General features: G+C 40.2%; 2 protein-coding genes, 1 non-coding gene and 1 pseudogene across 3 annotated transcripts; 3 read left to right on the forward strand and 1 right to left on the reverse strand.

Annotated features, from left to right (window-relative positions):
- Positions 1–3,653: 3,653 nt before the first annotated feature.
- LOC110205981 (olfactory receptor 2D2-like) lies at positions 3,654–4,577 on the forward strand. Its single transcript, XM_020982988.1, has one exon. It carries the CDS (start codon positions 3,654–3,656, stop codon positions 4,575–4,577), a length of 924 nt encoding a protein of 307 aa, XP_020838647.1.
- Positions 4,578–21,358: 16,781 nt separating this feature from the next.
- On the forward strand, positions 21,359–22,301 carry LOC110206017 (olfactory receptor 2A12-like; annotated as a pseudogene).
- A 9,326-nt stretch (positions 22,302–31,627) lies between these two features.
- LOC144454610 (U6 spliceosomal RNA) lies at positions 31,628–31,733 on the reverse strand. The gene has a single exon (XR_013483128.1). It is a non-coding gene; the product is annotated as a U6 spliceosomal RNA (small nuclear RNA).
- Positions 31,734–33,306: 1,573 nt separating this feature from the next.
- On the forward strand, positions 33,307–34,248 carry LOC110205980 (olfactory receptor 2D2-like). The gene has a single exon (XM_020982987.1). The coding sequence runs from the start codon at positions 33,307–33,309 to the stop codon at positions 34,246–34,248; it is 942 nt and encodes a 313-aa protein (XP_020838646.1).
- Positions 34,249–72,089: the final 37,841 nt, after the last annotated feature.

The raw sequence follows: 72,089 nt of genomic DNA on the forward strand, positions 1-72,089 counted from the left end.
TTTCCAGTGATCAAACTATACCCATTTCTGATATTGAACCATTTGGCAGTGCTATGGCCTTTGGTGACAAGAACTTTCTTTCATGGGTCTTCAGTAGCTGTACTTGCTGAAGAAGTGGGGGTTGCAGCACTTCCAGAGGAAACTGTCACGTCCATTTTTTCCCTAGGACTGCTTCCCTGAAGGATGGCTGCAGAAGCAGGGTTGGAAACAGGGCTGGTGGTCCAGGTATGTGGAGTGGGGAGGGATGAAGCTCTTCCTGGGCTCTTAGGAGAAGGATCCTGGCTCACTTCCATTGGTTTGAGGACACATGATGTTTCAGGCAGTTGTGGTGCCTTGGCTTCCTGTCTCTCCCTCAGACTTTAGGGAAGGTGATGACTTAGGCAGCTGGGATGGGGGATTTTATGTATCTGTATCAGGGCATAGGGGAAGTAACAGGCCTGTGACTCAGGAGGGGGAGAGTTGATGAATCTGTGACAGAGGTGTAGGTGTCGATGGGTCTGTGCTTGAGTGTGGAGGAGAAAACTCGGGATCTGGGGCTGGGAAGATGATAACTGATGCATTTGTTAAGGGGGATGAGAGTGAAGAAGTTGATGGATCTATGACTGGGGTATGAGGGATGTTGATCAATCTGTCCCTGGCCTTTGGGGAGATAATGGACTTTTGAGTAGGGATGAGAAAGTTGATGGATCTGTTACTGGGGAGACTGCATTAATGGCTTTCAAAGTGCCTTGTTTGCCAAATGCTATTGGAGAATGTCATTTGGGCCATTGTCTCAAGCCAATACAAACCACCCTCTATATACTCAAAAGGGCCCTTGGTGCTTCTTTATAAATATGGAGTCAGTAAGTGGCCTTGCCTCCTACCTCAAGCAGAAAAATCTAGGTCATCCAGGTCAAAGTTATTCATTATTCCTTCTCTTCATTCCCTAGTTCTTCTCCTACCTCTCTGACCATGCTTTCTCTACCACTACAGTACTTCCTCCTCTAGCTTTTCCCTAAATATGGGCATTCCCTAAGGTCCTAGCCTCTGTTCTCTTCTCTCTAGGCACTTTCCGCCTCACTGACTTCATCTCTTCCCAGACAAATAGGACTAAGATTTTGACTCTCAGATCTCTATCTAGAGTCCTGTCTGCCTTTCTCAGGATCTCCAGACTCCTGCTTCACCTCTCCACATGGACAGATGTCCTGACAATTATTTAGGCTCAGTATGTACAAAACTGAACTCCTCCTCTTCCTCCCTCTGCAACTGATCAGGGAGCTTCTCTTTTCAACTTGCCCGTTTCTGTGTTGACACTGCTATTTACTACCTAGACTCAAGATCCCACATTATCTCCAAATGAGTAATGTATGTAAAGCACTGTGTTGTTATTGTCATTGTTGTTGAATTTTCTTTTTCTGCCTTACCACCTGGTCAGTTTCCAAGTCCTGCTGATTCTTCCTCTAAAACATCTTGAGGGTCTATCTTGTCCCCTTCACCCACACAGCCAAATGCTCAAGTTCAGGCCTTCATCCCCTCCACCTGGTCTTACCAATAGCCTCCTCACTCTTCTCCCTGCCTTCAGATTTTCCCATGTGTGATTTCCCATACAAATGTTGACTAAAGAGTTCAACAAAGACACAGTACTGAGCATATCACTTATCTAGTCAAAAACCTTCAGGGGAAAGAACAAAACTTGAACTCTCATGTTGGCAATCAAGTCCCTCATAGTCTGATCCAATCCATCTTTTCATGATCTTGCCATAGGAATTATCCACTTAAGTCAAACTGGAGGTGTGCCGTCCTTGATAAAGTCATGTGCATGGACAACCTCTGAACTTTTGCCTATGCTCTTTCCACTCTCTACAATGCCTTCCATCGCTCCTCCCCAACTATCCAAATGCTATTCACCAAGAATCATTGAATTTTAGGTCTAGAAAAGACTTCAGCAACCATCTGGTTCCAACCGTACTTGAGAAGGAATCTTCATTATTCTACATATGACAAGTGGTCATGCAGTCTCAGTATGAAGACTTCTAATGATAGGGAGCCCATTACCATCAGAGATAGGACATTTCACTTTTAGATAAGGAGTCAATTCCTGAACCTAAGCTTAAATTTGCCTCTTTCCATCTTCCATCCATTGCTAAATTATGGGGCCAAAATGAATAAGTCTAGCTGTTCTTCAATGTGACAATCCTTCTAGTAATACTCAGAAAGTTCTCCTGTACCCTCTGAATCTGATCCTTTGCAGACTAAACATCCTCCATTACCTCAAATGATCCACATATATTTCAACTGATTCTCATATTTCTTAGATATAATTTTAGTAGGAAATTCTTTTTAATCATCATTTAAAATTTCAGAAGAGAGCTGCATGATCTCATCCATGGAGTGATTTCCTTTAACTCTGTAGAGTGAAACCTGCCATGCCCTAATAAGCTGTTTTATTAATTGCTCTTATCTTCTTATTCTCCATTTTAATCAATCTTAACGGGGGTGGCTTTGATTTCAAGAGTTTTATGAGATAGAAATAGAAGCAGATTTTCATCTTAGTTAGACTACTTACTGCCTATGTGACCTTCAGCAAATTACTTAACTTCCCTGTGTCTCAGTTTCTTCATTGGCATAATGAGGGAGGAAGTGTGGATTAGATGATCTCTTCCAACTCTGAATCTACTCATCCTAAGATTCTCCCAGACTTGGCAGGAATCTCCTGTAATCCTTCAAGAAATAATTACAGCCCCTCCCCATCCTCCTAAAAAAAGAGGTGTGTTTACGAATATTGTTTTTCATAAAATTTTAGGCAGTCTAATGCTTTGGAAAACAAATAACACAACTTCTCCACCATCTGAATATCATAACAACCCTATTCCTGTGTGATACGAAGATTTGTGTGGGATAGAGAAAATATGGCAAGCAAGAGTTTATGTGGAAAAAAATCTGGAGGTCTTAATGGACTTGAAGGGTCATTATGAATTAAAAATGGGATATAGCAAACAAAAAAGATGATGTGATCTTAGACTGCATTAAGACAGGAATAATTTCCAGGATGAGGAAATTCTTATTTTGCCTGTACTCAGAGGGAGACACTCAAGGTAGCAGATGGAAGTTATGGAGTAGATTTCAGTTTAGTATATGGAAAAGCTTCCTCTCACATAGAACTAATTAAAAAGGGAAAGGGCTACGAGTAGTGATCTTTCAGAAAAAGGCTAGATTTCTCTAGTTGGGGATATTCTGGAGGAGACTCATGCTCAGGTAGGAGCCATAGAAAATGCTTTCTGAGGTCTTCTCCTCTGAGATCCCATAGGAATCAAGGGATGTCCAAACTCCAAGTAGTAGAGCACCATGGAACTAGTAAACAAGAGACCTCAACTCTCGCCTCACGTCTTCTTCTGACTTGATGTATAATCTGGAGCAAGTCATCTCCCTTCTTTGACTCTTAGTGGCCTCATGTGGGAAATGAGGGTTTCGGCAAGATCATCCTTAAAGTTCCCCGAAGCTCTAAAATTTCATGACACTAGGATTGTACCAAAGCTCTCAGGGAAGGACTTTTCAATAAGGGGTCTTCAGCTGAGGAACTCCGAGGGCACTGAGTGCCTTTGCTCATATGTAACACTGAGATCCCTAGCCTTCACTATTTTCTCTTTTTCCCTTCCCAGGACTCTACTGCCTCAATGTCCCCAGCATCAAACTACAGTTTTGTTACTGAATTCATCCTGCTTGGCTTCACCAGCGACCCCACCTCAAATAGGATCCTTTTCATCATCTTTCTCCTTCTCTACCTCTGCTCAGTCATGGGCAATGGACTCATCATCATTCTGATCTGCCTGGATTCTCACCTCCACACACCTATGTACTTTTTCCTCAGCATTCTCTCCCTATTGGACATGTGCTATATTACTACCACAATGCCTCAGATGTTGGTACATCTGCTTTCCAGTTCTAAGCTCATCTCCTTTGAAGGATGCTGGCTGCAGATGTATATATTTTGTGCTCTTGGTATCACTGAGAGCATCTTCTTTGCAGTCATGGCCTATGACCGTTATGTAGCCATCTGCTTCCCGCTGCGTTACATGCTCATCCTCAACTGGGACCTGTGTGTGAGGTTGGTGGTAGGGACCTGGGCTTGTGGTTTCTTCTTCTCCCTACTCCACACCTTTTTTACCATGAGGCTCCCCTTCTGTGGTTCTAATACAGTTAACCACTACTTCTGTGAAGGTCCCTCAGTCAGGAGCCTGGCATGCATGGACACACACTTTATTGAGGTGATAGACTTAGTCCTGAGCATCTTAGTGATATTAACCCCTTTGTTACTCATCCTGGCCTCGTATGTCCATATAACCACAGCCATCCTCAAGATCAAGTCCACCCAAAGCCGATATAAAGCCTTCTCCACTTGTGCTTCCCACCTAACTATGGTCACTCTGTTCTATGCACCTGCCATATACATCTATATGAGGCCCAACTCCAAATATATCCCAGAGAGAGACAAGCAGATATCACTTTTCTACAATGTGTTCACTGCTCTGCTCAACCCTGTGGTCTACAGCCTTAGGAATAAGGACATCAAGGCAGCATTCATCAAGGTAGCAGTGTAGGACAGAATAACCTGGTGAGAAGAGAGCCTTAGAATGGAGTATTCTTTCCTTTTTTTTCCTCTATCTCAACCAGGCTAGAAGTACAGCCACCATTTATGGTCTCAGCCCCCCTCCTGATGAGCACCCATTGACCCAGTCCATTTTTGATCTGGGCCAATTTGCCCATTTGTGGGTAGCCTGGTTTCCCCATCTCTTTTTCCTCCCATTCCCTGCCCCTGAAGGGCTCACCATATTGTTGTTGTACTTAATGTATCTACCCGATTGACTTTAGCCCTCTCACGCTTGAGAGCCCCTGAACTCAGTTGATTCACCAGCCTTAGCCTCTCCTAATAGCAAGGACTGTGGGTATGTGCCACCACACAGGACAGGCAGGGGTCATCCATTGCTGCTGGGCTTGAGACCCTGGCCTGTGACCTAAAACAGGTCTATAGCATCACCTGCCTTCAAGAGTTAACCAGAACAAACCTGACTTCATCTTAGAACTCATCATCCTCATTACCAGGAGCAGGATGGATGGAGAAGGCCTAGTCTTAGATTTAGAATCTCTTCTCAGACACATAAGCTTAAACTCACAGAGCTCTTCCTCATCTATAAATTGGGGAGGATACCATTTGCTCTTAGCTTCCTCACAGGGTTATTGTAAGGAAAGTCCTTTGTAATCCTTAAAGTGCCACAAATATCTTAGTTATCATAATCACCCAATATTGATGGTAACTTTTTATGTGGAAGCAGTCACTCATAAAGTATTTATGGAGTCCTTACTACATACCTCCTCCTGTTCCAAGCTTGTGCAAGACTCTAGTGAAGTCCATGAAGTAATCCTTGCCTACAACGTAAGGGAAAAGAACACTGATGGAAACAACTAGATAAGGATATGTGTAGCCCCTTATCGGGCAGAGGCTGATGGGAATTTTAGTTTTTCCCACCTGGAAAGAAGGATTGGAAGGGTCACAACATACAGAAGCCAGCAGCATTGGAGCCTCCAGGCTAGATGCCCACGGTGGAAGGCAAGGAAAGGATGGTGCTGTTTTGAACTGAATATAATTGTAAGCAATTAGACCCTTGTCTGGCTCACAGATACACCTAAGGACTGACCTAACTGGAGAGAATTGGCTGTCATACTCACCAGGGAAGAATTTATCCCTGCTACACTTCCTCCTTCTGTGTTTCATAACATCCTGCAAAAATCGGTTCTGGTACCCTTACACTTGTTTATTTGATGCATGTGTTTTTATAGTGGCTCTATCTCTACATAAAGACAAGGCAATTTTCACCACACTTGGAGTGAGAGTTGGCTATCAATGAGTGTACCACGGGGTAAGGGAGAGGGAGGAAAAAAACAAACCTCTGGACAAATGGTCCTAACCTGAACCATGATGTTATGTTGAAGCTCTGTGTGTGTGTGTGTCTCTGTCTGTCTCTCTGTATCTCAGTCTCTCCCTTTCAACACCTCTTTCAATCTCTCATTCAATTTCTCTCTTTGTCTTCTTCTCTCTCTGTCTCTCTCCCCCCACCTCTATCTCTGTTCCTCTGTCTCTTTTTTCTGTCTCTTTTCTCTGTTTCTGAAAATCTCTCCAACTTCTCTCTCTTTCTCAATCTCTCTCAATCTTTCCCTCCCCCTTTTCTCTCTGTTTCTCTTTCCTTTTCTCTCTCACGCTTTGTCTCTGTCTCTGCCTTTCTGTCTCTTTCCAACCTGCTTTCTATTTCTCTGTCTGTCTCTGTGTCTGTCTCTATCTCTGCTTCTCTTTCTCTCTGTCTTTTCCTGTCTCTCTATCTCACAAAAAAAGAGAACCGAGCGCTATTTTAGCACTCATAGCCTGTGACCACTGTGGAAGGTGAAAAAAGGCCCAAATTCCAGTGGCCTCGAAGATTTAGGGATGGCTTCATGACTAGAGTGGGATTGTAGTTAATCCTTGAATGTGTTTATAGTAGTAGATGAAAACATGAGGGAATTTTGGAGGAAGAAGTGTAAGGCAGACAAGAATAAACAAATCTCTGCTTCTTGCTCATCATGCGATTTTGGAAAGTACCTGCTCCTCTCTGAGACGTGTTTTCTTCTATTCTAAGTTAAAGGGCTGGACCAGATTATTTCAAAAATCTTTTCTAGCTCTAAAGCCAAAGGTTCTATGATCCACAGGCACAGAGGCAAAAGTGAGACTAGGGAAGTGCTGGAATGGAAGAGCTGGAGAGTTTTCATTTCAATTCAACAAACTTTTATTATTTATAAAACACTTGGCACAGTGCCTGGCACATAGTAGATACTATATAAATACTTATTCCCTTCTCCCTTCTCCATCCAAGTCTGTTTTCCTACTGAGCACCAGCTGTGAAGAAAAATGGGCACTGGAAAAGTTACAAAGATGACTGAAATACTGCCCTTGCTTTGATAGTCTAAGAGGGGGCCAAAGCTAGGCACCCAAAGGATCCAAGAGAGAATGTGATGAGACACAAATTCCGTTTGGTTCAGCAGGTGTTCAGCACTTGGTATGTGCCTATCACTGTGCTAGGCAATACACATAGAAAGACAGGGGCCACTCTGTCTAAGCTCCCTCTTCCAACCCTCTTTGTGCAAGCAGATTGGGTCTCAAGAGGGCAATTTCCTCCTCCTTCTCCCAGGATTTTAGAGGTAAATTTGAGGAATAGTAGCTTCTAATACTATCGCTCAGGAGCCCCCATTCAGAGTTCTTCACAATATCAATCAACCATTTGACATCACTGCTCTTTTCTAAAATGATGTTAACAGAGACATTACAGCAAAGACAGAGCACATTCTCTCCTTATATACCCAAAGTCCCTGGGCAGAGTGAGCTCAAGCTTAAAATTGAAAGGGAGTTAGACACACATATAGAGAATACAGACGGCTGAGGTTTCTCTGTGACTCTCAGCCCTGGGAGTTCTTTTCTGTCTCTGCAGAATCTCCATCAAGCTCACTTTGTTGTATTGTATCTGCAAAGATGGATGAATCACTGGAGAAATGCAAATCAAAATAATTCTGACATTCTGATACTTCATACCTATTAGATTGGCTAATAAGACAGAAAAGGAAAATGACAAATGTTGGAAGAGATGTGGGGGAAATGAGATTAATGATCTAGTAGTGGAATTGTGAACTGATTCAACCATTCTGGAGAGGAATTTGGAACTATGCCCAAAGGGCTATAAAACCATGCACACCCTTTGACCTAGCAATACCACTATTGAGTTTGCATCCAAAAAGAGATTAAAAAAAAAAAGGAAAAAGACCTATGTGTGCAAAAATATTTGTAGCAGCTCTTTTCTGGTGGCAAAGAATTGGAAATTGGGATGCCCATCAATTGGGGAATTGCTGAGCAAATTGTGGTATGTGATTATGACGGAGTACTATTATGCTTTAAGAAATGATGAGCAGGATGCTCTCAGAAAAACCTGAAAAGATTTACATGAGCTGAAGCAAAGTGAAATGTACTGTGTACAAAGTAACAGCAGTAAGCTGTGAATGACTTAGCTATTCTCAGCAACACAATGATACAAGATAACTCTGAAGGACTTATGATGAAAAATGCTATCCATCCCCAAAGGAAAAATTGATGGTTTTTGAATACAGATTGAAGCATACTTTTTATTTTTGTTTGAGTAGAATCATTAATTTATTTTGATTTATCAACAATCACTTTCATATGCTTTTGAGTTTAAAATTTTTCTCCTTCTTCCTCCCCACTACCCTCCCCAAAATGGTACATAATCTGATGTAGACTATACATATACATTCCTATTATACATATTTTCACATTAGTGATGTTGTAAGTAAGAATTAGAACCAATAGGAGGAATCACCAGAAAGAAGCATACTTCTTAAACTTTCTATATTTTTCTGAGGTTTGGTCTTTTTTTTTTTTTGGTCTATGTTTTCTTTCATAATGACTAATGCGAAAATGTTTTGCATAACTACACATGTATCACTTATACGGAAGTGCTTGCCTTCTAACGGGCGTGGGGGGGGGGAGAAGGGAGAGAATTTGGAACTGAAGGGTTTAAAACCAAATGGTAAAAATTGTTTTTACATATAGCTGGGGGAAAATAAAATACTAAATAAATTTTTTTAAAAAATAAATTAAAATTTTATTTTCTGCCATAAATATAAAGATGGATGAATCACTCACTTGCCCAGTTGGGCTGTTTTCTTGCTGGCTGAGTGTCTCAGTTTATGGGTAGATCCATTGTTAAACCAGTCATGCAGGTCACTCAGCAATTGTACTGACCCCCACCAGACCTGACTGCTACTACTACCAGTTTTAGTGGTCTCTGCCACCAACTCTGATTACTGAAGGATCTCTGATAGCTTTCCTGAACTTACAAGACCATAACCTCATCAGTTCTGCCCCTGAATATCTCTTCACTGAAGATCAAGAAAGAATTAACACAAAGAAACAAAAAAAACCCAGAAGCATACCAAGACATTATGGACAGCAGGTGGCCGAGTGGGAGAATATAGCTTGTCACTGTCTCTCCCTCCCTTCCCCAGCTTGTCAATGCATTGAAGTCTTCCTCAGCCAACAACCCAAAGGGAAGAGCTAGATCAAACTCATTAAGTCAGACTTTATGCAATCACATTCAGTTCTGGTTCAACTTCTTTCACATCTCTAGCCCTTCTGGAGTCAACCAGAAGATTCTTCATTACTTCAAATCACTAGACCCTCAGTCACGCTTAGCCAGGAAAAAGCTAACTAAATCTCCATTTATTTTTTTGAAACTAAGCAGGAAATATTGCACATGTTCTAAAGTAGGGTTAAGGATCCCCATCATGAATGCCCAGAAGCAAGCCCACCCCAAGCTTCCAATATTTGCCTGGAATGCTGAATGAGAATGTCCCAAATGGGAGATGGGGTCTCCATGACAATACTTCATCAGAAATGAGACAGTCATTTCCTAAAAGGATCTTAGATTCTACTGTATGAAAACAACATGTAAAAAATATCATTAAAATTAAATATACACAAAATAAAAATAATTTGGAGGAAGTAGGGAGATCAATGTAAGAAATTTGAGAATGAAGAGATTACTTAGACTAAGAGTAGAAAAAACATATAGTGTAGGGAAATGCTATACTTTGCATATATTATATCTTAATTTTTGTTCATATATTGTTTCTCCCATTAGAATGCCTGCTTCTTTTTTTCCTTAATAGTCTATTTTTTCAATTACATGTAAAGATAGTTTTCAACATTTACTTTTATAAGACCTTGAGTTCCAATGATACAAGTCATTCCCCAATTGACAAATGGACAAAGGATATAAACAGGCAGTTCTCAGATGAAGAAATTAAAGCCATCTATAGTCATATGAAAAACTGTTCTAAATCACTATTGATTAGAGAAATGCAAATCAAAACAACTCTGAGGTACCACATCATACCTATCAGATTGGCCAACATGACAAAACAGGAAAATGATAAATGTTGGGGAAGAGGTGGGAAAATTGGAACACTAATGCATTGTTGGTGGAGTTGTGAAGTATCCAACCATTTTGGTGAGCAATTTGGAACTATGCCCAAATGGCTATAAAAAACGTGCATACCCTTTGACCCAGCAATACCACTTCTAGGGCTGTATTCCAAAGAGATCATACAAATGGGAAAGGGACTCACATTCACAAAAATATTCATAGCAGCTCTTTTTGTGGTGGCAAAGAATTGGAAATTGAGAGGATGCCCATCAATTGGGGAATGGCTGAACAAGTTGTGGTATATGAATGTAATGGAATACTATTGTGCTATAAGAAATGATAAACAGGCAGACTTCAGAAAAACCTGGAAAGGTTTCTTTGGTCTGATGCTGAGTGAAGTGAGTAGAACCAGGACAATGTTGTACACAATAAAAACCATGTTGTGCGATGACTAATATTGATAGACTTAACCCTTCTCAGCAATACAAGGATCTAAGACATCTCCAAAGACCTCATGATGGAAAATGCTATCCACATCCAAAGAAAGAACTATGGAGTTTGAATGAAGATTGAAGCATACTATTTGCTTTTTTTTTTCTTCTGTTATGTTTTGTTTCCTCTTTCTGGTGGTTCCTCCTATTGGTTCTAATTCTTACAACATCATTAATGTGAAAATGTGTTTAATAGGAATGTATATGTATAGACTGTATCAGATTGTGTGCCGCCTTGTGGAGGGAAGTGGGGAGGGAGAGAGAGAAAACTTTTAAACTCGAAAGCCTATGGAAGTGATTGTTGATAAATCAAAATAAATTAATTAAAAAATAAACAAATAGTAGGCCATGATCATAGCATCACCACTATGCAATCTGGACTGAGAGTGCTACACTGGACTGTGGGGAGGGTGCTTGGTGAGGTGAGAAGAGGAAATGGAGAAGGATGCCAAGGAAGGGATTGGCAATGGGGAAATACTCCCTCCTTGAAGGGAGAGCAGGGGTAGCTGGAAATAGTTTGAAGATATTTAGTCCTGGCTGGCCCCAGCAGCTGCTTCCCAGTCTGAGTTTCTCCACCATTTCCATCCTTCAGAATTAGAAACTCAGTCCTCATTCTTCCTCCCATTGCCTTGGGCTGGCAAACCTCCTGGGTCAATATCTAGCCAGTTCAGGGTAGGTCTATGCAGGAGAACTGCCTCATCCCCAGATCAATAGAGTCAATGAACCAGGTAATGTCTCACATGGTCCCTATGTGACTTGGGTGGTATGGTAAAATGTTTTAGATTATGATCATTATTTTTAAATATTTTTTAAAAAAATAAATGTATTACCAATCTAACTTCAAAGTGAACAAAACCATTTTAACATACTTTGCATTTGACAAACGAATTTACAAAAGTTAGAGCTGGAAAGAGCTTCAAAGGTCACCTAGTCCAACTCCCTCATTTTAAAATTTTCATTTATTTATTTTTAGTTTTCGATATGTACTTTTATAAGGTTTTGAGCTCTAAATTTTCCCCCCTCCCATTCCTCCTCCCTCCCCAAGACAGCATAGAATGTGATATAAGCTATACATGTACAATCATATTAAACATTTTTCCACATTAGTCATGTTATGAAAGAGGAATCATAACAAAAGGAAAAAACCATGAGAAAGAAAAAAAGAGAGTGAAATTAGTATGCTTCCATCTGCATTCAGACTCCATAGTTCTTTCTCTGAATATAGATAGCATTTTCCATCATAAGTCTTTTGGAGTTGTCTTAGATCCTTGCATTTCTGAGAAGAGCTAAGTCTATCAAAGTCGGTCACTGCACAATGTGGCTGTTATAAATTCAACTCAGTTCTCCATATTTTTGGAAAGGAGGCCTTTATTAGAGACACTCACTGCCTGTAAAAATTGTTTCCCAGTTTTCTGCTTCCCTTCTGATCTCGGTTGCATTGACTTTATTCGTGCAAAAACTTTTTAATTTGATGTAATTGAAATTATCCATTTTGCATTTCATAATGTTCTCTATCTCTTTTTTGGTCATAAATTCTTCTGTTCTCTGTAGATCTGACAGATAAACTATTCCTTGGTCTCCTAATTTGCTTATGGTATCATTCTTTATGTCTAAATCATGTACCCATTTTGACCTTATCTTGATATATGATTGATCTATGGCTAGTTGCTGTCATATATTTTCCAGTTTTCCTAGCAGTTTTTGTGAAATGGTGAGTTCTTATCCCAGAAGCTACAGTCTTTGGGTTTATCAAATAGCAATTGAGTAATGTGTTCTGTATACCTAATCTATTCCACTGATCTATCACTCTGTTTCTAAACCAGTACCAGGTACTTTTGATGATTGTTGCTTTATAATACAATTTTAGATCTGGTATAACTAGGTCATCTTCCCTTGCCTTTCTTTTCATTAATTCCCATGATATTCTGGACCTTTTGTTCTTCCAGATGAATTTTGTTATTATTTTCTCTAGCTCCATAAATAATTTTTGGTAGTTAATTGGTATGGCACTGAATTAGTAAATTAATGTAGGTAGAATTGTCATTTTTATTACATTATCTCAGTCTACCCCTGAGCAATTGATATTTTCCAATTATTTAGATCTTATTTTATTTGTTTTGTAATTGTGTTCATAGAGTTCCTGGGTTTGTCTCATCAGGTAGACTCCCAAATATTTCATATTGTCTACAGTTATTTTAAATGGCATTTCTCTATCTCTTGCTGCTGAACTTTGTTACTAATATATAGAAATATATAGAAATGCTGATGATTTATGTAGGTTTATTTTATATCCTGCAACTTGGCTAAAGTTGTTAATTATTTCAAGTAGGTTTTTAGTTGATTCTCTAGGATTCTCTATACACATCATCATATCATCTGCAAAGAGTGATAGCTTTATTTCTTCATTACCTATTCTAATTCCTTCAATTTAATTTTTTTCCGTTATTGCTAAAGCTAACATTTTTGTATAATATTGAATAATAGTGGTGATAATGAGCATCCTTGCTTTACCCCTGATCTTATTGGGAAGGCTTCTATCTTATCCCCATTACAATATAATGCTTGCTGATGGTTTTAGATAGATACTATTTATCATTTTAAGGAAAACTCCATTTATTCCTATGCTCTCTAGTGTTTTAAGAAGTGGGTGCTGTATTTTGTTAAAATCTTTTTCAGCATCTTTGAGATAAACATATGATTTCTGTTTTGTATTGATATAATCAATTATGCTGATAGTTTTCCTAATATTGAACCAGCCCTGATTTCCTAGTATAAATCTCACATGGTCATAGTATATCATTCTGGTGATATATTGCTGTAATCTCCTTACCAGTATTTTATTTCAAAATTTTTGCATTCATATACATTAGGGAAATTGGTCTGTAGTTTTCTTTCTCTGTTTTAACTTTCCTTGTTTAGGTATCAGCACCATATTTCTGTCATAAAAGGAATTAAGTAGAAATCATTCTTCACCTGTTCTTTCCAAAAAGTTTATGTAATATTGGAATTAATTGTTCTTTAAATGTTTTGGTAGAATTCATTTGTGACCCCATCTGTACCTGGGGTTTTTTTCTCTCAGAGAGTTCATTGATGGCTTGTTCACTTTTTTTTTCTAAAGTGAGGTTATTTAGGTATTCTGTTTCCTCTTCTGTTAATCTAGGCAATTTATATTTTCATAAATATTGTTTTCACACAGATTTTTTTGTTTTATTAGCATATAATTGGGCAAAATTTTTCCTAAGAGTTGTTTTAATTTCCTTTTCATTGGTAATGGTTCACCCTTTTTTGTTTTTTATACTGGATATTTGGTTTTCTTCTATTCAAACAAATTAACTAATGTTTTATCTTTTTGTTGATTTTTTCATAAAACCAGCTCCTAATTTTATTTATTAGCTCATTAGTTTCCTTACTTTCAGTTTTATTAATCTCACCTTTGGTTTTCATGATTTCTAATTTGGAGTTTAATTGGTTATTTTAAATTTGTTCTCTTTCTAGTTTTTTTTTTTTTTAGTTGCATGCATAATCCATTGATCTGCTCCTACTCTTTTTTATTGATGTAAAAATTCAGAAAAATACATTTTCCTCTAAGTACTACTTTGGCTGCATCCCATAAATTTTGGTATGCTATCTCATTATTGTCATTCTTTTTAATGATGATCCACTTATTCTTTAGGATTAGATTATTTGGTTTCCAATTAATTTTTTGTGTGTGTGCTTAGGCGTTTGGGGTTAAGTGATTTGCCCAGGGTCACACAGCTAGTAAGTATTAAGTATTTGAGGCTGGATTTGAACTCAGGTCTTCTGACTCCAAGGCCAGAGCTCTATTCACTGTGCTACCTAGCTGCCTCTCCAATTAATTATCAATCTATCTTTCCACTGCCCTCTGTTGAATGTAATTTTATTGCATTATCATCTGGAAAAGATACGTTTAATATTTCTGCCTTTCTACATTTATTTTGAGAGTTTTGTGCCCTAATACTTGGTCAATTTTTGTTTAGGTACCATGTACTACTGAGAAAAAGGTACATGTTTTTCTAACCCCATTCAATTTTCACCACGTCTGTCATTTCTAATTTTTCTAAAATTTCATTCACGGGGCAAGTAGGTGGCACCATGGATAGAGCACCTCTCCTGGATTCAGGAGAACCTGAGTTCAAATCTGTCCTCAGACACGTCACAGTCACTAGCTGTGTGACCCTGGGCAAGTCACTTAACCCTATTGCCTAGCCAAAAAATAAAGAAAAAAGAAAAAGGAAAATTCTATTCACCTCCTTAACTTCTTTCTTATTTATTTTATGGTTACATTTCTCTGGGTCTGAGAGGGGACAGTTGAGGTACCCCACTAGTATAGTTTTGCTCTCATTTTTCTCCTGTTTCCTCACTTCTCCTCTAAGAATCTGGAATATTATACCATTTGGTGCATATGTGTTTAGTATTAATAGTGCTTCATTGTCTATGGCACCTTTTAGCTAAATGTGGGTTTCTTCTTTATCACTTATAATTAGATCTATTTTTGCTTTTGCTTTTTCTGAGATCATGCTTGCTACCCCTACTTTTTTTACTTCTTCTGAGGCATAATAGATTCTGTTCCAGACCCTTACCTTTATGCATGTGTCTCTCTGTTTCAAATGTGTTTCTTGTAAACAACATGTTGTAAGGTTCTGGTTTTTAACACAGTCTGCTATCCACTTCTGTTTTATGGGAGAACTCATCCCATTCACATTCACAGTTATGATTATTAACTATATTTCCTTTCACTCTATCTGTCTCTCCGGGCTTTGGAAGGCACAGAAATAGCCTTTGTGTAAGCAATGTTTATGAATGATAAGCAATGACCAACAGATACTTAGATAAAGAGCTTTCTATCAGTGAGGGATGGAGTGGTGGGTAATTGATGGTCAGACAGTCAACAAACATATGCTAAGCACCAACAATATGCCAGACACTGGGTGCTTACCTTTCCCAAGTCCTGATATAGAAAGGAAAAAAACAAGTTCACGTAAAAGGACCATTCAGGACACCTGTTGTAGGAGCCTGAATTAGCTAAGCCATTAGTGACCCTGATGATAGAGACATAAAAACCAGGAGAAGAAGAGCAATGGTGGCCTGACAGACCAACTGATTTCTCCAAGTGGGGCCAATTGACCTCATTCAAATGAAACCATGGGTGCCCCCTGCTTGGGCTATGTGTAGAACCAACTCTGGCAAAGACAATATGACAAATGTGGGCTCTTAGTATTGAGAATTTCCTCTAATATTTCTGCCCATCTCTCCAACCTGTCTCCCATTTCCAATTCCTCTGGCCCTAGCTCCTGCCTATCTCCTCTGCCTGTCCCCTGACCATCCCTCCTGATCATTTCTTCTATCTTTCTGTCCATCACCCCCTTCCTATTCTTTTTTTTAAAGATGGCTTTTAAATAATTTTATTTCATTTTGAAATTGCTTACTCTTACAAATATGTCCCTTCTTTCCTCCTACCTCTGCCAAGATACATCTCTTAAAACAAGCATACAAAATTGAGGAAAAAATATAACAGTTCAGCAAAACTAATTAATATATTGAACAAGTTTGACATTGTATGCAGTGTTCCACACCCATAGTCCCCTATATCTGCAAAGAAATTGGTTGGGATGCTTCCTCAACTCTCTCCTTTGGGTCTTCATTTAGACATTATAATTTTGAAGCATTCAGTATAGTGCTTTTGTGGCTGTTGTGCATTTCACTTACACTGTTGGAATCATTGTGTTCATTGTTTCCTGGTTCTAATATACTTCACTTTTCATCTGTTCCATTCTTTGCATTTATTTTCTCTTGCAGCACAGTAATATTCTATGACATTCACGTACCATAACTTGCTTAGCCATCCCCGAATTGATGAGTTTTGATTCCAATTTATACCTCAAACTTGCAAGGACCTGTAATTGTCTGTCAGCTACCATTATTGATAGTGACCCCTCTAAAACTCAATCAGATGATCTTTGAGAGTTGATGGAGCTAAAGGCTTCATCTCTCTTAGAATGCTTTGGTAGGAAGCCTTTCTGAACATACCTGGTTGATGATAAAATTTCACTCCACTGCTAGCCTTCTGCTTGAAGCCTGTTAAGGGCAGTGAAACCCACCAGAGCTGTGTTTCAATGACATAACAGTCAAGAACAGAGTAGGTCCACTCTAAGCCATAAAGACACTCTGTATAGACAATCTTCAGCAAAGACCCAAATCAAGTTTTCTAATATTTTTATAAGCTTGCTTAATTTTCAAAGAAAATAATTTTGCTTTCATTTGGAATTTTATAACAAATCATAATAAAATACTTGTGAAAAGATGATAATCTGACTTCTTGTATTGAGCTTGCCATTCAGGAAAAATAGTGTGAGAATTTATTTGGGATGAAGGAGAAATGGGTATTGCTCAAATACTTGTGACAGAGACTGGTAGAATTGTAGATACAATGAATGTAGCCTATCTTGGATGTTACAGACTTCACCTCTTACAGAGAAACACAAGACAAATGATCCAGGCAGAAGACTGGCTTTGGTACTGCAAGCAGCTGCTCATCTTCCCACTTAGCTGGAGGTGAGTTGTCACTGCCAACAGCCAAGTTCAGAGGCTAGCTTCTTTACCTGGAGCAGAATGTGCTGAAGCTGGGTGATGCTTCCAGGTCAAGATTGCCCCCAGGGCCCAAGGCCATTGCCAGGGGGGCCCACACTATAGCTGCTGCGTCTCCCCCCTCCTTCCTTTCCTCTCCCCCCTTCCTATTCCTAATACCCCTTTCTCTTTCCCTTCACTTCCTAGAGAGTATAGGCATGAGGATGGAAGAAGGCATCAGAAGCTAAGGGAATTAGAATAAAGATTCCAATAATTCATGTTTACATATTTCTTCCCTTCTTTTCTCCCCCTCCCAGCACATATCCCAAATGAGTATGGTATAATGAGAAAGCTACTTACTTTTCTCTTTCCTCCTCCAAGGTTCTCCATTTCTATGAAAGTCTTCTGATAATAGGAATTCCCAGAAAACCTATTCCTGGATAATCTCTGGGGTGGGGTGGGGCAGGGGGAGGTTTGGGGAGGACAGGATGAGGCAGATCCTCCTTGGAGGGGGGAGGAGGCAGGTATTTCTCTCTCTGGATTTTCCAAGGAGTTCATATGGGGTTATAAAAACCCTAGTTGATTGGCCAATGGGGATATAGCTTCTCCTGTCACCAGCATGGCTAGGGGACTCTCTCTCCTTAGGCACTGCTTCCTGTTTCCTAGAAGTTGCACACCTTCTCTGCCCTGACAGAACAGGTTCCTCTCTATGATACAAGCAGCAGTAGCTTGAGGGAAGGGCAGGGGTCAGTGAGTGGGATTGTAAAGAAAGAAGAGGTGGAAGAATAAGCCCATGAATACTGTGGTGTCCAGAGCTTGCCTGCTGGCCTGCTGGAGTGTCCTGGAATCCACTGGCCCCACTGGCGACCTAGATCCTTTGTCTGGCCCTCACTCAAGCCTCTTTTCAAAGAAGCAAGTGACCTATCCACTGTAGGTCTTTATGTTTCACCTTCCTGAAAGGTGAGGCAATGCTTTTGTATGGAAGGCTGCTTTAACTAGGGAAAAGGAGAAAGGAGAAGAGAAAAAAGGAAAGTCAGGGGCTAAAGAGACAAAGGAGGGGAGATTTGGAGAGCTTCAGGGGCATAGATGAGGAGCTGAGTGAGGGGCTGGCAAAAGCTTGGTCAGGAGATGGAGGAAATGTGAAGACAGAGAGGAAAGCTCTCCATCTCCTATCTCCTTCATCCTCCCCACTCCTCCATCTTTCCCACTTCTCACTCCCTCTCTTACCTCTGTATGCCATCCCTTCTATTCATCCTCTTTCTTTCCCTCAACATTTTTCTCCTTCACAGTCATTCTCACTGCCTCCAAACTTACACTCCCCAACTTCTACAACAACGGTTCTTTCCCTGTAGTCCATATGTCCACGGATAGATTGAGAGGATCTGGGAACTTTGGATGAGGGCAAAATGTATCACTGCTTTCACTAACCTTTCACTTCCCTTTGTAAGTCCAGGTGTTTATTTTATGCATTTTATTTTATTTTATGCCTTTGAAAACATGATTTTTGAGAAGGGGTGCATGGGCTTCATCAGACTTCCACAGGGGTCTAGTACACAAACAAGTTAAGAACCTTTGCCTGAACCCTTGCCTTCGACCCTCTGACCCATACTGCTCCTCATTCCCTTTACCTTCCTGCTTTCTTTATTTCCACACCCCTGTGCTAGAAGACCAGAGAGGGAAATCCTGAGGTCATCACCTCCCTTTTCAGATGGAGAAATGAAACCCAGAGACCTTAAGTGGCTTGCCTGAGGTCACCCAGGTAACAAACAGCTGGAGTAGGATTTTAAACAAGATTATCAGACTTTCTACCTAGCCCTCTTACAACTGTACCATAGAAAGGATCTAAAATGAAATACCATGAGGTTCTTCATCATTTCTCTTCATTTCCTACTTCTTCTCTTACCTCTCTGACCATACTTTCTCTGAACCTGATAGTTCTTCCTCCTCTAGTTTTTCCCTAAATGTGGACATTCTCCAAGGTTCTGTCCTCTGTTATCATCTCTCTGTGACTTAGGATAAGAGAATGTGACTGGGGATGGCATAACGAAGAATTTATGACTCTGTGACTGTGGATAATGGAGTTGGTGTACCCATGAGTGAGAATGGATCTGTTACTGGGAGTGGGGGTAGTTGATGGACCTGTGAGTGAGGACAGGGAACTTGATGGTTCTGGGACTAGTGATAAGAGGTTTTATGGATTTATTTCTAAGCACAAGTGAATGGCTAGATGAATGAATCAATCACAAAGCATTTATTAAGTACTTGCTTTCTGCCAAGCATGGGGAATAAACATAGAAAAGTAAGTTGATTCCTGTACTCAGAGAACAACATTTTGATGGGGGAGACAACACATATAGGATTTGAAGGGCGCAGGAACAAGATGGCAATGCATTTTCTTTAGTGTTATTTCCATTGATCAAACTATATCCATTTCTTTGGGCAGCTAGGTAGTGCAGTGGATAGAGCACTGGCCCTAGAGTCAGGAGGACCAGTGTTCAAATCCAGCCTCAGACCCATAAAATTCACTAGCTGTGTGACTCTGGGCAAGTCACTTAACCCCAAATGCCTCACTAAAAAAAAAAACCCAACTATATCCATTTCTGATATTGAACCATTTGTGAGTGCTAAGGACTTTGGTGACTAGAACTTTCTTTTATGGGTATCCAGTAGCTGTACCTGCTGAAGAAATGAGGGTTGCAGCACCTTCAGAGGAGGTTGTCAAATCATTTCCCTCTAGGGACTGCTTCTCTGAAGGATGGCTGCAGAAGCAGGGTTGGAAACAGGGCTAGTGGTCCAGGCGTGTGGAGTGGGGAGGGAAGAAGCTATTCCTGGGCTCTTAGGAGAAGGGTCCTGACTCACTTCCATTGGTTTATGAGGAGATATTTTGGGCAGTAGTGGTGGCTTGGCCCCCTAGTACATGATTCCTCTTGTCTCTCCCTCATACCTTAGGGAAGTCAATGGCTTAGGGAGCTAGGATGGAGGATTTTATGTTTCTATGTCAAGGCCTAGGGGAAGTAATGGGCCTGTGACTGAGTATGGGATAGTTGATGAATATTTGACTAGAGGTGAATCTTAACCTTTGCAGCCTGAACATCCTCAATTCCCTCTAATGATCCACATATATTTCAACTGATTCTCATGTTTCTTAGATATAATTTTATTAGGAAATACTTTTTACCACCATTTAAAATTTCAGAAGAGAGATACATGATTCCCTGTGCCTCAGTTTCTTCATTGACTTGATGAGGGAGGAAGTGTGGATTAGATGATCTCTTCCAACTCTGAATCTTCTCATCCTAAGATTCTCCCAGACTTGGCAGGAATCTCCTGTAATCCTTCAATAGATAAATGGAGCTTCTTTCCTCACTCCCCCAAAAAAGAGATGCACTTAAGAATTTTGTTTGTCATGAAATTTTAGGAAGTGTAGTGGTTTGGAAAACCAATAACACAACCTCCTCACATCCTGGAAATCACAACAACCCTATTCCCATGTGATACTAAGACTTTGTATGGAATAGAGAAAATATGGTAAGCAAAAGTTTATGTGGGGAAAGATCTGGAGGTCTTAGTGGGCTTAAAGGGTCATTTTGAATCAAAAATGTGATATTGAAAACAAAAATGATAATGTGACCTTAGACTGCATTAAGACGGGAATAATTTCCAGGATGAGGAAATGCTTACTGTGCCTGTTCTCAGAGGGAAGAACTCAAGGCAGTAGGTGGAAGTTATGGAGTACATTTCAGTTTAGTATGTGAAAAAGCTTCCTCTCACATAGAACTAATTAAAAAAGGGAAAGGGCTACCAGTAGTGATCTTTCAACAAAAGGCTAGATTTCTCTGGCTGGGGATATTCTGAAGGAGACTCTTGCTCACTAGGAGCCATAGAAAATGATTTCTGAGATCTTCTCCTTTGAGATCCTATAGAAATCAGGGGATGCTCAAACTGGAAGTAGTAGAGCACCATGGAACTAGTGAACAAGAGATCTCAACTCTCACCCCACCTCTTCTTCTGACTTGATGTATGATCTGGAGCAAGTCATCTTTCTTCTTTGGCCCCTTCTTTGTGGGAAATGAGGGTTTGGGTAAGATCATCCTTAAAGATCTCTGAAGCTCTAAAATTCTATGATGCTAGGATTGTACCAAAGCTCTCAGGGAAGGACTTTTCAATAAGGGGTCTTCAACTGAGAAACTCAGAGGGCCCTGGGTCCCTCTGCCCATGGCCAATGCTGAGATCCCTAGATTCCACCATCTTCTTTTTTTCCCTTCCCAGGGCCCTACTGCCTCAATGTCCCCAGCATCAAACCATAGTTCCGTTACTGAATTTATCCTGCTTGGCTTCACCAGTGACCCCACCTCAAACATTCATCATCTTTCTCATCCTTCTCCTCTCTACCTCTGCCTCAGTCATGGGCAATGGACTCATCATCATTCTGATCTGCCTGGATTCTCACCTCCACACACCTATGTACTTTTTCCTCAGCATTCTCTCCCTACTGGACATGGGCTATGTCACTACCACAATGCCTCAGATGTTGGTACACCTGCTTTCCAGTTCTAAGCTCATCTCCTTTGAAGGATGCTGGCTACAGATGTATGTATTTGCTGCTCTGAGTCTCACTGAGTGTATCTTCTTTGTGGTCATGGCCTATGACCGTTATGTAGCCATCTGCTTCCCACTGCGTTACATGCTCATCCTCAACTGGGACCTGTGTGTGAGGTTGGTGGTAGGGACCTGGGCTTGTGGTTTCTTCTTCTCCCTACTCCACACCTTTTTTACCATGAGGCTTCCCTTCTGTGGTCCTAATATAGTTAACCACTACTTCTGTGAAGGTCCTTCAGTCAGGAGCCTGGCATGCATGGACACACACCTTATTGAGGTGGTAGACTTAGTCCTGAGCATCTTCATGGCATTGACCCCTCTGTCACTCATCTTGGCCTCCTATGTCCGCATCACCATGGCCATCCTCAAGATCAAGTCCACCCAAAGCCGGTATAAAGCTTTCTCCACTTGTGCTTCCCACCTAACTGTGGTCACTCTGTTCTATGCACCTGCCATATACATCTATATGAGGCCCTATTCCAGCTACACTACAGAAAGAGACAAACAGATATCACTTTTCTACAATGTGTTCACTGCTCTACTCAACCCTGTGGTCTACAGCCTTAGGAATAAGGACATCAAGGCAGCATTCATCAAGGTAGTAGTGCAGAACAGAGTAGCCTGGTGAGCAGAGAGCCTTGGAATGGACTATTCTTTCTTTTTTCTTGTTGAGACTGAGTTTTCCTACCTCACCCAGGCTAGAAGTACAGCCACCATTTATGGTCTCAGCCCCACTGCTGGTCAGCACCCTTCGACCCACCCAATTTTTGATCTGGGCCAATTTGGCCATTCATAAGCAGCCTGGTTTCCTCATCCTTGTTCCTACCATTCCCTGCCCCTGAAGGGCTCACCATATTGTTGCTGCATGTAATGGATCCACCAGATTGACTTTAGCCCTCTCACACCTGAGAGCCCCTGAACTCAGTTGATACCAACCTTAGCCTCTCCTAATAGCAAGGATTGTGGGTATGTACCACCACACAAGGCAGGCATGAGCCATCCATTCCTACTTGGCTTGGGACCCTGGCCTGTGATCCACAACTGGTCTATAGCATCACCTGCCTTCAAGAGGTAACCAGAACAAACCTGACTTCATCTTAGTCCTCATCATCCTCATTACCAGGAGCAGCATGGATAGAGAAGGGCTAGTTTTAGATTCAGAATCTCTTCTCAGACACATAAGCTTAAACTGGCAGAGCTCTTCCTCATCTGTAAATTGGGGAGGATAACATTTGCCATTAGCTCCCTCACAGGGTCAGTGTAAGGAAAGTCCTTTGTAATCTTTAAAGTGTCACAAACATATTAGCTATCGTAATCACCCAATACTGATGGTAACTGTTTATGTGGAAGGAGTCACTCATAAAGTATTGATGGAGTCCTTACTACATGCTGCCCCTGTTCCAAGCTTGTGGGAGACTCTAAGGAAATCCATGAAGTAATCCTTACCCACAGCAGAAGGGGAAAGAATAGAGAAGGAAACAACTAGAAACAGGACATGTGTGGCCCCTTGTCAGCGAGGGGTTGATGTGAAATGTAGTTTTTCCCACCTGGAAGGAGGGACTGGAAGAGCACAACACGTAAAAAGCTAGGGAGCATTGAAGCCTCAGGACTGGATGCCCACAGTGGAAGGCAAGGGAAGGATGGTACTGTCTTGAACTGAATATAATTGTGAGCAATTAGACCCTCGCCTGGCTCACAGATGCACCTAAGGACTGACCTACCTGGAGAGAATTGGCTGTCACACTCACAGGGGATGAATTTATCCCCTCTATACTTCTTCCTTCCATGGTTCATGGTATCCTGTATATATTGGGTCTGGTACCCTTACACTTGTTTATTTGATGTATGTACTTTTATGATGGGTTCTACCTCTACATAAAAATAACCTATTTTTCATTGCACTTTGAGAGAGTGTTTGCTGTAAATGAGTGTACCATGAGGGATGAGTGGGAAGAAAAAAAACAAACCTCTGGACAAATGGCCCTAACCTTAACCTTAATCTTAACCATGACCTTATATTGAAACTCTATGTGTGTGTGCGCCTCTGTCTGTCTCTCTGTCTCTCAGTCTCTCCTTTTCAATACCTCTTTCAATCTCTCATTCAATATCTCTCTCTTTCCTTCTGTCTCTGTCTCTCTTTTCCCACCTCTTTCTATCTGTCTCTCTGTCTCTTTTGTCTGTCTCTTGTCTATCTCTGTCTCTGAAAATCTCTCTCTCCAACTTCTCTCTCTTTCTCAGTCTCAGTCTTTCTCTCCCCCTTCTCTCTCTCTTTCTCTTTACTTTTCTCCATCTCTCTTTGTCTCTGTCTCAGCCGTTCTGTCTGTCTCTTTCCATCCTGGCTTTCTTTTTCTCTGTTTCTTTGTCTCTGTTTGTGTCTGTCTTCATCTCTGCTTCTCTATCTCTGTCCATCTCTCTATTTCTCTCTCTGTCTCTGTCTCTCTTACAAAACAAAAGAGAACTAGGTGTTTTTTAGCACTCATAGGGTGCTACCACTGTAGAAAGTGAAAGAAGGCCCAAATTCCAAAGGACTAGAACATTTGGGGATGACTTCATGACTGGAGTGGGATTTTAGCTAATCATTGAATGTGTTTGTAGTATTGGATGAAAACTTGAGGGAATTGTGGAGGTAGAAGGGAAAGGTGGAGAAGCATAAACAAATCTCTGCTTCTTGCTCGCTGTGTGATTTTGGGAAAGCACCTGCTCCTCTCTAAGATATGTTTTCTTCTATTCTAAGTTAAAAGGGCTGGACCAGATTATTTCAAAAATCTTTTCTAGCTCTAAAGCCAAAGGCCCTATGATCCATAGGCACAGAGGCAAAAGTGAGACTAGGGAAGTGCTGGAATGGAAGAGCTGGAGAGCTTTCATTTCAATTCAGCAAACTTTTATTATTTGTAAAACACTTGGCACAGTGCCTGGCACATAGTAGATACTATATAAATGCTTATTCCCTTCTCCCTTCTCCATCCAAGTCTGTTTTCCTACTGAGCACCAGCTGTGAAGAAAATGGGCACTGGAAAAGTTACAAAGATGACTGAAATACTGCCCTTGCTTTGATAGTCTAAGAGGGGCCAAAGCTAGGCACCCAAAGGATCCAAGAGAGAATGTGATGAGACACAAATTCCATTTGGTTCAGCAGGCATTCAGCATGTAGTATGTGCCCATCACTGTGCTAGGCAATACACATAGAAAGAAAGGGGGCACTCTCTCTAAGCTCCCTCTTCCAACCCTCTTTGTGCAAGCAGATTGGGTCTCCAGAGGGCAATTTCCTCCTCCTTCTCCCAGGATTTTAGAGGTAACTTTGAGGAATAGTAGCTTCTAATACTATCACTCAGGAGCCCCCATTCAGAGTTCTCCCTCATAATATCAATCAACCATTTGACATCAATGCTCTTTTCTAAAGTGATATTAACAGAGACATTATAGCAAGGACAGAGCACATTCTCTCCTTATATACCCAAAGTCCCTGGGCAGAGTGAGCTCAAGCTTAAAACTGAATAGGAGTTAGACACATATATAGAGAACACAGAGGGCTGAGGTTTCTCTGTGACTCTCAGCCCTGGGAGTCCTTTTGTGTCTCTGCAGAATCCCCACCAATTTTACTTTGCTGTATTGCATCTGCAAAGATGAACTAATCACTGGGGAAATATGAATTAAAACAATTCTGAGGTGCTATCTTACACATATCAGAGTGACTAATAGGTCACAAAAGGAAAATGACAAATGTTAGAGGAGATGTGGGAAAAATGAGACATTAATGCACTGTTGGTGGGGTTTTGAACTGATTCAACTATTCTGTAGAGTAATTTGGAACTATGCCCAAAGGGTATAAAACTGTACATAACCTTTGACCTAGCAATGCCACTATTAGGTTTGCATCCCAAAAGAGATAAAAAACAAAAAGGAAAAGGACCTATAGGTACAAAAATATTTATAGCAGCAGCTCTTTTCTGGGGACAAAGAATTGGAAATTGAAGGGAAGTCCATTAATTGGGGAATGGCTGAACAAGTTGTGGTATATGAATGTAGTGTAATACTATTGTGCTGTAAGAAATGTTGAGCAAGTGGACTTCAGAAAAACCTGGTGAGACTTGTATGGCCTGATGCTGAGTGAAGTGAGCAGAACCAGAAGAGCATTGTACACAGTAACAGCCACCTTGTGTGATGACTAATATTGATAGAGTTAAACCCTTCTCAGCAATGCAAGGATCTAAGACATCTCCAAAAGTCTCCTGATAGAAAATGCTATCCACATCCAGAGAAAGAACTATGGAGTCTGAATGCAGATTGAACCATACTATTTGCTCTTTTTTTCTTCTGTTTTGTTTTGTTTCCTCTTTTTTGTGGTTATTCCCATTGGTTCTAATTCTTCCTTACAACATGACTAATGTGAAAATATGTTTAACAGGAATGTATATGTAGAGCCTATATCAGATTGCATGCCGTCTTGGGGAGTAAGGTGGAGAGGGAGGAAAGAGAAATTTAAAACTCAAGCTTATGGAAGTAATTGATGAAAACTAAAAATAAATTCATTAATAAAAAATAATTTGGATGTTGTAGCGTTTGGTGCATTTGGTGTTTCGTATTAATAGTGCTTCATTTTCTATGGCACCTTTTAGCAAGATGCAGTTTCCTTCATTATCACTTTTAATTAGATTGTTTTTGCTTTTGCTTTCTCTGATATCATGACTGCTATCCCTGCTTTTTTTTTTACTCCTGAGGCATAATAGATTCTGTTCCAGCCCCTTATCTTCATGTGTGTTTCTCTCTATTTCAAGTGGGTTTCTTATAAACAACATGTTGTAGCATTCTGGTTTTTAATCCATTCTGCTATCTACTTCTATTTTATGAGAGAGTTTATTCCGTTTATATTCACGGTTATAGATTACTAACTATATTTCCTTCCATCCTATTTTTCCTTCTCTCTCTCTCCTGGTTATGGAAGGCACAGAAACAGCCATTGTATAAGGGCTAGAGTTTATGAATGATGAGCAATGACCAACAGATACTTCTAGATAAAGAGCCTTTCTATCAGTGAGGGATGGAGTGGTGGGTAATTGATGGTCAGACAGTCAACAAACATATGCTAAGCACCAACAATATGCCAGACACTGGGTGCTTACCTTTCCCAAGTCCTGATATAGAAAGGAAAAAAACAAGTTCACATAAAAGGACCATTCAGGACACCTGTTGTAGGAGCCTGAATTAGCTAAGCCATTAGTGACCCTGATGATAGAGACTTCAGAACCAGGAGAAGAAGAGCAATGGTGGCCTGACAGTCCAACTGATTTCTCCAAGTGGGGGCATTTCACTTCACTCATTTGAAACCATAGGTGCCCCCTACTTGGGCTATGTATGTGACCAACTCTGGCAAAGACAGCAAGAAAAATGCAGGTTCTTAGTGTTGACAACTTCCTGTAGCATTTCTGCACATTCTCCTACCTGTCTCCCATTGCCAATTCCTTTGGCCCTAGATCCTGCCTATCTCCTCCATCTGTCCCCCTGACCAGCCCTCCTGATCATTTCTTCTGCTTATCTTTCTGTCCATCACCCCTTCCTATTTTAACGCCCCTTTCTCTTTCCCTTCCCTTCCTGGAGAGTAGAGGGTGAGAGTGAAGAAGGTGTCAGGAGCTAAGGGATTTGGAATAAAGACGCCAAAAATTCATATTTACATATTTCTTCCCTTCTTTTCTACCCCTCCCAGCTCATATCCCAAATGAATATGGTATAATGAGAAAGTTCCTTCCCTTTCTCCTTTTTCCTCCCAGGGTTTTCATTTCTATAAAATTCTTCTAATAACAGGAATTCCCAGGAAACTTATTCCTGGATAATCTCCTGGGGAGGGGGTTGGGCAGGACAGGAGGAGGCCAATCCTCCTTGGAGGAGCTGGAGGAGGCAGGTGCTTCTCTCTCTGGTTTTTCCAAAGAGTTCTGACTATCATGTAGGGTCATAAAAAGCCTAGTTGATTGGCCAGTGGGAATATAGCTTCTCTTGTCACCAGCAGGGCAAGTGAACCCTCTCCTTAGCCTCTGCTACACTCTTTCCCAGAAGTTGTACACTTTCTCTACCCCGGCAAAAAGTATTCTTCTCTCTGAAAGAAGTAGCAATAGCCTGAGGTCAGGGCAGGGGACAGCAGGTGGGATTGTAGAGGAAGAAAAGGTGGAAGAATATGCCCATGAATACTTGGGTGTCCAGAGCTTGCCTGCTGGTCTGTTGGAGTGACCCAGAATCCACTGGCCTTGCTAGTGTCCTAGATCCTTTGTCTGGCCCTCACTCAAGTCTCTTTTCAAAGAAGTAAGTGACCTATACACAGGATGTTGTGTTTCACCTTCCTGAAGGGTGAGGCAATACTTCTGTCTGGGAGAAAGGAGAAGAGAAAGAAGGAAAGTCAGGGGCTAAAGAGCCAAAGGAGGGGAGATGTGGGCAGCTTCAGGGAAGATATGAGGAACTGATTGAGAGGGTGGCAAAAGCTTGGTCAGGAGACGGAGGAAATGTGAAGGCAGAGAGGAAAGCTCTCCATCTCCTATCTCCCCCACCCTCGCCACTCCTCCATCTTTCCCATTTCACCCTCCCTCACCTACTTCTGTATGCCCATCCCTTCTATTCATCCTCTTTCCTTCCCTTCAACATTTCTTTTTCTTCACAGTCATTCTCACTGCCTCCAACCTTACACTCCCCAACTCCTACACCAATGGTTCTTTACCTGGGGTCCATAGTTCCATGAATATATTTATTTGATCTAGGAACTTGGATGAGGGGAAAACACATCACAATCTTCACTAACCTTTCCCTTTCCTTTGTAAGTCCATGTGCTTCATTTTATGTCTTTGAAAACATGATTTTGAGGAGTACATAGGTTTCACCAGACTTCCACAGGAGTCCAGAGACAAAAAAGTTAAGAACCTTTGCCTGAACCCTTGCCTTAGACCTTCTGACCCATACTGCTCCTCATCCCCTTTACCTTCCTGCTTTCTTTATTTTCACATCCCTGTGCTAGAAGACCAGAGATGTAAATCCTGAGGTCTTCACCTCCCTTTTCAGATGCAGAACTAAAACCCAGAGAGCTTAAGTGGCTTGCCTGAGGTCACCAGATTGCAAACTAGGATTCTAAATGAGGTTCTCAGACTTTGTACCTAGGGCTTTTGTAACTGTACCATAGAGAGGATCTAAGATGGGATACCATGAGGTTCTTCATCATTTCTTCCTTCATTTCCTACTTCTTCCACTACCTCTCTGACCACACTTTCTCTAACCCTGATTGTTCTTTCTCCTCTAATTTTTCCCTAAATGTGGACATTCTCCGAGTTTCTGTCTTCTGTTATCATCTCTCTGTGACTGAGGATAAGAGAATGTGACTGGGGATGGGATGAGGAAGAATTTATGACTCTGTGACTGAGACTAATGGAGTTGGTGTACCCATGAGTGAGGATGGATCTGTTACTGGGTGTGGGGGTAGTTGATGGACCTGTGAGTGAGGACAGGGAAGTTGATGGTTGTGAGACTAGTGATAAGAGGTTTTATGGATTTGTGTCTAAGCATAAGTGAATGGCTAGATGAATGAATCAATCACAAAGCATTTGTTAAGTACTTGCTTTGTGCCAAGCATGGGGAAGAAACATAGAAATGTAAGTCAATTCCTGTTATCAGAAAACTCGCATGTTGATGGGGGGTGAGGGAGAGACAATACATATAGGATAGGAAGGGTGCAGGAACTAGAGAGATAGCAATGCATTTTCTTTAGTGTCATTTCCAGTGATCAAACTATACCCATTTCTGATATTGAACCATTTGGCAGTGCTATGGCCTTTGGTGACAAGAACTTTCTTTCATGGGTCTTCAGTAGCTGTACTTGCTGAAGAAGTGGGGGTTGCAGCACTTCCAGAGGAAATTGTCACGTCCATTTTTTCCCTAGGACTGCTTCCCTGAAGGATGGCTGCAGAAGCAGGGTTGGAAACAGGGCTGGTGGTCCAGGTATGTGGAGTGGGGAGGGATGAAGCTCTTCCTGGGCTCTTAGGAGAAGGATCCTGGCTCACTTCCATTGGTTTATGAGGACACATGATGTTTCAGGCAGTTGTGGTGCCTTGGCTTCCTGTCTCTCCCTCAGACTTTAGGGAAGGTGATGACTTAGGCAGCTGGGATGGGGGATTTTATGTATCTGTATCAGGGCATAGGGGAAGTAACAGGCCTGTGACTCAGGAGGGGGAGTTGATGAATCTGTGACAGAGGTGTAGGTGTCGATGGGTCTGTGCTTGAGTGTGGAGGAGAAAACTCGGGATCTGGGGCTGGGAAGATGATAACTGATGCATTTGTTAAGGGGGATGAGAGTGAAGAAGTTGATGGATCTATGACTGGGGTATGAGGGATGTTGATCAATCTGTCCCTGGCCTTTGGGGAGATAATGGACTTTTGAGTAGGGATGAGAAAGTTGATGGATCTGTTACTGGGGAGACTGCATTAATGGCTTTCAAAGTGCCTTGTTTGCCAAATGCTATTGGAGAATGTCATTTGGGCCATTGTCTCAAGCCAATACAAACCACCCTCTATATACTCAAAAGGGCCCTTGGTGCTTCTTTATAAATATGGAGTCAGTAAGTGGCCTTGCCTCCTACCTCAAGCAGAAAAATCTAGGTCATCTGAGTCAAGGTTGTTCATCATTCCTTCTCTTCATTCCCTAGCTCTTCTCCTACCTCTCTGACCATGCTTTCTCTACCACTACAGTCCTTCCTCCTCTAGCTTTTCCCTAAATATGGGCATCTTCTAAAGCCCTAGCCTCTGTTCTCTTCTCTCTAGGCACTTTCTGCCTCACTGACTTCATCTCCTCCCAGACAAATAGGACTAAGATTTGACTCTCTTTTTTTAAATTTCATTTTATTTTTTTTTAAATTTTATTAATTTATTTTCATTTATCAACAATCACTTCCATATTCTTTTGAGTTGAAAGTAGATTTTGGCTCTCAAATCTCTATCTACAGTCCTGACTACCTTTCTCAGGCTCTCCAGATTCCTGCTCCCCCTCTCCACCTGGACAGATATCCTGATAATAACTTAGGCTCAGTATGTCCAAAACTGAACTCCTCCTCTTCCTCCCTCTGCAACTGATCAGGGAGTTTCTCTTTTGGATATGTTTGTTTCTGTCTATCTACTACCTAGACTCAAGATCCCACATTATCTCCAGTTGGGTAAAGTATGTAAAGCACTGTGTTGTTATTGTCATTGTTGTTGAATTTTCTTTTTCTGCCTTATCCACCTGGTAAGTTTCCAAGTCCTGCTGATTCTTCCTCTAAAACATCTTGAGGGTCTATCTTGTCCCCTTCACCCACATAGCCAAATGCTCAAGGTCAGGCCCTCATCCCCTCCACCTGGGCTCACCAATAGCCTCCTCACTTGTCTCCCTGCCTTCAGCTTCTCCCATGTGTGATTTCCCATACAAATGTTGACTAAAGAGTTCAACAAAGACACACTCCTGAGCATATCACTTATCTAGTCAGAAACCCTCAAGGGCAAAGAACAAAGCCTGAACTCCTCATCCTGGCATTCAAGTCCCTCCTAGTCAGGTCCAATCCAGTTTTTCACTACTATAGGAATTATTCACTTAAGTCAAACTGGAGGTGTGCCATCCTTGATAAAGTCAGGTGTATTGACAACCTCTGAACCTTTGCTTTATGTTGTCTCTGCTGTCTAAAATGCCCTGCTTCACTCCTCCCCAGCTATCCAAATGCTATTTGCCAAGCATCATAGCATTTTAGGACTGGAAAAGACCTCAGCAACCATCTGGTTCAAACCATACTTGAGAAGGAATCTTCATTATTGTATACATGAGAAGTGGTCATGAAGTTTCAGTATGAAGACTTCCAATGATAGGGAACAGATTTCCCCCAGAGATAGGCCATTTTACTTTTTTTATTAATTTATTTCTTTTTAGTTTTCAACATTCACTTCCACAAGATTTTGGGTTTCAAAAATGTGGAATGCTTCACAAATTTGCATGTCATCCTTGCACAGGGATCATTCTAATCTTCTCTGTGTCATTCTAATATGTGGTGTTGAAGCGAGAACCCATTTCACTTTTAGATTCAGAGTCCTTTTCCTGAACCTAAGCTTAAATTTGCCTCTTTTTAGCTTCCATCCATTGCTAAACTCTAGGGCCAAAAGGAACAAGTTTAGCTGTTCTTCCATGTGACAGTTCTAATAATACCTAGCTTTCCTGTACCCTCTGAATTTTATCCTTTGCAGCCTGAACATCCTCAATTCCCTCAAATGCTCCACATATATTTCAAATGACTTTCATATTTCTTAGATGTAATTTTATTAGGAAATACTTTTTAATCATTATGTAAAATTTCTGAAGAGAGCTGTGTGATCTCATCCATAGAGTGCCTCCCTCTACCTATGTAGTGTGAAAACTTGCCACACCCTAATAAGGTATTTCATGAATTACTATGGTCTTTCAAATCTCTGTTTTCTTCAGTCTTAAAGAGGATGGCTTTGATTTCAAGAGTCTTGTGAGATAGAAATAGAAGTAAATTTACATCTTAGTTAGACTATTTATTGCCTATGTGATCTTCAGCAAATTATTCAACTTCCCTGTGTCTCAGTTTCTTCATTGGCATAATGAGAGAGGAAGTGTGGATTAGATAATCTCTTCCAACACTGAATCTTATTATCCTAAGATTCTCCCAGACTTGGCAGGAATCTCCTGGAATCCTTCAAGAATAAATGGAGCCTCTTCCCCCACCCCCTCAAAAAAAGAGATGTTCTTAGCAATTTTGTTTTTCATGAAATTTTAGACAATGTAGTAGTTTGGAAACACAACCTCCTCACATCCTGAAAATCATAAGAATCCTATTCCCATGCGATACTGAAACTCTGTATGGGATAAAGAAAACATGGCAAGTGAGAGCTTATGTGGGAAAAGATCTGGAGGTCTTAGTGGACTTGAAGGGTCATTATGAATCAAAAATGGGATATAGCAAACACAAAGGATAATGTGATCTTAGACTGCATTGAGATAGTAATAATTTACAGGATGAGGAAATGCTTATTGTGCCTGTCCTCAGAGGGAGGCACTCAAGGCAGCAGATGGAAGTTATGGAGTACATTTCAGTTTAGTATGTGGAAAAGCTTCCCCTCATGTAGAACTAACTAAAAAGGGAAAGGGCTATGAGTAGTGACCTTTCAGAAAAAGGCTAGATTTCTCTAGTTGGGGATATTCTATAGGACACTCATGCTCAGGTAGGAGCCATAGAAAATGATTTCTGAAGTCTTCTCCTCTAAGAGCCCACAGGAATCAGGGGATGCCCAAACTGGACGTAGTAGAGCACCATGGAACTAGTGAACAAGAGATCTCAACTCTCACCCCACCTCTTCTTCTGACTTGATATATAATCTGGAGCAAGTCATTTTCCTTCTTAGGCCCTTGGTGACCTCAGGTGGGAAATGAGGGTTTGGGCAAGATCATCCTTAAAGATCTCTGAAGCTCTAAAATTCTATGATGCTAGGATTGTACCAAAGCTCTCAGGGAAGGACTTTTCAATAGGGGGTCTTCAACTGAGGAACTCAGAGGGCCCATGGCCAATGCTGAGATCCCTAGATTCCACCATCTTCTTTTTTTCCCTTCCCAGGGCCCTACTGCCTCAATGTCCCCAGCATCAAACCATAGTTCCGTTACTGAATTTATCCTGCTTGGCTTCACCAGTGACCCCACCTCAAACAGGATCCTTTTCATCATCTTTCTCCTTCTCTACCTCTGCTCAGTCATGGGCAATGGACTCATCATCATTCTGATCTGCCTGGATTCTCACCTCCACACACCTATGTACTTTTTCCTCAGCATCCTCTCCCTACTGGACATGGGCTACGTCACTACCACAATACCTCAGATGTTGGTACACCTGCTTTCCAGTTCTAAGTTCATCTCCTTTGAAGGTTGCTGGCTGCAGATGTACGTATTTGGTGCTCTGGGTCTCACTGAGTGTATCTTCTTTGTGGTCATGGCCTATGACCGTTATGTAGCCATCTGCTTCCCACTGCGTTACATGCTCATCCTCAACTGGGACCTGTGTGTGAGGTTGGTGGTAGGGACCTGGGCTTGTGGTTTCTTCTTCTCCCTACTCCATACCTTTTTTACCATGAGGCTTCCCTTCTGTGGTCCTAATATGGTTAACCACTACTTCTGTGAAGGTCCCTCAGTCAGGAGCCTGGCATGCATGGACATACACCTTATTGAGGTGATAGACTTAGTCCTGAGCATCCTCATGGTGTTAGCCCCTCTGTCACTCATTCTGGCCTCCTATGTTCGTATCACCATGGCCATCCTCAAGATCAAGTCCACCAAAAGTCAGTGTAAGGCTTTCTCCACTTGTGCTTCCCACCTAACTGTGGTCACTCTGTTCTATGCACCTGCCATATACATCTATATGAGGCCCAACTCCAGCTACACTCCAGAGAGAGACAAGCAGATATCAGTTTTCTACAATGTGTTCACTGCTCTGCTCAACCCTGTGGTCTACAGCCTTAGGAATAAGGACATCGAGGCAGCATTCATCAAGGTAGTAGTGGGGAATAGAGTGGCCTGGTAAGCAGAGAGCCTTGGAATGGACTATTCTTTCCTTTTTCTTTTCTTGTTGAGACTGAGTTTCCCTATCTCACCCAGGCTAGAAGTACAGCCACCATTTATGGTCCCAGCCCCACTGCTGGTCAGCACCCACTCTACTTTTTATCTGGGCCAATTTGCCCATTCATAGGTATATATGTACAAAAATATTTATAGTAGCTCTTTTCTGATGGCTAAGAATTGGAAATTTCCCTAATCAATCAAGGAATGGCTGAACAAATTGTGTTATATCATTATGATGGAGTACTATTATGCTATAACAAATGATAAGCAGACTGTTCTCAGAAAAACCTGGAAAGATTTATGTGAGCTGACGCAATGTGAACCATACTGTGTACAAAGTAACAGCAATATTGTGAGATAATCAACTGTAAATAACTTAGCTATTTTTAGCAATTCAATGATCCAAGACAACTCTGAAGGACTTAAGATGAAAAATGCTATCTATCCCCAAAGAAAGAACTGATGGTGTCTGAATACAGATTGAATCATTCTTTTTTTACTTACTTTATTTTTCTTGAGTTTTTTTTTTTGGTGGGGGTGTCTATGTTTTCTTTCACAACTTGCCTAATGTGGAAATATTTTGTATGACTATATATGTATAACCTATATTGAATTGCTTGCCTTCTCAACGGAAGGAAGAGGTGGAGTAGGAGGAAGGGAGAGAATTTGGAACTCAAAGTTTTAAAAGCAAATGGTAAAAATTGTTTTACATGTAACTGGGGAAAATAAAATACCAAATAAATTTTTAAAAAATAAAATAAAAATTTATTTTCTGCCATGAAAAAAATAAAAAAAAGATGGATGAATCACTCACTTGCTCAGTTGTGCTGGTTCCTTTCTGGGTGAGTGTCTCAACTTAGGGGTAGACCCACTGTTAAGCAACTCAGGCAGGTCACTCAGCGATTGTACTGACCCCCCACCATTGGCTACTACTGCCAATTTTGGTGGTCTCTGCCACCAACTCTGATTACTGAAGGATCTCTGATAGCTTTCCTGAACTTACAAGGTCATAACCTCGTCAATTCTGCCCCTGAATATCTCTTCACTGAAGATCAAGAAGGAATTAACACAAAGAGACAAAAAACCCAGAAACATACCAAGAGATTATAGACACCTGGTGACTGGGTGGGAGAACATAGCTTGCCACTATCCCTCCCTCCCTTCCCTAGCCTGTCAATGCATTGAAGTCTTCCTCAGCCAACAACCCAGAGGGAAGAGCTAGATCAAACTCATTCACTCAAACTTTTTGAAATCATATTCAATTCTGATTCAACTTCTCTTGCATCTCTAGCCTTTCTGGAGTCAACCAGAAGATTCTTCATTACTTCAAATTACCAGACCCCCTTCCCCCCCAGTCACTCTTAGCCAGAAGAAGGCTAAGTAAATCTCCATTTGTTGTTTTGAAACTAAACAGTGAGTATTGCACACATTCTAAAGTAGGGGTAAGGATCCCTCCATCATGAATGACCAGAAGCAAGCCCATCGCAGGCTTCCAATATTTGCCTGGAATGTTGACTGAGCATGCCCCAAATGGCGGATGCGGTCTCCATGACAAATGAGACAGTCATTTCCTACAAAGAACTTAGATTCTACTGAACAAAAACAATATGTAAAACAAATCATTAAAATTAAATATATACAAAACAAATAAAAATAATTTGAAGGAAGTAGGGAGATCAATGTAAGAAATTTGAGGATGAAGAGATTACTGGGACTAGGAGTAAAAAAAAATTACATATTGTAGGGAAATCCCATACCTTGCATACATTGTATGTTAATTTTTGTTTGCATATTATCTCTCTCATTAGAATACATGCTTCTTGAAGCAGGGGTTGGGACATATTTTTTATTTTTGCCTTTCTTTGTATCCCAGGGCTTAGCACAGTGCCTTACACCTAGTAAGTGCTTAATAAATCCCTTTGTATTACATTTTGCAGCCATCTCTTTAATGGTCCATTTTAGAATTTTCCCTGCAATTGAAGTCAAGCTCACTAGAGTTGGTAGACTCTATCCTCTTTACTCTTTTGAAAATTGGGACATCATTTGCCTTTGTCCATATTATGGCAACTCTTCTTGGGTCAATGTGCTATGGTGCAGTCAACATGTATTCAGATCCACAGCTCTGAGCCCCACCTAATGACCCATTGCCAGAACAAGCCAGAAAGCATGTTAAATGAGATAGTCTGGGAATGACGTACTGAATTTAATAAGATGAATCTTAACAGGGGTATACATGTATAAAGTCCTCTAAGATCTACCAGCCTCTGGGTCTGGATATCTATCTCCCCATTTGTAAGACTTCCTCTGTAGCTTAACCCCCCAAATGTGTTGCTTCCCCCTATCAAAGAGCAAGCTCCTTAAGAATGGGGACTATCTTCCTTTTCTACTTGTATCCCTAGTGCTAAGCATAGTTCTTAGCATATGATAAGTGCCTAATAAATGTTTTTTTAAAAATATATAAATAAATAAATGTGGTTTTTTTTTCATTCACTCATTCATTCTCATGAGTATTCTAGTGTCAGAGGTCCTAAGACCCTGTCAGTCACAACGTTGCTCCTCCTCTCTTAGCCTCAGTTTCCTCATCTGTGAGATGGGTGGGGAGTTTGAATTAAATATCTGGGCACCTTTTCAGCATGAAATTATTTACTCTATGATCCACAACCCCCAAGACACAAATTGGGGTGGGGTAACTGGTTTGACTTGCTATGCTATGAGGGTGAATTTTTCCTATCCACCATGTAATCTGGGGGTCAGCTTGAATGAATAGCAGGTCGTGATCAGATCACCATAGAATCGGGACTGAGAATGCTATGCCATCACCTCACCCTATGAGATGGACCATGGGGAGGATGCTTAGTGAGGTAAGAAGAGGAAATGGAGAAGGGTGCCAAGGAAGGGATTGTCAATGGGGAAATGGTCCCTCCACAATGGGAGAGGAAGGGTAGTTGGAAATAGTTTGAAGATCTTTAGGCCTGGGTGGCCCCAGCAGCCGCTTCCCAGTCTAAGTTTCTCTACCATTTCCATCCTTAAGAATTAGAAGCTCAGTCCTCATTCTTCTTCCCATTGCCTTGGGTTGGGAGACCCCCTGTATCAATATCTAGCCAGCACAGGGTAGATCTTTGCAGTAGAATGTGGCACTGCCACAGTCAATGGGCCAGGCAATGTCTCGCGTGGTCCCTATGTAACTTGGGCAAATTGTTTTATATTATAATTTATTATTTTTTAAATAATTGCTTTAAAAAGTAAACATACTATCAACCTAACTTCAAAGGTGAATGAAACCATTTCAACCATTCAACCATTTCCAGTCCAACTCCCTCATTTTTATAGGTGGGGAAATAGAAGACCAGTGCGATTGACTGGCCCAAAAATCACATAGCTAATAAGGATGAGAGATGAGATTGACACCAAGGTCATGCCCTGTGACCTGGGCCATCTCCAGTCATCCTGTCTTTTGTCCTGCCACTGGACTTGGATGCCTCTGGAAGAGACAGTGAGGCTGATGACTTTGTGCAGCTCTGCCTCACTTAAATCCAATTCATTCACAAGTGAAGACACCACTGTGTGATGTCATTGTCCTCTTTAAAAACAAAGGAGGGACAACAACTGGCTGATTGCATCAAGCCCCTGGATGCTAGAGAACTGTAGTAACCCACATAAGATTGGCCTGGCTATCCACACAGGGAAGACAAGTGGATGAAAGATGCTTATTGTCTAGAATATGGCTTGACAGCGGTTGGGTTGGATGAGGCCTATAGACTTAATTCCTCAATAGACCTGTCTTGTACAGGGACTTTGTCTGAGATGGATTACCTTCTATTTATTATCTATCTATCTATCTATATCTGTCCTATCTATATCTATCTATATCTCTCTCTACATATAAATGTATGTATGTATCATGTATGTATCCAGGCAGTATGGTGGATAGAGCATTGGTCCTGGAATCAGGAAGACCTGAGTTCAAATCTGGCCTCAGATGCTTACTATCTGTGTGACCCTGGGCAAGTCACTTAATCTCTATCTGCCTCAGTGTCCTCAACTGAAAAATGGAGATCCTAATAGCATCTACCTCATAGAATTGCTATGAGGATAAAATGAGATGATATTTGTAAAGTGCATAGCACAGTGCCAGACGCAGAGTAGACTCTTAACAAATGCTTCTCTTATTCGTTCCTGGTTATTTACATGTCATCTGCCCCATTGGCATAATACCCGGCACATGGTAAGTCCTTACATTACGCCTTGCCTTCCTCATTAGAATGTGCATTCCATGAATCCAAGGACGTCTTTGTATCCTCGGGGCTTAGTATGGCTCCTAGCACATAGTAGGTGATAAGCAAATACTTGTAGAATGACAGGCTGATTTCCGGGAAGGAAGGAAGAAGATCCAGCAGTGAAAAGAAGGAAGAAAGTGGGCTAAAAATCATTTGGGAAACTGTGTAAGAAGTTCCACAGTCGCAAGCAGCTTCCCTTCTGAGGAAGCTCATCTCTTCCATCCACATATTTGAAGACTCTAAGTTACCAGGAAGGGGCCAACAGGCATTGGTATAGAGAAATACCCTCACTAGGAAGTTTCCTGTGCTGGTGAAATCACAGGTCCAGTCTCTATCCCTCAGCTCTATCCCTCTACCATAGACTTACTAAGAGATTCAAATTACAGAAAGTTTGTAAAAATGTTTTGCAAACCTTTTAATGCAGTACTTTACTGCTCTACATTTTTGTTATTCACAGCCACAAATGATACTGTTAGAAATAGGTTTGAACAGATAATTCCTTTTTTGAAAAAAATAACATTCACAGAATTGCAGAATTTTCGATCTAGAAAGGACCTCAGTAACCATGGAGTCCTACCCATTATGTAGTTATCTAATCTATGTTTAAATACCTTCAGTGGAAGAGGAAATCTACCACTTCCCAAACTAGCTAATTACACTTTCCAATGGTTCTAATTTAGTTTTTCCGAATATCAACCCTAAATCTCCATTCCTCTTTCACGTGACAGGCCTTGAAATATTTGAATACAATTATCATCTTGCCCTTGACTCTGTCTTTTCTAGACTGATCACTGTACTGATCTCACCAAAAAATTACCTTTCCTCCAAAATTGAGCATATTCTATCATAAGAAAATTTGATTCTTCAATGAGGTTAAACAATTTCATTGTTTCCTGCTGAGAAATCCAAAATTAGGCAGGGTCTTAGATACACAAATTGACAAAAAAAAGGTGGAATTTGACAAGATGATTTAGATTTGAATGCAAGTAATAAGTAAAGGGTGACTTGATTTTTTGTTTACAGGCTGGAAGGAGGTAATAAGTCTATTGTAGCTTTCCAGTCACACCTAGTATAAAGGTAATTGAAACCACAAAGGCTAGGAATTTGAGAGAATAATTCCTTGAAAAGGACAGACAGAACTATATCATTTGGAAGTCTGAAGGGAACTACATGCATGTGTAGGGAAGTGAAATTATAGTTCCTGAAATCAGATGCTGTAAGTTTAATCTTAGATTTAAAAGAAGTGGGATCAAAGAGGTAGAATAGGGGGAAGGGAAGAGAGGGGGAAATAATCCCCAAATCATATTTATATCTGGGCTGGGCCACATCAGGAATGGATAAAAAATTTATTCTATCAGTAAAAGTAGATTCCCATATCTGTAACAATATTCAATTATTATATAGTAAGATAGACTTTATTTGTATTTGGGGGAGGGAGGTGGGGTCAGATGACTATGCCTGTGCCTGTATGTTAGAGAGAATAAGACTACGCTATTAAAAAAGAAAATGGAAAGACTATTACATTTTACTAAATTTTTAAAAAGGAAAAACACATAACTACTAGATCCACTAAATAGAATGCCGAAGTCAACAATATAACCTTGAATGTTAATGGGTTGAATTCAGCAATGAAAAGGAAACAAATTACAAAACAGATTAGAAAACTAAATATAATAATTTGCTGCTTGCAAGAAACATTAAAAAATGGACCCAAACAAAGTAAATGACTGGAATTTGAGGGGACAGAGAGTGAATGGGAGGCTCTGCATTGAATGTTCCATAGTATTCTGCACTGCCTCAATTTCAGAAGCCATCTGGTACAACCAACATTCTTAGCACAAATTCCCTCTACTATTTCCCTAAAAATTGGTCATCTAGGGGCAGCTAGGTGGCGCAGTGGATAGAGCACCAGCCCTGGATTCAGGAGGACCTGAGTTCAAATCTGGCCTCAGACACATAACACTTACTAGCTGTGTGACCCTGAGCAAGTCACTTAACCCCCATTGCCCAACCAAAAAAAAAAAAATTGGTCATCTAAGCACTGCTTGAAAACTTCTGCTGGTGGGGAACTCACTATTTTCCAAAGGAAACTCGTTAGACTTTTGGACAGTTCTGATTATTAGGAAACTTTTCTTTATATTGGCAGCTTTGATCTACCTTTTGGGATCTTATAACCATTCTAATTAGATTTGCCTTTTGGGGCCAGCAGTCAGTCAGCCACTGAGCATTTATTAAGTACTTAGTATATACCAAGCACTGCATTAAGTCTTAGAGATACAAAGAAAATCAAAAGCTGGTCCCTGCTCTCAATGAGCTCAAAGTCTAATGTTGTCTAACACTGCTGTCACGTGCAAACCACTATGTGGACACTAGATCTATCAAGGGTAGGTGGAAAGAAATCTCAGAGAGAAGGCACTCACAGTGGGCGGGGCCTAGGGAGATTTGAGTCAAATCTTGAAAGAAGCCAGGGAAACGACTAGATATAGGTGAGGAGGGTATGTTGGACAGTCAATGAAAAGGCACCAAGGTGGGAGATAGAATGTCCTGTTGGAGGGACATCAATAAGGCCAGTGTGGTTATATCCTAGAGTACACATAGGGGAGTAAGGCATAAGAAGACAGGAAAGGTAGGAAGGGGCCAGGTTGTGCAGGCCTTTAAATGCCAAACAGAGCATTTTCTATGTGATCTTGGAGGTGCTATGTCCAGAATGAGTGATATTGCAGTCCCACTTTACTTACTCTTCTCAGACCATTTCTGGAACACTGTTCTATTCTAGGTACACCATGTTTTAGAGGGGACATTGCCGAGCTGTCACCAGGGTGGTGAGGGCACTCACAACCATGTCCTATCAGGTATTGCATCCTACTCAATACTAGCCAGCAATTAGACAAACTCCTGGGTGAAGAAGAAAGTAATCTCTGCCTGGGACTGAGAAGGCAAGGTCCAAGTTAAAAAGAAAGCAGACATACATCAAAAAACTAGACTTAATCTGTGGAATTAATGCAGCATATGATTCAAGAACTAAGTCAAGTTCAAATACTGGTTGCCAGAGCAGTTAATCAGGGCCAGGGAGTCTATATCTGATTAGGAAGCCAAAATGCAGGGCACACCAGGGAGCTGATTCAGAGATGTGTCCTAACCTGATTCCCCCAAAGATTCATTTTTTTTAAAACAATTATAGTTATTTGTATTTCCCTCCTCCGTCTGCCAGCTGGTATACCAGCATGGTAATGGGCAAGATCTCCAAGCCTCCTAACTCACTGGGATGATGGGCTCGTGAAGTAACGGTCTGCTTAATTTCTCCTTCTAAACCCGATTTAGGTTTTTTGTTTGTTTTGTCAAGTAGCCATTCATTTCTTTTAAATTCTCAATTTTATTGTTGCAGCACTGTATAATAGTATTTTGTGATTTTTCTTAACCCTTTTACATTCATTGGGATCTTTTAAAATTTATTATTTTTACAAATAATACTTTGTGACCCTCTCATACATGAGTATCCACAAATCTAACTCAGGTTCAAGGCACATAGTAGATCAGAATCACTCAAAACCATAATTCACAACCCCCCCCATCAATTGTGTTTATTTCATTAGACCAACCAGAGGGCCCATTCATTCAAAGCAAAAGACACAGTTAAACAGCAGAGCAAAAGAAGGGACAAAAAAGATAGTCCATATACAGGCATGCACTCTACAAGTTAACACACTAAAAATGGGAGGAGAACACAGAGTGGAAACATAAGTGATCAAGGAGAAGGCGTGGAGAGGCAAACAGATAGAGAACATCTGTGACTGGTGCATCTCACACTTTTGAAACTGCAGAACCACCATTTCCATCTCAGCTGAGCCAGGGGTCCCTGCTGGTCTGCTCCTTCTGTTACTTTACAGTCAGCTGGACATTTCTGCTGGCCTGTTCTCTGCTACCATTTGCTGGTCTTCATCTACTATGCACCCTGTTGGGGTATGGCCACTCCCTGCTACCAAACGTCGGTTGGACACTGCTATACAGATTCTCCGTACCAGGGATGAGACTAGGCCCTACAGCCATTGCTTCAGGCCTATGGTACCACATCCATACAGGCAGCCATCAGAACACAACAGAAAAACTCAGGCTTAAATTAAATCTGTCTTTTGAATTCTGTTTCTCCTACTGTTGCAGGTTCCTCAGTATACGATCATATCTGAATTATAATCCAAAATTCCTTTAAATGCCTATTAAAGAGCCAGGGTCACGAGACTAAATACTCCTTAAATCATCCCTGAAATTTTACTTGGCAAAACTGTTAAAGAGTTGTGTAGACCTGGGATGAGATGATTCTTTTCAGGTCAACTATAAAGATCTAGGTTTCCATGCAAATCTATTCAAGATCAAGCTTGAATAAGACTAGATGGAGCTGCTGAAGCCGGCAACTCTTACCCTTCTTCTTGCCAGCAACCAAAATAAATATAAACCCTAAGTATTATTAGTTTTCTTCCCCTCTTTTTCATAAAAATATCAATTTATTGGTTATTAAAAACCCTTATTATTTATAAAAGCAATAGATTTTTTAAAAAATTCTCTATCTCAAGATATCTTCTTTATAATTTCCTTTGTGTTTGCTTCTGCTATATTAAATTATTTTCTAATTTATTCAACTATACACTTATCTTTTTCAATGTTTTCTCTTTCTCTCATTAGTATAAGTATCCACAAACATGTATTCCCTGCCTGATCTATTCAGTTTTCTTCAAATGGCTTTTTCCACACCCTTCACAATTCTGTAATTTCTTTTCATGTCTTTTTAAATTTTTTTTTCATTATTTTTAGTGGAGTATTAAAACTCCCCAGCGTTACTGATTTTTCTATCTAATTCATTCTGTAATTCAACAAACTGTTTCTTTATAAATTTAACTACTATTATCTGGGCATAAATATTTAAAATTGATATGCTCTCATTATCAATGGTACCTTCAATTGTGATATAATTTCCGGGACTTTTACTTATTTTATTAATTCTTTCCAATTTGACTTCAACTTTTTTGAATACTTCCACCTATTTACAGGTTAATATCTATTCTAGAGATGCAATAAGTGACCATGTGAGGTATTCATGGTTCTAGATTTAGGGAAGCCGGTTGTAAGGATATATAGGATGAGTTCATAACCACATAATGAGAGAGTCACCCCAGCCCTAGAATTCCCCACCCTGGGGTACACAGTGGACTCTGACAAATCAGAGGCATTTGACACTGCTTACAACAATGACCTAGACCTTGTTGCTGCATTGTTTACAGTAATGGCTCCGGCCCAGCTCCTGCTCTTGCTTTTATATCTGAGGGGAAAGGGTGAAACTTTCTACCTTCTGTGAAACATATGTGATCACTTCTGTGACATACGAAATGTTTGACAGATAATGTCTGGGCAATTAGTCACTTTATTAATTATGACTAGCAAATAATTAATAAAAAAGATTGGTCATTTGGCCACCTCTCATGGACCAAAGATGGATCATAGTAGCCTATTGACGCTTATATGCCCTTGGAAGAGTAGGTATTCCCAGCAGGCAGCAATCAACTCTAATTGGTTAACAATTAATGAGAAGAATGAATATTATAATGAAAGGTGGGCCTATTCTAATGTGAGGTTGGGGGATGTGATTTTGATTATGTCACTTTTACTCCCAGACCAACCTCAGCCCCAAGCCAATCAATACAAAGGATCTACCCCCCCACCCAAGCCTGGGTAGAACAGAGGTGGCTTCCCCACTTGGGTGTGGTTTGAACAAGATTGAGGAGAAAATTAATACAATCTCATTATCAGCAATGTCCTTTAGGTGCTGGCTGAAAAACCTACAAGGAGCTGATTTCTGAATGAGGAAATAGAAAGGGGTAAAACCTTAGTCCTGATTCAATAAATGGCTATTAATATATGAGAGAAATAATCATTTCTCTCACTTCCTTATATCAAGTTAACAGTATTTATTAAGTGCTTTCTATGTGCCAGGCACTGTGCTAAGTGACGAGAAAGCAAATACAAGCAGAAAAAGACAGTCTCTGCTCTCAAGGGGAAAGACTAATCGGGAAAGACACAACCATATAAAAGAGAGCAGAAAAGGGGGAGGGAAGAGGGATGGTAGTACCCAAGTGGGGGGGGGAGGAGAGATGGGACAGCATCCTGGAGAGAAATGAAAAAGATAAAATTGTCCTTATATGGTAATACTGTCCTTGTGGCAGTATTGTGAAGGAATTTTTGAGAAGGAACTTGGGAGAGACAGCATGTGTCTGCCACATGATAGCTATGGAATCAGTATAGATTGCTGTCAATCACAGTCTAGCCTGTGGCAAAATGAACCTACATCTGGATTCACTGCAAAGCATTTCTCAGAGTCAAGAGAGAAGGGATACAGCTTTGCCTTCTGAAATTGGTAATGGAATTGGTGTCACCACAAATAGCAAAACGTAAGGGCCTGGGAAGGCAAAAATGCTCCTCCTGTTAGGGACCAGAATATGGTGTGGATAGCTCCTCTAACTCCAATTGGGTGGCAAGTCTGCCCACTACATAGATGCATTTGAGTGGGTGGGACACAAAGAAAGAGCCACCACTGTCCCATGGAGCAGGAACCAATACCTAGGTTCACATGATACATATACCTATTACACATTCACAGAGACAGAGAGAAGAGAACAAGTAGGGGAGAAAAGAAAGGGGTGCAGGAGGAGAGATGGAGGGAGACGAGGAGAGGGGGAGGTAGAGAGAAACTGATTAACAGCAGCACTCCTAAAACGCAATAAGCAAAGTCAGGCCATGTTCTGGAGACTTTCCGCTGCAGTCAGTACTACTTCCGACCTTCTATCTTCCTCTACCCTCTTTAAATTCTCATTCCTTCCTGCTATGGTCTGTAGTGGTCATGGGCTAGTGTGAGATTGGCACTCACATGAAAATCATCATCCATGTCCCATCCATCCCTAGTGGTGGTTGTCCTCCAACAATTCTGTTCAGGACCCTCTTTGTACTCTCTGTGTCTCTGTCTCTGTGTCTGTCTGTCTGTCTGTCTGTGTCTGTGTCGGTGTGTGTGTCTGTCTCTCACTCTCTGTCTCTCTCCTCAACCACTCCCATAGATTCAATTATCATATCTTTGCAGATGACTCAAATACAACTGTATATATTCAGCATTAGTCTCTCTCTTGAGGTCCAGTTTCATATCACCTGCCTATTAGACATTTCTAACTGGATGTCTCATAGGCATTTCAAACTCCATATATCCAGAAGAAAACTCATTTTTCCCTCTCCCAAAACCTCCCTCTTTCCAACTCTCCTATTTATATAAAAGACTCCTACCATCCTTCAAGCATCTAGGTTCACAATCTAGGAGCCATCCGCAATTCTTCACTCTCCTTCACCATCCAATCAGTTGTCAAATCTTGTCAGTTCTATCTCTCAAGTATGGATTTTTTTTTGCTTTTTTTATTTTGGTGAGGCAATCAGGATTAAGTGACTTGCACAGGGTCACACAGCTAGTAAGTATCAAGTGTTTGAGGTTGGATTTGAACTCAAGTCCTCCTGACTCCAAAGCCAGAACTCTATCCACTGTGTCACCTAGCTGCCCCTCAAGTATGGATTCTTGATCTTTTTTGTATCATCGACTACTTCTTGTCCATCTGGCAAAGCCTCTGGACCCCTTCTCACAATAAGGTTTTCAAGGGGCAGCTAGGTGGTACAGGGGATAGAGCTCTGACCTTGGAGTCAGGAGGATGTGAGTTCAAATCAGCCTCAGACACATGATACTTCCTAGCTGTGTGACCCTAGGCAAGTCACTTAACCCCAGTTGCCTCACTAAAGAAAAAAAATAAGGTTTTCAAATGCAGAAAATAAAATACATAGGATTATAAAGGACACCAATTCCATCAAAATACAATGATCCAAATATGTTTTTTAAAAAAGCAGTTCATGGATCCTTGGCTAAGAAAGTCTGCCCTACAACATTTTTCTGATCATTCTCCTTCTTTCTCCTCAAATAGCCACTACCCATGTTCAGACTCTCATCACTTTTTTATCCAAAGAATTGCTATCTGAACTCCTACTTGGTCTTCCTGCCTCAAATCTCTCCCTTCCCCAACCCATTCTCCACACAGTTGCCAAAGTGATTTTCCTAAAAGCATGGGTTACTCCTCAGCTCAAAAACTCCACTTGGTTCCTTATTGCTACTAGGATAAAAATATGATCTCCTCTCTCTGGCATTTTAAGCCCTTCACTACATGGCTCTGGGCCACCTCTCTGACATCCTCCCTTCTATACATTCATTATCCCCGACAAGCTCACCTCCTTTTGATGTTTCTTGCACAAGACTTTCCATCCCCCACCTCTCTGTCTTTGCATAGGCTGATCTCTGCTCTCAGATCCCTCCCCTCTCTATTCCTATCCCTACCCAACTCTTGCCAATCCTTGGTTATGTGTTATTTCCACCATCTGCTTCCTCTGCTCTCAGTCACGAGCTGCTCAACACAGCTAGGGGAAGTCACAAGATACCAACGAGTACATTACAAATTCACATTATCCAACCTCAATAGGGTCCTCATTGCATCAATACAGTCCTTTTAGAAGCCCCTGACTGATTCCCTATAGTTTCCCAAAGAAGCTATTCAAACCTTCTCTTCACACATAAAGCTCCCAGGCTTCTTCTCTCACTCTCTCACAGCTAATGAACTTTTCTCTTCTTTATGGAGAAAATAGAAGGCATTTGATGTGAGCTCCCTTTTCTCCCATTCTCTTTTCATCAGATTGTTCCCTCTATCACCCCTCATCTCTCAGTTATCCTCCACCTCTTCCTGTGTACTGGCTACTTCCCTATTGCCTACAAACATATCCATGTCTCTTCCATTGAGATGCAGCCTAGGGATCACCTTCTATATGAAACTTTCCCGATCCCACAGTAACTAGTGCCCTCCCTCCCGAGCTCTCTTTTATTTAACTACTTTGTGATTATTCCCTTTATACTTATTCTGTATATACTTATGAATATCTTTGTTGTCTCCCCCATTGTAGTGTAAGAGCACATTATAGTGTATAGAGTAGGAATTCTTTCCTACGGTTCTCTCCAGAGCCCTAGTATATATAGTACCTGACATGTAGTAGGCACTTAGTAAGTATTTGATTGATCTATTGAGGGACTCGAACCCAGCTTCTCCTGACTCTGAGCCTGGAGAAGTGGACAAGTACTTCCTAACCAATCCAATTCAACAAACATTTATTAAGCGTCTTCTACATGCTAGGCATTGTGTTTAGTGCTGGCATTACCGAGACAGAACCAAAATTGTCTCTGCCCTCCAGGAACTTACGTTCTACATGGGCAGAATATAACATCTAACATGTGAATACAACATGTCTATGCCATTTCCTTCTCCAGCTCATTTTACAGGTAAGAAAACTGAGGCAAACAGGGTCAAGTGACTTGCTCAGGGTCACACAGCTAGTAAGTGTCTGAGGCCGGATTGGAACTGAGGAAGAGAAGTCTTCCTGATGCCAGACTGGGCACTGTAGCTGCTGTTCCACCTAGCTTCTTCCCATTAAGCTTCATTTCACTCCTTAGTTATCTTCTCACCAGTAGCCTTGATGTTTGAACCAGATATTGTGCCCTGGAGGACTTAATCTTTTTATCCTTGGAACTTTTTTTCTCTCTCTACCCCCACACCACTTCACTGTTAGTTGGACTGGTATGAAACTAAGGACTACCCTGCTTGCTGTTTTTGATATACCTGGTGCTGAGTACAACGCCAGGCACATTCTCTATTCCCCTCTGCTCCAGCCATTTAAAAGGAAAACCCCAAATGGAACATGGGTAGGACCTCTTTTCTACCCCAGGAGCCTGAAATTTCTGACAGGAAGTTTTTTCTTTTTCTTTTTAGTTCCAAATTCTCTCCCTGCCTTAACCCCTCCTCCACATATTGACAAGGCAAGAAATATGATGTTCATCATGCATATGAAGTTATGCAAAACATATTTCCACATTGGTCATGTTGCAAAATTTTTTTTAAGTGAAAAATTATGCTTCAGTTTGCATTCAGTTCATCATTCTCTATCTGGAGGTGGACAGCATTTTTCATCATGAGTCCTTTGGAATTCTTCTGGACCATTGTATTGATCAGAGTATAATTACTTAAAAATTAGAATTGAGCAAATGGAAGCTAATGACTTTATGAGAGATCAAGAAACAATAAAACAAAACCAAAAGAATGGGAAAATAGAAGACAACGTGAAATATCTCATTGGAAAAATATCTGACCTGGAAAATAGATCCAAGAAAGAGAATTTTAAAATTAATGAACTACCTGAAAACCATGATAAAAAGAAAAGAGCCTAGACATCATCCTTCAAGAAATTATCAAGGAAAACTGCACTGATATTCTAGAACCAGAGGGTAAAATAGAAATTGAAAGAATCCATTGATCATGTGCTGAAAGAGATCCCAAAATGAAAACTGCCAGGAGTATTATAGTTAAATTCTAGGTCAAGGACAAAATACTGCAAACAACCAGAAAAAAAAAAAAACAATTCAAGTACCATGTAGCTACAGTGGTCAGGAAACACAAGATTTACCAGTTTCTACATTAAAGGATCAGAGGGCTTGGAGTATGATATTCTGGAGGACAAAGGAGCAAGGATTACAACCAGAATTACATACCCAGCAAAACTTAGTATAATCCTTCAGGGGGGAAAATAAACACTCAATGAAATAGAGGACTTTCAAGCATTCTGGACAAAAAGAACAGAGCTGAATAGATATTTTTTCTTTCAAATACAAGACTCAAGAGAAGTATAAAAAGGTAAACAGGAAAGAGAAATCATAAGGAACTTAATAAGGTTAAACTGTTTACATTCCTACATGGGAAAATTATATTTGTAACTCATAAGAACTTTCTTATTATTATGGCAGTTAGAAGGAGTATATCTAGACAGAGGGCACAGGGGTGAGTTGAATATGAAGGGGTGATATCTAAAAAAAATAAAATTAAGGGGTAAGAGAGGAATGTTCTGGGAGAAAGTGAAAGGTAGCGGTAGAATGGAGTAACTTATCTCACATAAAAGAGGCAAGAAAAAGCTTTTACAGCAGAAAGGAAGAGAGAAGAGATGAGGGGGAATAAGTGAACCTTACTCTCACCAGAATGGTCTCAAAGAGGAAATAATATACATACTCATGGGGTATAGAAATCTATCTTAAGGATAGTAAGAGAGGAAGGAGATAAGAAGGGAAGGGGGTGATAGGAGAAAGGGCAGATTGGAGGAGGGGGCAATCAAAAGCAAAACACTTCTGAGGAGGGACTGGGTGAAAGGAGAGAGAGAAAAGAATAAATGGAGCAGAGAAGAACAGGATGGAGGGAAATACAGTTAGCAATAGTAACTGCAAAAAATTTTGAAGCAAGTTTCTCTGATAAAGGCCTCATTTATCAGACATATAAAGAACTGAGTCAAATTTATAAAAATAAGATACATTCCCCAATTGATAAATCATCTAAAGATATGAACAGTTTTCAGTGAAATAATCAAAGCAATCTATAGCCATATTAAAAAAATGTTGTAACTCACTATTGATTGGAGAAATGCAAATTAAAACAATTCTAAGGTACTACCTCATACCTATTAGATTAGCTAATAGGATAGAAAAGGTAAATGACAAATGTTGGAGGGATGTGGGGAAAATGAGACATTAATGCACTGTTGGTGGAGTTGTGAACTGATTCAACCATTCTATAGAGCAATTTAGAACTATGCCCAAAGGACTATAAAACCATGCATACCCTTTGACCTAGCAATACCATTACTAAGTCTGTATCCCAAAAGAGGTAAAAAAAAACCAACAACAAGAAAAAGGACCAATATCTGCAAAGGTATTTATAGCAGCTCTTCTCTGGTGCCAAAAAATTAGAAATTGAGGGGATGCCCATCAATTGAGGAATGGCTGAACAAATTGTGGTATGTGATCATGATGGAATACTATTGTACTATAAGAAATGATGAGCAGGATGCTTTCAGAAAAATCTGGAAAGATTTGCACGAGCTGATGCGAAGTGAAATGTACTGGGTACAAAGTAACAGCAATATTGTAAGATGATCAGCTGTGAATGACTTAGCTATCTTTAGCAACACAATGATCCAAGACAATTCTGAAGGACTTATGATGAAAAATGCTATTCATCCCCAGAGAAAAAACTGGTGGTGTCTGAATACAGATAGAAGCATACTTTTTTTTAACTTTCTTTGTTTTTCTTGACGGTTTTTTTGGTCTATGTTTTCTTTCACAACATGACTATCATGGAAATGTTGTGCATGACCACACATGTATAACCTATAGCGAATTGCTTGCCTTCTCAATGTGGTGAGGTGGGGAGGGAGGAAGAAAGAGAATTCGGAACTCAAAGTTTTAAAAATGAATGCTAAAAATTATTCTTACATACTAAATAAAATACTAAATAAAAATAATAATAAAGAAAAAAAGGGTGTGGTTCTGAGTAAGCAAATCTGATATTTGACAATCTGGTTCCACACAAATGATAAAATAGATGATAGCTTTTACAGAAGACTTTAAAAACAAAAAGGAATTATTCACAGAATAATTCCTTTCAAGAGTGTACTCTCAAAGCATACAGATTAAAATTCAGTTTATAAAAATTTTACACACACTATCTATAAACTCCTTTGGAAATTGCACACAGTAAGGCATACCTAAACTTTAGATGCACACTAATGAACAGGAAAGTCTTAAGTGCTTCCTGAGGGCCCGCTGAAAAAAATACTTTGCTCATTATTGTCTTTGTTTGCTATAATTCCTCTCCAGAGGGTGGATAAAAAGGGCTTTTACACACAACCAGATCTCCAGCGTCCCTGGGAATATGGGAGGGTGAACTTTCTAGTTCTTGCATGGCTCTGAGAGAAGCAAATGGTCTCAGAAGTGATTTTCCAAAGAGGTCTCTGAGGACAGGGGAACTTGGACTTTCTGAAGACAGAGAAATGAAATTTTAGGAGCTGAGAACCAGGTTTCTTAGGGACTCATTAGACAAATTGATTTGAGACCATTAGTGGAAGAAGCTGAAGATGGGCTGATGAAGCTGATTACCTCTTTCCCAGAGAGATTTGAAAGCAACGCATCCAGCACCCCGGCTTTTCTTCCCTCCTCCCTCCTCCTTGGCACAGACTTCCAGCTTCCCAGACTAGCCACTGTCCTCAAGACATGCTAGGTCTCTCTCTCTCTCTGTGTCTCTTCTTAGCCTTTTCTCCTTACCTCAAGTTCCCTCTTCTCTCCCCTCTGTTTCTAAGAATCCACCAAGAAATCTCCCACCCAGTGACTGGTTGCTTTTCTGAATTCCACCAGCCAGCCTTCCCACACAATTTAGAGCTTTGGACTAACATACATGCTCTTGTTTCCCATTTCCCATGGATGTTACTTATCTCTATACACACAACACCCCCTACGACCACCACCTCTAGAATATGAGTTTCCTATAGGCAGTGGGGGGAAATAGCACATCCTTCCATCTCCTCCACAGCCCCAGCTCAGCACAAGGCTTAAGGTAGGTTTACAGATTTGACATGTGGCTGAGGAAGCCATGCTGACTGGGGACTCTGGTTGCAGCCAGAAGGGGGAGGGAGGGACAGAGAGGAACAAGGATGGAGAGGGGATCTCAAACTAGACAAAAGCATGATCGTGGTTCATGGCCATTATTATACACCCAGTAGCAGCACAGGAATGCCATAGCACTACTTTTAAGAGAGGTCTTCTATCTATTAGCTCATTTATCTCTTGGTGACCTCACTAGCTCCTATGGGTTCAATTATTACCACACAAATGGCTGCCAGACCTCTATAAATATAGCCCTACCATCTCTTCTGAGTCTCAGTCCTACATCACTAAGTGCCCACTGGACATTTCAAACTAGCTAACCCTTGGGCATATAGAACTCAACATATATAAAACAGAACTCATTATCTTTTCCTTTAAACCTTCTCCTCTTCCAAACTTCCTTATTGCTATAAAGGTCAATCAATCAATCAATAAGCATTTACTAAATGCCTACTATGTGCTAGGCATTCTACAAGCACTGGACACCACCATCCCTCTACTCGTCCAGGTTCACGACCTTGGAGTTAATCCCAGCTCTTCACCCTCCCACACCCCAAATAGCAGTTCAGTTGCCATGTTTCATCCATTTGACAAGTCCTCTGACTTCTATACCCTTCTCTCCACACATGTAGCCACCCCCACCCTCAGGACAGTTTTTGTTACCTCTCAACTAGATGACTGTGATAGCTTCCTAATTGGTGTCCCTGCCTCAACACTCTCCCCTCTCCAGTCCATCTTCTCTACTGCCGCCAGAGTGACCCTCCTACAGCACACAGATCTGACCACATCATCCCTTTGCTCAATTACTCCAGCTGCTTCCTATTGTCTCTAGAATCAAACATAAAATTCTGTTTGACATTTAGAGTCCTTCATAGTCTGACTCCAATCTGCCTTTCCAACTTTATTATGCATTACCATTATTACCTAATTATTATTATTATTATTACCATTACTACCTATACTGACTATACCTATGCTATACTATCTTAAGCTGTTCCTCACACCCAACATTCCATTTCCCATCTCCAGGCTTTTGTATAGGCTGTCCTCTATGCTTGGGATTCAATCCCTTCTACACTCTTATCTATATTCTTATAATCCCTAGTTTTCTTCAAGCTCAACTCAAATGCTATCCTCCTACATAAGGATGTTTCTAATTCTTCGAACTGCTAATGTCTCTCCTCCAAAAGTACCTTGTATTTGTGTTGTTTATATGTTGTATATAGTTATATGTGAGGGGAGAAGGGGAAGGAGTTCTGGCAAATATGTAACAATTGACTCTCCAGAAAAAATATATATATATACTTTTGAGTTTAAACTGCATTATTAACATTTTTCCATCACTTTCCTAAGTCTAGACCATCAACAAAGCAATATAGTTTTGATGTATACTGTTTGTTGATTTCTGAGATGTAAATGGTCACACTGAGAATTTAACAAGCAGCTCTCTCAGGCTTATAAACTGATGCTTCAGCACATCCCTGCCTACATATGTACATATCATCTTTTGTGATAGAATATAACCTTTTTTGTATCTATGGGCTCCCAGTACAGGGCCAGGCACATAGTAGGCATTTACTAAGTGTTTGTTGATTGATTGACTGATACTCCCAACTGCTCTGATAGAATGAGATTTAGAGTTGGAAGGAACCAGAAAGGTCAGGTAGTTGACTGGTCCTTGGATTCAAAGAAGCAGGGACATGGCTACCTTGGCCCTTGAGCACATCCCAGTATCTGGGACCTGCTCTTCCAGGCTTGTGGGGATCTCTAGCTTCTGGCCCCCTACTGACCCCACTGGTATAAGGGATACCAGCTGGGAAGCAAGTCCGCAAAGAATACAGCAGCAATCGGGGCTGTTGGTCTCATTCCCTGTTATGGGTTGTAATATTCTTATCAGTTTTTCCACACTTCCAAGTTCTATATCACGTAAGACTTGGGAAGTCAGAGACTAAACTTGTAGCTAAATTTGTACTAAATTTGTAGCTTGAAAACTTGCTGACGCTGTTGTCTCAGGATTTTTGCTGATTCTCCAGAATGTTCTCCAAGTAAGCCATCATGTCATCAACAAATGAGGATAATTTTATCTCCTTTTAATCCATATTAATGCCTTTAATATCTTTCTCTTGTCTCATTGCTAGTGCTAGCATTTCTAGAACTGTATCAAATAATTGTGGGAAAGAGGGCATAACTTGTTTCACTCCTGTATTTATTGATAAAGCTTCTCATGTATTCCCATTGCATATGATACTTGCTTTTGCTTTTAGATAGATGCTTGTAATGATATTAGAAAAGGTCCTTCTATGCATACATTTTGTAGGGTTTTTAGTATAAATAAGTATTGTACTTCATCAAAGGCTTTTTCTACATTTAATGAAATGTGGTTTTGAATGTTTTAAGAATGTGCTTAATATGTTGATTGTTTTCCTAATATTGAACCATCCTAGTATTCCTTATACAAATGCAACTTGTCATAATTTCTTGGGTGTACTAGTATAGTCTGACAGGATTTTATTGAAAAAAAATTGAGTCAGTATTCATTAACAATATTGGTCTATAGTTTTCTTCTCTTTGTTCTTTTATATTTTATCTATTAAGATTACAATTGTTTCATATGAGGAATCTGATATTTCATATTTTATTCTTTTGTCCAGTACCTAGAAGAGCACCTGGAACATAAGCAGACATTTATAGACATCTGTCGATTGATGATAACATATCCCCAGAAGCCAGCAAAATGCCTGGAATATAATAGAAACTTAACAGATGCCTGTTGGATGTACAAATGGACCCACGGCCATTTACCACCCTCTGTATGTTCTCAAATTTATAGGGTCCTCTCACACATGAACCCTAGGAATGAACTAAAAATAGAACCAGAGTGAATAATGATAAAGAAATACAAAGAGAAATGACAGTGCTTTTGTCCAGTCCAGGACACACACACACACACACATACACCCCAGAGATCTAAAGTTAATAAGGACTCAGTCCCAGTAGAAAAGCCAGCATGAGTACAGGAAGACAACATGAAAGACTACCAGTATGGAGAAGAGCTACTCCAAGGACACCTGAAGTCTGCAATTCTCTGTATTAAGAAGCAAGAAGACAAGAAGACTTGTATGAAGAAGCTCCTAGGTGGAAGGAAACTTATGGTGCTCTGAATATAAACATGGGCCAGGAGCTAACAGTATCCAGAACAAAGGAGCAGGGCTCAGTCTGTTGTTACTCTATAAATTGTACTTGTTCTCACTTCACTCTGCATTAATTCAAACAAACCTTCTAAGGTTTCTCTGAATCCATCCCTTTTGTCATCTCTTGTGGTACAATATTCCATCATATTCGCATACTGTAATTTGGTCAGTCATTCCTCAGTTGATAGGCACCCTCTTAGTTTCCAGTTCTTTGCTAAAATAAAAAGTGTTGCCATGAATATTTTTGCACACATCGGTCTTTCCCCTTTTTATTTGATTTCTTTGGGGTTAACAATCCAATAATGTTCTTACTGGCTTAAAGGCTATGTACATTTGTGATTCGAGGGTATAGTTTCAAATTATTTTCTAGAATGGTTGGAATTATATCTCTACAGAAGAAAACAGACTTTCAGAAAGAAATAGACAATTAGCTTTGAAACTAAAGTGTCGAATTTACTGTATATTTTGTTTTTGTTTTGTTTATTTATTTAGTATTTTATTTTTCCACACTTACATGTAAAAACAATTTTTAATACTCATTTTTAAAACTTTGAGTTCCAAATTTTTTCCCTTCCTCCCTCCCCACCCCACCCCCCGCACGTTCAGAAGGCAAGCAAATAGATATAGGTTATAAGTGTGTTGTCATGTAAAACATTTCAGTAATAGTCATATTGGGAAAGAAAACATAGGCAAAAAAAAACTGAAGAAAAATTAAGTTTAAAAAGTATGCTTCAATCAAAAGTATACTTCAGACACCATCAGTTCTTTCTCTGGGGGATGGATAGCATTTTTCATCATAAGTCCTTCAGAGTTGTCTTAGATCATTGTATTGCAGACAATAACTAAGTCATTCACAGATGATCATCTTACAATATTGCTGTTACTTTGCACCCAGTACATTTCACTTTGCATCAGCTCGTCAAGTCTTTCCAGATTTTTCTGAAAGCATCCTGCTCATCATTTCTTATAGTACAATAGTATTCCATCATAATCAATACCACGATTTGTTCAGCCATTCCCCAATTGATGGGCATCCCCTCAACTTCTACTTTTTTGACACCAGAAAAGAGCTGCTATGAAATACCTTTGTACATATTGGTCCTTTTTCTTGTTGTTGTTTCTTTAACCTCTTTTGGGATACAGACCTAGTAATGGTATTGCTAGGTCAAAGGGTATGCATGGTTTTATAGTCCTTTGGGCATAGTTCCAAATTGCTCTATAGAATGGTTGAACCAGTTCACAACTCCATCAACAATGTATTAATGTCTCATTTTTCCCACATTCCCCCTAAGATTTGCCATTTACCTTTTCTGTTCTATTAGCCAATCCAATATGTATAAAGTAGTACCTTAGAATTGTTTTAATTTGCATTTCTTCAATCAGTAGTTAGAACTTTTTTTTTCATATAGCTATAGATAGCTTTGATTACTTCATCTAAAAAGGACCATATCTTTTGATGATTTATCAATTGGGGAATGTGTCTTATTTTTATAAATTTGATTCAGTTTTCTATATGTTTGAAAAATGGGGCCTTCATCAGAGAAATTTGCTTCAAAGTTTCTTTCACAGTTACTATTGCTAACTGTATTTCCCTCCATCCTATTCCCCTCCACCCCATTTATTCTATGTTCTCTCTCCTTCCACTCTGTCCCTCCTCAAAAGTGTTTTGCTTTGTGGTTCCAGCTCTGGCCAGACTGGGGCTACAGTGAAAGTTAGATACAGCTAAAAAACATCTTAGCAAATTCCAGAGGATTTGAGATTAATCAGTAAGGAGTTTGGAAATTAATCATTTTGGGATTACAGGAGAAAACTCTTGAGACTTTTGGGATAATTCCAGGAATTCACCTCACTCTGGAATACCTCATAATCCTGATCACTTAGCATTTCCCACTCCCTCCCCAGACTAAAGAGTATATCTCAGTACAGGGATTATGACAGCCCCATGGGTTTGTAAACCTCTCTCCTCCCAGATCAGATTAAGAGAGGAGAATGCTGTAGAATTGTTGGGAATCTGGAGAAAGGAGGGAATGAGTCAGGCCCATGGTGAGCATTCCCTGAGCCTTGCCACCAAGAATTATCACCATTGGGAAGGCCCTGGCATCAGCCACTCCAGCCCCTAAGCAACGCCTGGCATGGCAGTATGAGGCAGAGAAGCCAGACAGCCTCTGCTTTTGGTAAGCCCACTTTTCTCTGTTCCAGTTGTAGAAATGTATCAGCTTTGTAATTTATAGCAAGCTATTTTATCTCTGTTTGCCCCATTTCCTAATTAGTAAAGGGAAAAATAATAATGGTTGTTGTGGGATCAAGATGATAGAATGATTGTAAAGTGCTTAACATGACTGGCATATGCTAGACACAACATTATTATTAGCTCTCTGATTTAATGTAATTGTTCCCTACCTGTTGACTTTGAAGTGCTTTTAAAATACCAAAAGTAATAAGATCAATAATTTCTATATGTGATTGTCTGGAAATGCAATTGACATCATCTGAAGTTTATTGTTTTTCTATTATTGCAATTCTAAATTGTATTTCTAAAATTCTCATATTATAAAATTTGAGAGACCATTGTGAGGTAGAAATGGTGCTAGACAAAGCACTTTTTAAACTGGATTTTGTTACATATGAATATATGAAGACATGATAAAATTAGATAATTTGAAAACTGTTAAATAGCTAATGAGGTATATTTAGTTATAAACAGGCAATGATAATAATAATGATATTTACTATGATAGCAGATTTTTCATTTGAAAGTCTTGGCTGTTATGAAAATTTATAAGGTGTTTTGAAATTGTAGTTTCAACATAATGATGAGACAAAAGATTCTCTGTGCAAAGTGATTTGGAAATGTATTCACCTAAATTAATAATGTGTTGTTTCAAGTTTTAAATATGTAATATTGTTTAGGATATTGCTACATTTCTAAATTGTGTAATTTGGTAAACAATTCTATCAGCTATGTTGTTGAAAAAGCACTTCCTCTTATGATCTAGATGTTAGATTAAGAATTTTACCCCCCCCAAAAAAAAGAATAGGGGAGAATGAATGGGGTAGGATAAACTTCCAAGTTTGTCTTCCTCTTGAAGAAGAAGCTTCACTTAAATTTCTTATCAGATCTGTGCAACAGTTTTTTGTGTTGTGGAATTCCTACTGAACAATTGAAAATCCTTGCATAAAATAAGGGTGTGATTTTCAAGCCTACTTCATGTAAGGATATATATTTTCATATAAGTATATATGTATACATACACATGTTAATTTGAAGGTTTGTGGACTACCACATTCACTATCTATATAAGATTCCAGAATATAATTATTTTCCTAACTTTTTAGTGATATATTTAAAGACAAAGGAAAGAAAAGATATTGAGTAAATTTTTAAAAGCCTGGTAAACTTTGTTATTGTGATAAGGCTAATTTAATTGGGTGTGTTCTTCTTGGCTTATAAAAACTGAATTTTCTCCTCATTGCAACACTTTTTTGACTAGGAATTTAGTCTGTTATAATACTTTGGGAATTTATTTATGTTACTTAAGGACCTTTTACATCAACTTAGTTTTAATGAATTTCAGTTTTAAAGGCTTATTTTTGCTCAAAGGTATAAGAGAAAGATATCTATCATTTTAGAAGTTTCCAACTAAAAGTCTAGTGATTATTCCTTTTTGCATCAGGATAAATTTTAAACTGTTTTTAAGAAGGGAAAATATTTTCAGAAAGAAATGTTTTGTAAAAATCTCTTGTGTGATTTTTAGAAGGCCTACTAAATTTTCATTTCCAAAAATAATTTATTGTTAAACTACTGTAATGAGTTGTAAAGTAGAGAAGATCTTGCTGTTTTGATTTGAATTTGTAGTCATTTCCTGGCCTAAGCAAGAGTTAAATTAGTGTTTGAACTTATCATTTGCATAAGATTCAATTCCTGAAGTATCTCATGTTTTCAGAGTGATGATAATCAGGAAGGATAAACAAGCTTGTGAAACAAAGATATAAATCTTTCAAGTTAACAAGGTTAAAGTCAGGAGCCTCTTTGTTTTTGTTTAAGAAATACAATTTCAGTACAGACAGTCATGTCAATGAAGAGTAATCATTTATGAGTTATTTTGTGTTATCTTAATGGGAAAGCTGAGTTTACTTACCTCTGTTATTTAATCTGGATTTAGAACATGTGCAGAAATGTTTGCAAACTACTTAAGACATGTTAAGATGTCCTCATTGTTGAAAGAATTCTGAGAGCAGTAGTACTTTTATGTGTGATTCTTTAGAGCTGAACTCACCTGAAGCTCTGATTGTAGGAACTTACTATTCAAGACTTTATGGAACTGTAATTTACTATTGTTTTGAGCTTTGATTACCAGGATAATTGAATTGTCATGAAGCCAATAGTAGAATGGCACGTGCTGCACTCTGAGAACTGCTAAAGGTGGATGTCTGTGCCTGGGAACAGTCTTGAGGACAATCCCAGACATGGCCTAGGTAGGATCCTCCTAACTCTATTTCCCAATTGTGTTATTTCCTTCCTGAAAAGGAAAATTCCCCACCTGATTAATCCTGAGCCCTGCTTTTAACATCTAGTGACTACATGATTAGCTGTCAGATATGACTCATGCCTGGAATCAAACAGAGCTAAGGAAGTTTTTCCTTTCTGTTATGATATATGACATTGTTATAACTATTCCCTCTTTAAAATTTCTTATAATCAAGAAGTTCTATAAGTATAATACTAAATCTATTAAATAATAGACGGATACTGGAACATCTCTAAGTCACAATAATAGGATGAAAGAATGAATAGCTTACAATTTTAACTTACGTTCATCGCCAAATAATAATATAGGAATAACATCCTCCTAAGAAGGAAATGATTAGACAAAGTAATAAGACAAAAATGTAATGTGATAGATGTCTAATGAAATAGAATATCAAATTTTGAGAAAAGCAACAGGATTAGACTGTTTCCTCTAAGAATTATATACAGGTGTATGTGATTAGCTTCCAAAATTTATCTCTCACAGAAATTCAGACTTTAAGCATGTTTTAGTAACAAGTTTTCAAAATTGAATTTTTACACACAAATTGTATAGGGTAATGGTCAAAGTAATTGAAATTATTTTTCTATTACTAAAGTATCTGTCTGATAATTTTAAAAGGCAGAAGAGCTCATTTTATGTTTGGACCCTCAAATTTTAAAAGATTCTTATATCAGGTAAAGGATTTAGGTAAGGACAGAAACAGCAAAAGAAATATAAACTAAAATTTTCTGAAGTTTCAAAATTGGAGAACCAAATTTAAGTGATTGTGTTAATTTATAATAAGTCAAAATTATCTAGAAACTTCTTGATCTGAACCAGAGAAGCAGAACTCCCTTTTGGAACTGTCCTGAGAATAAAACTTATTGTCCAAGAAAGGATATCTAGGGACCAGAGAACTACATGAGACATCTGGAACTCAAAAGGTGCTGTTTAAATAAACATTGAGAATGGGTTACTGGGATACAAGGAGGCAGTGTTAGTTAACATTGGTGACAATGATTGTATTGCTTTGTATGGTTTATGTTTAAGTTTTCTTGGTTATCTTGGTGGCATGTAAATCTCCCTTTTCAAAACTAGTCTATTGTGAGAGCTCTAAGTAGTTTAATCTGTACCTGACTTAATGTAATTATGCAATTTGGTGAATTGTGAGAAAACTTTATTGTATTGTTTGAACCTAGCCCTACGTGGCTGGGAAACTGAACCATCTCTATGTGTCTTTTACCATGGACCTATGTTATGCTGTTTTCTCTCAGTTGTCAATCTATATGTCTTCTAAGAGCCCCTATGAGGTCTTTCTGATTACTCTCCCAGCTGCCAGCTTGTGGGTGTAGACTCCTGGATCTTCTGAAGACGCCTGCTCCAAATGGACATCTCTTCCCACTCCCCGAGGAAGAGTGAAGTTTTCCCCATGCCTTCTTTGTCTGCAGGTGGTGCTTTCAGCATACCTTTGACCAAAAGGAGGAAATGAGGATCCTTTGAGATCATTTTGAGTTCCCCCTCAAGACCTGAGAAAGGCCTAAAACCTGAATTGGCCAATCAGGAGAAAGACATTTTTGGCCCACTCTGAGCTTAACCTACCATAATGCCTTGTATTCTCTGGCATAACAGACATGCTTTGCTTTGCTCTCTGAGTGAACCCAAAATATCCCTTCATGTGTCAGCTACTACAAGGCCAGATGAAGGCTGACCAGGAACATCCTTATGTTTATGACCGCCAAGGACAAGGAACCTTGAACCAGGCACTACCTTGAATAATGGCATTTTTCTTGTCTTGGTATTTTATAGACACGTGTTATGTTAGTTATGTTATATCATGTCATGTTAATGACAGGAGAAACACAGACGTCCTGGAACTATAATTTCAGTTGACACTTTGACATTTCTTTTATCCTATTGTATTTACAATCTATGCTATTAAGAAAATTCCTTTCTTACATTATGGTTAACACAGTTGGAGACTATAATTTTGGCTGGCATAGGCATCCTGAGCAAGGGAGGGAGGGGTGAGATGGAATTACTCTGAAGATATAAGGTCCCCTTTGTCTATCCATCTTTGGGCTCATTTTCACAATGAACTCCCATGAATATCTTTATATGCATGACCCACCAGCTTTGAGAGAAATCAACATGCACGTGCAGCCTAATTTGGTTTGTCTTTCTTAGAACAAATTCAGTAATGGTTGACACCTGTGATAACTCTACTCCGAGGTCAAATTTCTACACCATGAGAAAGTCTCAACTTACTTACTCTCCACTACAAACTTGCCCCACCTCCACTCCTGGCCCCCAAGGGATAATGATAAGCTACCTGAACTCATTCCTCAATGATTAACCTACTCCCCACTCTTGACCTCACCATCACCCATTAGTTCTCCACTTCCACGTTCATGAAATCTGAAATTCTGTTATCTGATCACAATCTGTGTTACTCCACCACTCCCTTGTTTTGCAACTCCCAAACCTGTTCTCCATCTTCACCAGTCCCTCCACCCATTCATGACCTCCAATCCTTCCACATCTCAGTTCTTTCCTAAGCCATCACCACTGTTCTGACCCCCACTGACCCTCTCAGATGAGAACTTGGTTTCATATTTCACTGGAAAAATTGAGACCAATCTCTAAAAGCTCCATCTTCTCCCTTCCTCATCTCACATCACTCAAATGTCATATGTCACTATGTCCTCATTCGCCCTGTCTCACAAAAAATAAAAAATGATGCTTCTCTTTGCCATGGAAAACCAACATACGAATGCAAGTCATTCTTTTAGATCACATTTTCTTCAGGAGATTTCCCCTTTTATCACCCCCACACTCTCACCTGTCCCTGTCTAATAGCTGTTTCCTTGGTGCCTACAAACACACTCCTATCTCTCCCCATCCATAAAAAACACTCACTTGATTCATCCATCCCTGCTAGCTAACATCTTACATCTCTCTTCTCTTTCCTGGCTATAATTGGTGTAGACTGTCTCCACTTCCTTTTAACTCTCTGCAGTCTGGCTTCTGACCTCATCATTCAACTGAAATTGCTCCAAATTTACTAATGATCTCTTAATTCCCAAATCTAGTGGCCTATTCTCAATCCTCAACCTTCTTGTCCTCTCTTCGGCCTTTGATACTGTTCATTACCCCCACACTACATTCTTCTCTCCAGGTTTTCAGGACACTGCTCTCTCCTGATTCTCCTTCTACTTGTCTGAGTGCTCCTTCTCAGTCTCCTTTGCTGGATCTTCATCTAAGCAATGTCCACTAACCATGGGAGTCCCCCATGCCAAGACTCTGTCCTTGGACATCTTCTCTTCTTCCTCTATACTCTTTTACTTGATGATCTCATCAGCTCCCATGGATTCAGTTATCATCTCTATGCAAAAGATTCTCAGATGCACTAATCCATCCCTAACCTCTCTCCTCACCACCAAGGTCACACCTCCAATTGCTTATCAGACATTTCACACTGGATGTCTCATAGATACCTCAAACTCAATATGTCTGAAACCAATTTCATTGTCTTTACCCCCAAACCCTTCCCTCTTTCATCTTTTCCTATTTCTGTCAAGGGCATTACTCTCCTCCCAGTCACTCATGCCAACAAACTAGCTATCATACTCAACTCTCTCTCTCTCTCTCTCTCTCTCTCTCTCTCTCTCTCTCTCTCTCTCTCTCTCTCTCTCCCATCATGGGTGCCTTATGTTGCCAAGTCCTACCCACTTTGCCTTCATAACATCTCTCACCTGCTCCCTTTTTCTCCTCTGATGCTACAAGTGTCCTGGTGCAGGCTCTCATCACCTCTCAATCTGGCCTTTTTAAATAGCTTGCTAGTTGGTCCCCCTGCCTCAAGCCTCTCCTAACTCTAGTCCATCTTCTACTCAGTTGCTGAAGCACAGGTCAGACTATGTCACTTCCCTATTCAATCTACTCTAGAGTTTTCCTGTCACTTTCAGGATCAAAAATCTTCTGTTTGGTTTTTAAAGCTCTCCATGACCTGTCTCCCCGCTCCACCTTTCCAGTCTTCTTATTCCTTTCCTCTCTTCTGAGTACTTTGGGATCCAGTGACATTGATTTACCTGTTTTTCCTCAATCAAAATATTCCATCTCCGGATTCTGGGCATTTTCTCTGACCATTCCCCATGGCTAGAATGCTTTCCCTCCCCATTTCTGTCTCCTAATTTCCCTGGCTTACTTCAAATCCCAACAAAAACCCCACCTTTTACAAGAAGCCTTTCCCGATCCCCCTTAATGGTAGTGCCTCCCCTATTTTGGTTATCTCCAAATTCGTCCTGTAGATAGCTAGTTTGTACATAGTTATTTATATGTTGTCTCCCCTACCCCACCCCATTATACTGTGAGCTCATTGAGAGCACAGGCTATCTTTTTCTTTCTTCTGTATCTCCAGCTCTTAACACAGCGCCACATAGTGGGTACTTAATAAAATGTTTATTTATTGACTGACTGACATTGATCACCAGACAGTGGGCAAATTCTTATGGCCACATTACGAAGGCATAAAGGTGGTGTGAGTGCATTGGTGTGGATCAAGCACACATGCTGTTAAAATCAGAGATCAATAAATTCTTGTTGACTTGAAAAAGCACAATGTGTATATAATGGGCTTCTGTGTTTTCATGTACAATCCTCTTTTTCTGTTCTTTGTATGTGGAAATCCTCATTATTGTCAAGTTCAGAATAACAAAAAATAAGCATTTTCTTTAGAGAAATGGTGGACATGATGAATATAGAAGCAGCTGGTGGCAAAGTGAGGAAGAGCCCTGGACTTGAAGTCAGAAAGACCTAAGTAAAAACCTGGATTCAGACACTTATGCAACTCTGAGCAAGTCACTTCATCTTTGTCTGCCTCAGTTTCCTGATCTATAAAATGGGGATAATATTAGTACCTATTTCCCAGAGTTGTGAAGATCTGAACAAGTGAACTAACACGTATACAGCACTTTGCAAACTTTCAGGCGCTAAATAAACTGTAGCTATTATTATTGTTATTACTGGTACTATTAGAGCCAGAAGCATGGAAAGACATATGAATTATTGTAAAATAAAGTAGATCCAGGAAAACAATATACACCATTCTACAGCAATGTAGATGAAAAAAATGACATCACCAAAACAAATGCAATTGAATGCTATGAAATCATAATGACCAGGCTTAGCCCCAAAGAAGAGATGGGAGTCAAGTGAAGTCAAGAAGCTCTTATTAGACACTTATAAGGGCCACACACTGTGCAAAACATTGGATATGAGGATGCCCATTCTTCCTTTATTCTCAGACTTATTTAGGAAGAGAGACTAGGAGAGATATGGGTATACAGTGGTATACTGGTAACATTTAATAACCAACTCTGCAGAAAAAAAAACATGTATTTATGTATGTCAGGGATATATATGTATAATATTATTTATATATATTATATCAGACCTATATATGTATACAGTTATCTCTTCCTCATCACAGGGGGATGACACTCCTGTGATCTGGAAAATCCATGTAAAATTTTTTAGTCCTCTCTTCATACCAGAGAAGTTTTAGTTTTTTCTTTTTTTTTAATAGGGTACCTTATTGTAACATTTAGATTAGACATTTGGTCATGGGCTCTGTTCTGCTGACCTTTGAGTTTCATCTGAGGCTTCTGCAAAACTCTACAAAAATTCCCATTTAATTTCTTATGCCAACCCATAATATATCAAAATCATGAAAGGGAAAGTTGGAATGTGGAAGGGATAACTGTATACCCATGACATTTTTCAATTTAATCTTCATCATTAACATTTTCTCCATTACTTTTTTTAAGTCGACCATCAACAAAACAAACCAAGCCATTTGTGGATTCTGAAGCATAAATGGTCACCCTGAAGGTTTCACAATCTGCTCTCCCCAATTGAAGCAGGCTCCAACACATCCCTGTTGGTATGGAACTCTGTATATAATGGTAGACTTGGTTGATTTGATCTTCAGATCAGCCTATGCAAGGAAAAACTTCCTTAAAATTACAGCTTCTTTGGAAGAGTGTGAGATGGAACCAGCTGGAGGTGTTCCGGCAGAGGATGAAATTAGCAATGGATTAGCAATGCCATCAGAGGGATTATTGGTCTGATATGGGCTACACATGCATAGTCTGGAGATGCTTTCCAACTCGGAGACTGTCATTTCTGAGATTCTGATTAGAGGACGGACATGATCAGCTGAGAAAGATGATCATAAGACCCCAGTCTTAGATTGGAAAGGGATGTCAGAGGCAATCCATTCCAAACCATTTTATAGCTAAAGAAACAGGCCCATTGAATTTGCAGAATCACAGACTATTTGCTATGCAGGAAAATAGGCATAGACATTTTAGAAAGATTTTCAATTATAAAAGCCAGAAAACTTATACAATATACCCACAGATTATTTGAAAATCCAACTCACCAAACACCCTTTTTTTTTTTGTCCTGAGCAGAGAAATGCAGAACAGTATGGATGGAGCATCTTGGCTCCATAAGTATGGTTACCTATTCTGCTTGCACGACCTTTGCCTATGTGGTGGCCAGAGGAGGAAGGCACGTACTCTAACACTCTCCTGCTGGCCTATGCCTCAGGGTCCTGGTAGAAAAATCTCTATGCTTAGCTCTTTGGAAGCCATATCCAAGGAATCTGGATCTGGAAGCAGTGAACTTTGCCACCCCAGCAGCTCCTCTGGGATTCCTCCCCAGTTCTACATGAATAACAGGGATAGCCTAGGGTAAAGAAAAGCCTGCAAATAATGTCAAGGTGACCAATGATATAATGATAATGATAATAATTAATTATAACAATAATCTGACATTTCTAAAACACTATAGGTTTTTTAAGAGCTTTGCATATGGTATCTCATCTGAGTCTCACAACAGCCGGGAGGTGGGTATGATCCATGTTATTACCCTCATTTTATGGATAAGAGAACCAAGCCTCACGTTGGGTGTGGGATCCGAACTGCAATCTCCTACCTCCAATCCCACTGCTCATACCACTGCACCACACTGCCTTCCTCCACTTTCTATGCTCTCCACTTGTGCACAACAGCTGGCTTAGAACAAAGCTGGGAAGCATAAATCCAATTATAATTTGGAGACAGAAGACCTGAGTTCAAATTTGTTTGATACTGAACAAGTCATCTAAGCTCTCTGAGTCCCAGTTACCTCATCTTTAAAATGAAGAGACTAGAACAGGTTGCCTCTGAGGTTCCTTCCAGTTTTAAACCAATCATCCTATAAGCAGGGAAGCTGAAATCACTGAAAGAAGATGATGAGACCAAAATAGCTTTGTTCTCCCAGAGGTGATATAAAAGAGCTGCCTTCTGCTTGATCCCCACTCTGACACTTCTGCTGAGATCTGGATCCTGGGCATGTCCCAATCCCTCTGTAAACCTCAGCTTCCCCTCTGCCCTTCTTCTCCTCCCCAAATAGAACCAGTGACTCTCAAGGTCAAAGGCCATCTGGTCCAATTCAACACATCAACAAGAAACCTTTTTATTTGGAATCCTCAGCAAGTGATCTTCCAGACTCTGCTTGATGACATCCAGAGATGGCTAATATACCAAACAGCTCTGGTTGTTAGGAAATGTTTCCTCAGATTAAACCAAAACTTGTTCTGTCATTTTCACTGACTGGTCCTCCTAGGGCCAAGAAGAACAAATCTAAAATCTCTGCCACATGACCTTCCCCTTACCACCACCACCCCCAGGGTCCACCCAGGGTTCTTTTTTTTTCAGGGACGATGAGAGTACATTTTAGAGAGGATAGAGGTCATTTCCTGTCATCAGAGTCTAACGTTAGGGCAAGGGCTAAGGCACAGCCCAGCTGTCAGGGGACTGGTCCTGGCCAAGACCCAGATAGCCTATCTCTCCTCCACTTCTAATTCCTAGGACCCCTGACCCTCGGGGTGACTGGGAAATGGACACTGTGCTCTGTGATCCTTCTCAGGGTTCAAGCCACATCTGCCGAAGGATACCCTATAGATCTGCTTTAGTTATTTTCAAAGAATTTGGTGAGCAATCAATATCTCACTGCCCTGAGGATGTAATGGGTGGGACAGGGCTTCAAATAGAACAAGAAGAGTTAATTAGCCTTGAAGAAGACTTTTCTGGCTGAAGGTACTGTGAGATATGGCCTCCATAGAGGAGCTGAAGGTGTCTTCTCTGAAGCTTTCTAACCAAAAGGGGGATAGTCTTTCTGCAGTTGGGCATTCATATTGGGTGGGGGAGTGGTGGGTGTTAGTCCTGTGTGTGGGAGCAGAAGACTGGCCGAGACGACCTCAAGGCTCCCTCATACTGGACCACTTGGAGCCCTTCAATGACATGGCTTCCTTCCTCCTCATGCTGTTCAGCTTATCACTGTCCTTCCTAAAATGTGACACTTAGAACTCAACACAAGCCTTACAACTCACATTTTTATAGTGCTTTCCAATTGACGAAGGGCTTTTCCTCCCACTCATATTGTGAGGAAGGGAGGACAAGGGTTATGATCTCCATTTTACAGATGAGGAAACTAAGGCCTAAAGACCTTCCTACGGTCAAACATTGTTCTAACACATGTCAGAGTAAAGTTCCTAAAGACAGTTTCTAAGCTTCAAGCCCACTGTCTTTTTGCTTGACTTTAGGAGGTTGGAAGAAGGAGGGAGGCACTGAGAAGTTCACTAAGTCACTTATTGACCCTACGAGTTATTGCTGGGGTTCAGCCAGATGGGCATGGAGCCAGCCATGGCCTGGGGAGCTGCTAGAAGTCCCCAGGTGAGTGGGGAACAAGCAGAGAATGCCAAGCATACCCTTCAACAGCATGGGGACAGCAGCCAGAGCTCTTGGGGGTTTCCTGCTAACCCAGCCTCCCAAACAGGACATAGCAGCCAACTCACTAACCTCATGGAGCCCTCCTCCCACTGCTCCCCATTCATCCTCTGGGAAAGCCTGCAATCTCCTCCCTTCGTAACATTCATAGTGACGTCAAGACTCCAGGCAGGGCTTTTTCCTGGGATCTTCAAAGCTTTTACCTCTGTTCTCTTGATTCACTGCAAGAGGAGCAGGGCAGCGATTATCATCCCCATTTTCTGGAGTCCAGAGAAGGAAACAGACCCAGACGGCAGAGGAGACACACCCAGCATCATGCTCTGGATTAGCCTCAAGCCCATCATTTAATACAAGCCAGGACTTCCAGTTCATTGTTTGGTGGGCAGCATTGATGGCCCGAGTGGAGGTGAGTCTGAAGCCACCTTCTCCCTGTCACCTGTGCTTAGGCCTGTCTGAGATGAGAGCCTCTCAGCCATGTAAGGAATGGGCCAGATGGCCTTGGAAGTGCTTTCTAGCTCTGAGCTTCTCTGATTTTATGTTCTCTTAAGGGACAGAGTGGCAGCTAGAAAGGAGCACTAGACCAGAAGAACTAGGTTCTAGCCCTGGTTTCCTCAGCTCTCTTTGTATGGTCTTATACAAGTCACTTGACTTCCCTGGGTCTCAGTATTCTCATCTGTTAGATGGGGCTAAAAATATATGAAAGACATTTGCATGGGCACAGAGTGTTAAAAATGAGCAGAAAATGTTTATTTTATTAGGCTTTTAGGGGTTGGGGGACACCAGTCCAGCAGAAGGATCCCTCCTTCCCATGCCAACCCCACCTTGCACAGGGGAATAGGCCTTTGTCCTGTTCCCTCTGGCCTTACCTATAAACTTACAAATGAGGCCCAAGGCACCAGCTACTGCCTTCTGGGGACAAAGATATCTAAACCTCCTTTCCATGGCTGCTTATTGACTATCCACAGAAGCCAGCTGAACCTGGAGTTTTAGGGGCTAAGAAATCCCCTCCCTTAGCCCTGTCCACTCCCCTGTTAGCATATGGAGCTAACGGCTTGTCACTTCTCCCTCCTGGTGCTACTCAAAACAGAGCTACTCCTGGAGGGGCTTGAGATAAAGAAGTAATAGAAACAGATAGAGTAAGAGAGATAATAAATGATGGATAGCTAGATAGAGAAAGATACATGACACACAGATGATAGAGATAGATACATGGATAATGATACATAGATGATAGAGGGAGACGGATAGAGATAGATACATAATGATACGCAGATGATAGAGGGAGATAGATAGATGATAGATAGATAGATAGATAGATAGATAGATAGATAGATAGATAGATAGATAGATAGATAGACAGATGATAGATAAATAGATAGATTATAGATTGATAGATTGATAGATAGATAGATACATGATAGATAGATAGATAGATAGATGATAGTTAGATGACAGATAGATGATAGATAGATGATAGATTATAGATTGATAGATTGATAGATAGATAGATAGATACATGATAGATAGATAGATAGATAGATAGATAGATAGATAGATAGATAGATAGATAGATAGATAGATAGACATGAATAGAAGGTAGATTATGGAGATAAACAGAGGATAGATAGATAATGGTAAATAGTTGATGGATTATAGAGAAAAACATGAGAGAGATAAATTGGTAGCAATTAATAGATGAGAAACAAATGATATAAATGGATAATTACAAAGGTAAATAGTAGATAGGTTATAGAGATAAACAGATAATGGATGGATACATGATAGAGATAAATATATGGTAGATGAATAGACAGGGAGATACTTAATGATACATAGATAATAGAGCAAATGAGACAGATCAGTTTAATGATGATAGAGATAAATAGATGGCAGATAGATAAAAATAGATAATAATAATTGATAGATATAAATAATAATGATAGATAATAGAAGTAGGGAGAGATTGATAGAAGGTAGATTGATTGAGATAAATAGATTATATATATAGATGATAGTGAGAGAGATCACTATGTATTAGAGATAAATAGATCATGATAGGTAGATATATAGAGAGAGTGATTGAGCTCTCATAAAGTCCTTACCATATTCTACGTCCTGCACTAAGGCCTGGGGATAAAAATAAAAGCAATTATCCATCAGAGTAGAGGGATTCAGAAGTGAAGTCCTAGTTTCTCAGGGGGTAGTTGGAGAGAGAGAGACTGTGGAAAGAAGATGCTCAGGAACAAATGAAAGGCCCAGGCAAGCAGTCTCTCAGGTGGTCAGAGAATGGAGGAGAGGGTAGTTCAGAAAGGCTTCATAGACAAGAAGGTGAGAACTGGACTTTGAAGCTTAGGAGGATTTGGATAAGCAGAGAAAAAGGGCAAATACATTCCAAACTAGGAGAATGAACTAGAGCAAAGACTCAGAGGTGAGAATTAGTATGGCCTGAATGGAGAACAATGGGGGTACTGGCCTGGCTATGGGAGAGCATTTATGTTGTGGAGTTACAGGAGGAAAAGTCAGATTGAGGAAGCCTAAAATGCCAAAGTGAGAAGACAGGTCTTAAGTTGATGGTCAATGGGAAGCAACTGAAAGTTTTTCATTTAGTGGACTAGAATGGATAAAGCATCTATTGTGTGCCAGCCATGGGCAGCTAGGCAGCACAGTGGATAGGGCACTAGGCTTAGAATCAGGAAGACTCACCTTCATTAGTTCAAGTCTGGCCTTAGACATTTACTGTGCGACTCTGGGTCAAGTGACTTAACCCTGTTTGCCTCAGTTTCCTCATCTATAAAATGAGCTGGGTAAGGAAATGGCAAACCACTCTAATATCTCTGCCAAGAAAATCTCAAATGGGGTCACAAAGAGTCCAAAACAACTGAAAAACGACTGAACAACAAAACTGATTGACTAATTGGTTGAAGAATGGAAGAGTAGATAAGATTTGGTAAGAGATGAGATATAGAAAATTTTTTAAAATAGTGGGAAGAGCACCATCTCTATAGGCAGCAGACTTCAGTTCAGATCCCAGGTGGCAAGGTCACTTTTATCACTTTGGGTAAGTCTTTTCTCCTTTCTGTGCTTCACTTTTCTCTTCTGTAAAGTGGAATGGGGTGGGGGTAAATTACATGATCTGTAAGGTCCATTTCAAATCTTGCATCTACGATTTTTTAATGGGGAAGAGTCAAAGATGGCATCAAAGTTTGAACCTTAGGTAAATTGGGGGAAAGAGGAAAGTGGAAATGGGTTTTAAAATGAAAATGACAAAATTACTTGGCTCAGTTGAATGAACCTGGAAGAAGTGTGTTATTGGCAATTAGATTATTTTTGTTGTTATTTGTCCTTCACTCTCAAAGAGGACCACGACATCAGGGAAGTGATGCCATGACTTGCAAGTAAATT

Source organism: Phascolarctos cinereus, unplaced genomic scaffold, assembly GCF_003287225.1.
Source record: "Phascolarctos cinereus isolate Bilbo 61053 unplaced genomic scaffold, phaCin_HiC Scaffold_726;HRSCAF=1367, whole genome shotgun sequence".
NCBI lineage: Eukaryota > Metazoa > Chordata > Mammalia > Diprotodontia > Phascolarctidae > Phascolarctos > Phascolarctos cinereus.

What these genes read in the sequence shown, in the direction of transcription:
- LOC110205980 (XM_020982987.1), top strand. Translation starts at nt 33,307, where the DNA reads ATGTCCCCAGCATCAAACCATAGTTCCGTTACTGAATTTATCCTGCTT.
- LOC110205981 (XM_020982988.1), top strand. Translation starts at nt 3,654, where the DNA reads ATGTCCCCAGCATCAAACTACAGTTTTGTTACTGAATTCATCCTGCTT.